This window comes from Patella vulgata, chromosome 8 (genome assembly GCF_932274485.2).
Source record: "Patella vulgata chromosome 8, xgPatVulg1.2, whole genome shotgun sequence".
NCBI lineage: Eukaryota > Metazoa > Mollusca > Gastropoda > Patellidae > Patella > Patella vulgata.
In genome coordinates, this window is record NC_065886.2 from 17,306,632 (window position 1) to 17,367,579 (window position 60,948).

General features: G+C 35.0%; 2 protein-coding genes and 2 long non-coding RNA genes across 5 annotated transcripts; 3 read left to right on the plus strand and 1 right to left on the minus strand.

The window, feature by feature from the left end:
* The first annotated feature begins 7,774 nt into the window (after positions 1–7,774).
* On the plus strand, positions 7,775–8,556 carry LOC130013980 (uncharacterized). Its single transcript, XR_008788951.1, has 3 exons — positions 7,775–7,881; positions 8,013–8,163; positions 8,382–8,556. It is a non-coding gene; the product is annotated as an uncharacterized LOC130013980 (long non-coding RNA).
* Positions 8,557–11,266: 2,710 nt separating this feature from the next.
* LOC130013979 (uncharacterized) lies at positions 11,267–12,508 on the plus strand. The gene is made up of 3 exons (XR_008788950.1): positions 11,267–11,410; positions 11,745–11,912; positions 12,274–12,508. It is a non-coding gene; the product is annotated as an uncharacterized LOC130013979 (long non-coding RNA).
* Positions 12,509–15,102: 2,594 nt separating this feature from the next.
* On the plus strand, positions 15,103–29,109 carry LOC126830714 (uncharacterized). Its single transcript, XM_056102643.1, has 23 exons — positions 15,103–15,299; positions 15,579–15,714; positions 16,158–16,332; positions 16,600–16,870; positions 17,127–17,313; positions 17,860–18,077; positions 18,577–18,809; positions 19,131–19,284; positions 19,565–19,743; positions 19,933–20,070; positions 20,269–20,434; positions 20,665–20,806; positions 22,139–22,260; positions 22,533–22,672; positions 22,889–23,036; positions 23,565–23,768; positions 24,154–24,357; positions 24,730–25,476; positions 25,729–25,941; positions 26,347–26,442; positions 26,991–27,325; positions 27,580–27,784; positions 28,081–29,109. Exons 1-23 carry the CDS (start codon positions 15,140–15,142, stop codon positions 28,356–28,358), a joined length of 4,851 nt encoding a protein of 1,616 aa, XP_055958618.1. The 5' UTR covers positions 15,103–15,139; the 3' UTR covers positions 28,359–29,109.
* Positions 29,110–41,358: 12,249 nt separating this feature from the next.
* On the minus strand, positions 41,359–60,722 carry LOC126830078 (mucin-2). Of its 2 annotated transcripts, XM_050560292.2 has the most exons (11): positions 60,626–60,722; positions 57,835–57,924; positions 57,098–57,233; positions 55,456–56,283; positions 54,511–54,690; positions 51,485–51,784; positions 49,467–49,646; positions 47,130–47,497; positions 43,001–43,091; positions 42,708–42,787; positions 41,359–41,998 (listed from the first exon to the last, which is right to left on the minus strand). In XM_050560292.2, exons 3-11 carry the CDS (start codon positions 57,216–57,218, stop codon positions 41,963–41,965), a joined length of 2,184 nt encoding a protein of 727 aa, XP_050416249.1. In that variant the 5' UTR covers positions 57,219–57,233; positions 57,835–57,924; positions 60,626–60,722; the 3' UTR covers positions 41,359–41,962. The 2 variants fall into 2 exon arrangements, with proteins under 2 accessions (XP_050416249.1, XP_050416250.1); XM_050560293.1 differs by lacking the exons at positions 41,359–41,998; positions 42,708–42,787; positions 43,001–43,091; positions 47,130–47,497; positions 49,467–49,646 and having other exon boundaries at positions 51,428–51,784.
* Positions 60,723–60,948: the final 226 nt, after the last annotated feature.

Consider the following 60,948-nt stretch of genomic DNA (forward strand, 5'->3'; position numbering starts at 1 on the left):
CTCAGAGTAGATGTTCAATTGCCTCACTACTTACTATGTTAAGAAATACTTTCCGTTCAGGTCCATATCATTGTAAATTCCAAACGATGCATTATTTATTTCATCCACATATTATCTTACCTTATACAGCTTCAAATGCATCCTTTAGAGTAAGTGCGGAATAACCCGATTCTGAGCAATTTAGTGGAACATTTGCCACTTTATAATTTTTACTCCCAGGCTAATGCTTCATAAGTACTTCTCCGTCGATGACGTTGTTACTTCTGAAATCAATTTAGACTGTTGGGAGAAGACCATTTCTTTTATTTAAATACCATTCACGGCGATATAATATCAACTAGGATGGCATGAGAATAAAGTATTCTAATCATCTAATCATAAATCATTTATTGTCTAGCGTACTAAACGTTTTTCATGGGACGGCTGGGTGGATGCAGATGCTGGGATTAAAGAATACGAGTATGAACTTTTTGAACTTCATCGTGTTGGTAATGAACTTGGTGTCAAGGCGAGGAAGTCGGACTCGAGAACTACCTCAGTGAGTATCATTATTATACAATGTTTACAATGACAAATAATGCTTCCGGCATCAAAGTTTCAGTAAAGTAATCTTGTGACACTATCCTGGTCCCATATCCCTAGAAAACGGCCAGTAACACAATCCTTCTTCAAGACACCGAAAAGTGAACTGTGCGACTAACCTAGCAGCGGTCTCCCAAAACCCCAGTATGTGTCACTATGGTGAAACTTCTCTAATCAGGACTTTCACGTTTTGTATAAAACTTCAATGGTCAATTAACTCTGGAACACTGTGTGGTTAAAACTATGTTTATATATAAACTACAGGAAACTACAACATCTATGATAATACATTATGAGTTATTATAATATCTACAGTCTGAGTTTAACAAGCGTTGGAATCAGATCCAAAGGCTGAAACCCTACATATTGCCTCTATCCCGGCCTCGAGCCAGAGGCAGAGAATATATTCTTCTAAAAACTCTGCATGATGTCTGTAACCCGGCCTCCAAGCCGGGGAGGTTAAACGCCCCTCCAGGAATGTAGTATGTTCTCCCGACGAACATGGAACGGTGTCTGAACCCTGGCCTCTAAACCGAGGAGGCTGTGAGTATGCCTTCTAAGAAGCCCCGATGATGTCTGAAGTACAGTTAACCGCGCTCTTTAATATATAGAAAACGTACAGATACGTTAGCTATTAGGGCCCGGCAAATACCATATTTAAGTAAGTGTTTCATTTGAGCACCCCTTTCCATGAACATTGTTCATCTAATTGGACTAATCTGTGCACGAGATGACTGGACACCAGTATCTTACGTCGGGGAATAAATTGTGGCAGAACTGTCAGTCTAAGAAAGTTGGAGAATAATGCAAAGTAGTCCCCGTTGTCACTTGTAGCTAGCGACTCCAATACATTAAACAGAGCATCATTTAGAGAACATTTTTCTTTTTTACCAACAGTGTGTATAAAAAGTAGTTGAAAGCCAGTTTGTGGGAGATAAGGAATAAAAGATGCAATAAAAGCAAAAAATGAAATTGTTGACAAAGTTAGATAAAACCTAATAACGACAACAACATAAAAACCGAAATAATTAAAATGATAGTAAATAGGACAACAAAATGAAGTGCAAATATGCAGTTCTGGAAGATAAAGATAAAGGTGTATTTTTAGATTAATATGCTTGTCATCGCGAAACTTGAACATTTTATTCTTTCAGAAAAGTGTTGTTGTTACATTCCCCGATCCCGCCGTATATTCCATAATTTTATCAGCCTATGATAAAGCTGGAAATTATAAGAAGGCCAGACGATTGGTAATATTTGATGACACGTCTGCTGTAACAACGACGTCTGGGGGTGTGCTTAGAGTGACAACTGCTCTTTCCACTACCAATTACAAATGGCAGACTAATTTAAATTCTGTTACAATCAGTTGGACTAATAGATATATCAACACTGTACATCATAATGGTCGTTTTCTAGCAGCTGTTAAATCAGAACCTGGTGTAGAGTCTCAATATGATGATAATTATGGGTCTAGAACAACGCAGGCAATCAGCAATGTACAAGGTAACAGAGGTTTAATTATGGCTTGAAGGTATGACTGTAGGCAGTAAAACTTTTTTACCAGATATGATATTGATAAATCAGTCCCTCCCTTAAATGGCGAAATAAGGTGCAATCAGTTCAGTCCGAACAGTTTGGACCTTGATGACTACGTCCTATTATTATATCAAATGCATTTAAAGTTTATGAAAATGTTCAATTTTTATTGCCTATTATGTGATCTTATCCTTGACATTTGAATATTATATTAGATAATTTGGATTTAATATTTTAGGAATTGTTAGTATTAAAACCATATATAAAGTGGACCACACTGGAGGAAGTTCGATTAACCAGCCTTCTCTGAATGAATTCGTAGATCTACGACTTGATCAACAAGTGACAATAACACCGGATCTGAAAGATGGCGATACTTTACGATATTTTATCAGAGCTTATGATATTTTATCTCAATACAAGGAAGAATCGTTGACTGTCCATTTTGATAATACTCCACCTGTTATTGAAAATCTATGGTTAACAAAAGGTGATGAGGTTAATCTAGCAGTTCATGGTTTTGAGGAACTTGATAAAATGGTGTAAGTAACAGACTAAGTACTTAAGACATATTTAACGTATGAGTCATATTGCCTTGGAATACAAACTCGTGATTTGAAATTAGGTATCACCTGGAATAGGCAGAATAGTTCCTTACATGTAGAATACCTCCTTTACATTTTGTATTTTGTCATTCAGTTTATCCTGGGTCCTGTTTCTCGAAATCTTAACTAAAGATAAAATCCAATTTTAAGTAGATACTTCAATTTTGATTGGCTAAGCGCTAAAATCAACCTAATATTATCCAATCAAATTACTAAAATGTGGATTTTATCTTAGTTAAAATTTCGTGAAACAGGCCCCTGTTTCTTTTTGAAGTTGTCGGCATACATGTATTGATATTATATAATGCAGAACATTGTTACCTTATAGGATAGGTAATAGTGATAGTATAATGTCATATAATTTACAGCATAGAATGGATAGCCTTTGATGATCATAGTGGAATAGAGACGGTACAATGGAAGATATTGGATCATTTAACTGAAGTAGAACATGGATCTCAGCGTATTCCACCGCAAGGCCAAACAACGGTAAGTATGCGATAATGAAGAAAAGGTTTTATATACCAATGGGGAAACTGCGTGAATATCTTCTCGCGAATTGCTTATTAAATTCTTTACTCTACATAAAAGATTAAACAATATTTTGTACTTCAAAATATTAGTTAAAAAGAGGGGAGGGGGCCGCAATCCCACAGTGCAACAGGGGAGACAACTCCTTATGCACCCGTCCTCCGTGACTACTATTAATAACTTTGTATTGATTTTATCTTTCAGAACATTAGAGAATGCCAAAGTAAATATTCTAATAATACCAGAGGAGCCAATTGTTATTGCATTCCTACTAGCACATGTTATCATCGCCATTTTCAAATAAAACCACCTACTACTGCTACACCAGGAGAAGGCATCTTAAACAATAAAAATACTGGTACGCATGATCATGATTATCGTATCGTGGTTACTGTGATGAACCAAGCTAAATTAAAAACAACTCTAACTAAACAGGCATGTATTAGATTTTCAATATGGAGTTTTAACCACAAATATACATAATAATGTTTCACACTCTACATTCTTCTTTGCTTCATTTTGGATTTATTATTGGATGTGTTTGGATTTTTAAAAAATACTCTACAAGGTTTCACACTTTACATTCTTCCTTGCTCCATGCAAGATTTGTTTGGATTTATTATGATTACGTGATAAATAAACATTGTTACATTGATATGAATATATTATGACAACAAATTTACCTTTGTAGGGTGACTGCCTTTTTTTATTTAGAATAATTTAATTTGTCAAGGAGCATTGGCATGTTGCATTTATCAAACTAACTATATAGACCTACATCACTATATAGAGTTACATCTGGTATATATCAATTATTAATTGCGTCTTTACGTTATAATCTCGTTTAATTTCAGATAACAATTGATGCTAGTCCACCCCACCAAGGGATGGTGCATGACGGTAAATATGGAACACCGGAAGTAGACTTTCAGCCAGATTTAGAACTATTTGCACACTGGGAAGGTTTCTTTGATAGAGAGAGTGGGGTGAAATTTTATCAGTATGGTTTTTCCACGTCTTGTTTGGGTGCCAATAAATTTCATCTGAATCTTGCAAATAAACAGGTAATCTAATGACATTAAACAACTGAAATCAATCTTTTTCAAAGTAATTGTATTTGTCCGTGGTAAGATTTATCCTTTTTATGGTAGAACGTTTATAAGGGCTCATCTCATACTATTATACTTTTAGGATGTCCAACAGACTACATCTACGCATGCTTCTTGGGCAGCACCGTCTGATGGTAAATATTACATCACCGTGGTAGCATATAACCGAGCCTTAGAAGTATCTGTACCAGTTTGTTCTGATGGAGTTGTTGTTGATAGAACATTACCTACCATAAGTGAAATAGATATAGAAGGGGCTAGAATTAAAGGTGGTTTAATAAAGGAAAATAATCAAGTATATTATATATCAAATACAAGACGCAAATATTTACTTAAAGACCCAGATTCAGCTTGTATGTAAGTGCAATCTTGAGTTTAAGTCATTTTCGTATATTAAAAATATAACGTTAAACACCTTGTATCCATGTATTTATCAATGGTTATCCGATTTCAATGAAACTAGAAATGTAGGTTTATCTCCCTAAGATCTCGTTTCCTTTCGATATTGGCATGTATCAGACCGTAACTTCATGGATTATGGCCCCTGATTGTACGATAAATCGCATTTTTAGCTTGTGGACCCTCCAGAGGTCACAATTTTTATCCGATTTTGCTGAAACTTAAAATGTAAGGTTATAACCCAAAGATCTCGATTCGCGCATATCAGACCGTAACTTCCTGAATTATGGCCCCTGATTGTACGAAAAATCGCGTTTTTAGCTTGTGGACACTATAGAGGTCATCATTTTTATCCGATTTAAAAAAAAACGTTTGAATATATCACCGTTACACTCTGAGGATGGTTGAGTTTGCTTTTCATGAAAATCGGGCCGAAACTGTCGGACAAAATGACCGCCCCTTGTACGCAAATAGTGTAAACATCTGGTATATCAAGGTTGTGGACTCTCTAGAGTTTTGATCCGATTTTGATGAAACATGACATGTAAGTTTATAACCCAAGGATCTTGGTTCCTTGTCGATATTCGCGCATATCGGATCGTAACTTCCTGAATTATGGTCCCTGATTGTACGAAAAATCGCGTTTTTAGCTTGTGGTCCCTCTAGAGGTCACAATTATTATTCGATTTATCAAAACGTTCGAACATAATATCACCGTTACACCGTGATGTTTGTGGAGTTCGAATTTCATGAATCTCGGACTAAAACTGCCGGACAAAATGGCCGCCCCTCGTACGCAAATAGTGTATATAGCCTCTGGTATATCAAGATTGTGGACCCTCTAGAGGTCACAATTTTGATCAGATTTTGATGAAAGTTGAAATACATGTTTGTTACCCAAAGATCTTGGTTCCTTTCGATATTCGCGCGTATCGCATCGTATCTTCCTGAATTATGGCCCTTGATTGTACAAAAAATCACGTTTTTAGCTTGCTGTCCCTGTAGAGGTCACAATTTTAATTATCCGATTTTAAAAAAAAACCATGTAAATATATCACCATTACACACTAAGATCTTGGTTGCTTTTGATAATCGTGCATATCCGAACATAATTTCCTGTATTATGGCTCCTGATTGTTCGAAAAATCGCATTTTTAGCTCGCGGATTCTCTAGAGGTCACATTTTTTTCCGATTTTAAAAACCGTTTAAATATATCACCATTCCACCATAATGACGGTTGGATTCGAATTTAGGGAAAATCGAAATGAAACTGTCCGACAAAATAGCCGCCCTTTGTACGCAAATTGTGTAAAAGCATGCAATACGAAGGTTGTGGAGCCTCTAGAGGTCACAATTTTTATCCGATTTTGATGAAACTTTAAACATATCTTTATATCCCAAAGATCTCGGTATTTTTTGATATTTGGATTATTGCCCCTGACTGTACAAAAAATTCCGTTTGTTTTTAGCTTGTTCTCTATCCATCTCTTGCAAAATGTGGTCGTATCCTGCCTGGCAGCCACTGGTGATCTGATTTTTATGAAACTTGATATACATCTTTGTAACCCAAAGATCTTGGTTCCTTTCGATATTCGCGCATATCGGATCGTAACTTCCTGAATTATGGCCCTTGATTGCACGAAAAATCTTTTTTTTAGCTTGTTCTCTATCAATCTCTTGCAAAATGTGGGCGTATCCTGCCTGGCAGCCGCTGGTTAATATGATTCATTAAAATAAATCGTTTTGTATAGTAACCGAACCCATGGATACCTTTTCAACTAATGTAAATTCTCAGCTGACAAAAAGCCTAGTCGGATAATATCTCCATATTTATATCTTCAAGACATTAGAATAAGTAAACAAATTAAACTATTTTACAATACAAAATGGATAAGGACCCACTTAATATCAATAAGTATCAATGACTGTTAGTCTTCGAGTAAACAGTAGATGACTGAGATCAATTGTGTGCAGTAGAAGGTCGGATTAAATATTATCAAGCTTGGAAATAAAGACATAATAACATGTTATATTGTTTACACATGCAAGTTAAAGACAACACAAGATTCCGTTGGAATAATTAACTTGCTAGTAAAACTTTATAAATGAGGTAAAAGTAACCTACAAGTATTCACTCCAAACGAAGCCTAGCCCCGACGTATTCCTAAATTAAACGAAGAGAATGTTATTGTAACAGAATAGATCAATATATTTCAGGAGAAAAGCCAAAACGGTTGATGGTACCGATCTTTTTCCCATTGAGCGGTTTTCTAATGGTACAATACATACATATCCGGCGAATATGTTTTGTGATGAAAACCCAATGACAGATGTATTTTTTTCAAAGATGTATCTTGCAATGCATTCTCATGTAAGTATATTCTGTTTCTCGTTCAGAGGTGAATTCGGAATTTGAACACCCCTCAACAGAGCATGTCATTAACCCATGAATAGTCTTCTACATAATTAATACAAATGAGGTTTAACGCCCTACTGTTCTGTTCCGAGTAGGCTAATGGAGACAGCGATAAACACAATAACATATAATATATAGATTTGCGAGTTTATCATGCCCTAATTAATCACCCGGCAACCCGTAGAGTTGAAGGGGCCATTGCGTTGTATAATTTTAGTCTTTATTCATGATATGGACGAATAGCAGTCGGTATAATACATTGTCTGGTAAGATAAAGCTGATTCCGGGAACCGCGTGATCATTTTCGGAATTGGGAGACATTCTGATCACATCTCTAGTAAATGAGACTACATCACAAACGCAGTAAAAAAATCGTTATCGAATTCTCTTTACCGGATTGAGTCCTATTTTCATAGGTCTTAACAATCTAAAACCAAGATAAGAACATAACAACAAATAATTTTATTTCAGTTATATGTTAATTGGACTGCTAAGGGTAGTTTGATGAATACAGAAATTTACAATTATGAATTTGGTGTAGCATCTGCTGAAAGTTCAGTTTCTGCCCCTGACGTTTTACCATTTACGTCAACCCATCACCATTCTTGGTACCGTGGTTACCACCCACAACTAAGTGATGGAACAGAATTCTACATCAGTATTAAGGCAATTAACAAAGCTGGAAAAGAAACTGTTCAGGTTGGTGGCGCTTGTTTATGATTTTAGTACTTTAATCAAATATTGGTTTATTTTTCTGAAAAAGTTTAAAAAGTTAGAATATTTTGATAAGACTTACGTTACCCATAAAACATGTTATAATTATTTTCCAGGGATTAGGACCGATCTTAGTTCATACTATTCCCCCTACTGTTGGTGGTGAGGTATTGGTTAAATTTGAGGATGATATATTGGAGGCCTATTGGTCAGCAGCAGTTGTATCTGATCCCGAGTCGTCGCAACTTACTTTTACAGCGGCCGTAGGTAAGTTTATGCATGAGTGCTGCCTTCGCTAAAATCCGATTTTTAAAAAAGATAATATTTTCAATTAGTAGTTAATAGTGATCGGGAATGGGGTAAAATCTGGCAACTATTCGGAATTCTACTTTGTGAATAGCAATCATAAAATTGGATTCGGATCTGAAAAACGAGAGGTTTGTTCTTTGTCATGAATATACAGAAGAAATGTATTCATTTTACAGGTAGTTCACCAGGAACCGAAGACGTGTATCCGTATTCTTCATTATCGTTTGGCGGAATCTGCACGTTAGCTAACCCACTAACCTGTACAGCTTTTTCCATGGAGGATCTTCATTGGGATTTACATCACAACTTTACCTACTATGTATCTATAAGAGTAGAGAATATAGTAGGATTACACAGTGTGTTCACATCTAATCCATATATTCATAATACCAGAAAACCAGCCAAGGGAGTTGTATTTGAAGTTATTCTACCTGATGAGGCAGTTGATTTTGGAATTAATGTAAGCTTTTTCATATATGTTTACGGCGGACTCGTTTGCAAGACGCATGTGCATCCATTTCTAAGGAACAGATAGTTTAATGCACATAATTTTGTGTTAACTGTTTTCAACAGTTGGCGGTATTGTGACAGTGTGGTAGCTTCGTTAAAATTAAATATAATATCGAATCATGTTTGGTAACTTGGACCATTACTCTTCCCATACATTGCAACCTACATAGCTAGTTAAAGAAACCGTCTAGTCTTTGGTCATACTCGATCATTTACTTTTGTAGCAGCGTGTATTCAAAATCCACTAAACTGATATTACAAAATACTTTTCCGTCTTATGGTAAACATTTGCGCTGGTATTGATAACAGTACCTAACATAGGCTTTCATCTGCGGTTGTATTTCTCTATTGGAACACATTTGTTTATAATTATATAATGTTCCCTTTAGGAGTTAGAAGACAGTAATTTTCAATTATCAACCAGTAAATTAAAAGCAAGATGGTTTGGATTTGAATCTGATGATATGGCCGAGCATGTGACTTACAGTATTGGTGTTGGCTCTCAACCACTCGTTATTGATATAAAAGATGAAAACGTTGGCAGTAAGACACAGCATACGTTTCTCGGGCTTAATTTACAGCTGCACAAGGTAGGTAGGATATTTTAATGTAACAATTGTATACAGACGCTACAAGATACACGTTTGTCAGAAAAACCTCCTTATTGCTCTAGATGCCTCATGTTAAGACCCGTTCACAAATAAAGAAATCTACATTTGTATGTATTAGTAATATATTCTGTCAATATTATTATTGTTACTATTTTTAGACTTACTTTGTAACGGTAACAGCTAGGAGTGACGCCGGAACAACAAAGGCGTCGTCTAATGGTATCACTATAGTTCAGAAAAATGTTAACCTGAATAATGAAGTTCAGATAAAAGATGGCTCTGATTGTCAACAAAAGGGTAAATTAATAAACAGCCTTATTCATAACAATAGTGTTTACGAATAAAGATTACCTCACAACCACATTTTTAACCAATATGCATAACCTCGTAAATACTGTATTAATGATTAAAGTAGCTAAGTCTCTAACTCAATATCATCCAAAATTTTCGACATTGAAAACACGATTTATTTGTCGGGTTAAATCAACATTGATGTTGTGATCTTACCGGGAAAAAATGGCCTCCTGATATCCAATATTTAAAGACAAAATAAACATTTTACAATTGGTACACGAATCTTGTACCATAATGCGTTTCAGCGCTATTTGTAATAAGGGAATTGAAAACCGAGGCTAGGCATATTCCACAGGTCATGTCAAACGGTGACGCTATATTCTTATCTGGAGAGCATGCCCAATAAATACTATCGGCGTAGACTGGAATAACCAGACGCTAGAGATTGAAATTCGATTGAGAATACTGGCGTATTTCGCCGAACCTAACTGATTAGAAATTACAGTAAATATAGAAACGATTTAATGTAAATCAATTTATATACATTCGTATTACATTATTGTATGCGTTGCGACCCATTTGTGTCAATTTCTAGGTCACAAATATTAGCGACTTAGCTCCTTTAAATTCAGATTACCTCGTAGATATAAACATTTGCCATCAACTATATATCAGCTTATAAAACCAATAGTTGATGTAGGCCGGCAGCAAGGGTCACATTTATATCCCTTGTATTTGATATTAAGTACTACTGAAAATGTACAATGCATGATCATAATATGGCTATAAAGCTATTTTACTCCTAATTGAAATCCGAGTTCCACAGTTGATAATTATTCCAAATAAAACATAACATTATTTTCCTATCCTTATACCATATTACTTTCTTACATTTTATAATAATATCAAACATAGAAAAACTATCATGGCTACCAAACCACCATTCACAAAAGGTAAACTATTTTCCTAATAATTAGTAAGCTAAGAATAGTACAATATTTATTTTATTAGCGTTTTAATTCTAAATTTTAAAATTATGTTCATGAAAAATACATTACATGTATTGAACTGATACTGGAGGTATTAATAGTGATACAATGTAGTTATTGGTGTTGTCAGTTTTCAAATATTTATCTATAAAACCTTCAATTAAGAACACTTTAAGAATACACGCCATTTTTCTTTCTGACACAGAATTCAAGCTCAGATTGTGAGTCGGATATTGACTATCAAATATCAACATCTTATTACATGGCACATTGGACAATATCAAATGCATATAAACATATGTATCCTGATATTAAATGGACGCTACAACTGAGACAGAAAAACACAGGTAAATGTTTGAATTACTTTGAAATAAATGAATATAATGCATTAGTGCGGTTGTTGATTATAGCATTTTGATATATTTATAATTAGAAAAAAATAGAATCTCTAGAGAAGAAGCGTCCAATTGTTTAAATTTACATAAATTGTATGGTTGATAAAAATAAAGAAGGTTACTCAGCAAACTGATATTAGAGTGTAATTATTTTTATTATTAAATTATTATTCATTGTTTAACAGAGGATATATGGTACAATGTAGAAGATAAGAATTTTCTATCAAATTCTGGTCGAATCTTCCAACCAGTAGTATTAGATTATTGTAAAACATATAGAAGTAGTGTGAGGTTCTGTTCGGGTGAAGTTTGTTCTCAACCTGTAGTCAGTAATGGTGTAACAGTGTTGAGCGAACCTGATATGCCACATATAGATATACTCCACAAACAGATGCAAAGTTCCCAGGTAAATCAAATATAAATAATATAATCCAACTAATTAAAATGATTTCTTTTTATCTGTCTAATATTTATGCATAATCAAATATTTAATTTGCAGCGCACTATAGTAATAGTTGCTGGCCGAATGCTAACAAAATCACCCAGATAACAACTTAACGTTAATATACCGTTAATAACACCTTGATGAGCACAACGACGCCATGCAACCTAACGAGGTAGCCATACAATTAACCCAGCATGAACCTAAAATCCTTCAATGAGCTACTAAATGTAACCTGATATGAAAGTTTGTTTTAATATAATACGGTTATCATTTCATTTTTTATTCCATATCCCAGTTAGATGTTAGCTTGACTTACAAGAAGAGTAATACCGAAGATAGAGTGTGTTCTGTGGAGTCTACCATAGATCAATATATGTGGAGTATAACAGATAATAAACACAATAGTCATTTATTTACTAAATGGAGCAAAGTAAACAATGTGCAGAAAATCAGTGAGACAATGGTAAGAATTTAAATTCTAAGATTGTCTGCATGCTTTTATAAATCTGTTACAGCGGTATACATTATGAAAATGCCTTAAAACGTAATCTTGATTACAGATTTTAGGCAAACCCATAGAAAGAAAGAACAAAATATGTAACTGTGTTAGGGGTGTTGTCCGTCCCCAAAGCTATCAATGCGCAACTACAAAATGTATCGGGTTTTTTAGAAATAGTACGTGCACCACAAAAAAGGTTGCGTTGAAGGAAAATCATCTGTGTGGTATTTCATTTCAACAGGATATCTATGTAACTACGCGAACCTGTTTTCAAAATTGTGTCATAAAGACAAACTATTTCATGGAAAAGTATTGTATTTCCTAGATTCAGTTTAGCATTAATTTAGACGGTGAAGTTGATTTTAGTGAATGTAGAAGATTGGCTGTAAGAATATTTAATAAAGCTGGTTTATCAACAATAATATCGTCGGATATTAAAAACTGTTCAGCTGTAGATCCAGTATTAATTATACCGGCTATTGTTGTAGATGCTATAGGACAGCCATTAAATAACGGTGAGTACTTTTTGATGTAACTTGGAATTGAAATAAAAGCGCGCAAGCCCCCCCCCCCACACACACACACACACACATACATAGAGAGGTTTGAAAGATCCATGGATTATGACGTCTCCATCTTTTTATGTGTAGCGTTTGAAGAATTTGAAGATGTTGTTTGTTTTGTATTTCAGATCCTAACACAAATGAACTAGGAACGTCAATTTCTCTGGATCAGAACGCAGTCTGGTCTAAACCAGATGTGGACTATACACCTTATAAAAATATTATATCGGCTGTGTGGCCCACATTAAGACATAGAAACTATACTTGGGGTTTACTGGAAGACCAAGCCTTATCTATTGTAACACATTTTACCCGACCGAAGATGACGATAAGAGATCCTTGTTCACATCCAGATGTTATACAGTGTGGACAAACCGGTGAGGGAGTTTCGGTCATCTTCAAATGTCATATAGGCTTTATTCCATTGATTCCTTGCACTAGTTCCTTACGCCCTTCTTCAAGGCTGGCCTACCATAATGCTTTATTGTGTGGTCTACCACAGCGGCAGCTGCAGAAAATCCAATATGTTCAGAATGCTTCAGCTCGACTCATCACTGGAACAAGGCAAAGGGATCACATTAAAGCTGAACTCCGATTACAAAACTACAGAAATAATCAAATAAAAAAAATTAACACCCTAAATAATCGCCATACTTGTTTTCAAGTTGTAGAACAATCATGGACGATTGTACGGCGTACAAAAACAAGAGGCATGCCACGCCCACATCCAGTTCACGCCTTGTCAGCCACACTGTCCACATCCGGCTAGCAATATTTCAGCTGACTGATTGACGTTTTTTCACTAACAGTTTACAGAAAGTATTATTGCTACCTAATTATTATATCTGATCAGGTACATATTTTACTAATTAGACGAAATAAGTAAACCACGGTATACTTTTGCTCTAAAAATAAGGCCTTACCACAAACAATAACAAATCTACCAACACCAACCAAATCTATGTAGTTGACATAACATCAAGGGACATAACTACTTCACAAGATGGTGAATATTTTGAGGTGAAAACATATTTCTTTGATGGAGAGAACAACAGTTTTATTGCTGCTTTGGATATATTTTGGAACGGTAATACTAGAAATTATTTGGTGATTCCACGCTGTTATACAAAACATTTCAAGAAATAAGAAAACAATTGTTTGTGTTGGTAGATTTGTTATTGTTTGGGGTAGCGTAAGGCAGTTTTTCTCATATTTTTTAGAGCAAAAGTACACCGTGGTTTACTTATTTTGTCTAATTAGTAAAATAATATGTACGTGATCAAAACATAATAATTGTCTAGCAATAATATTTTCAGTAAACTGATAGTGAAAAAAACGTCAATCAGTCAGCTGAAATATTGCTAGCCGGATGTGGACAATGTGGTTGACAAGGCATGAACTGGGTGTGGGCGTGGCCTGCCTCTTGTTTTTGTACGCCGTACAATCGTTCATGATATTCTACAACTTGAAAACAAGTATGGCGATTATTTAGGGTGTAAATGGGTTTTTTATTTGATTATTTCTGTAGTTTTGTAATCGGAGTTCAGCTTTAAACCAACATTAATAACCCTCCATTGGCAACACATAAATCGGCGAATCATTTTCAATATACTGTTAATGAATTTTAAAGCACTCGACAATTAAGCACCACAATGCATAAAAGATCTACTCAGTAGAACCCTAATATCACAGAACAAGTCATTATTAGTAATTCCTGCTATCAAACTTGAACACACTAAACGATCTTTTCATTCTGCAGCACATTTCTCTGGAATTGTCTACTATACAAATTTTGTGTTGATTGATTGATTGATTGATTGATTGATTGATCGACAAAAAGAACACTTACTTTGCAGGATACTTCATTGACGTTATCATTAAGACTTCAATTTCACCGCATTTATTTTTATTTCTTTTCACAGAAAAGGAATACATCAATGTATTAAATCCAAATATTTTAAAACATGGAAGACGGTATTATATCTGTATCCGTGCTGATGCTGCTGTTGCTGGTCATGAAAAATGGACGGAAGATTTGGAAGAAGTAAACGCTTGTAGTGATGGAGTAACTGTTGATTTGACTCCACCAAATGGTGGTCGGGTTTGGGTGGAGAACTTCAAAGATTTTAAATATCAAGTAATATTTCTATATAAATATTGTCGAATCCCGTTGTCGCGATCCCAGTATACTCGAACACATATAAGATTTGATGTGTCATTCATTCCTTGTAATTCCCTGTTAGACCGATTAATAGTGTTTCGGTATAATGGTTCCATCCTCGGACAATATGCTATATAGCTATCTGTTGTTTCTAGTATTTGATTAAGCTTACCTTTTCCATTATACAATTCGTAATGTATAGAAATATATTTTTTTTTTGCGTAGTTGTAGTGGTGGTTGTATATGAATAACCAATATATTATTTCAGTCGTCCGACAGTGATGTTGCTGTTTACTGGGATAGCTTTCTTGACGTAGAAGAAAATGGTGGAAAAACTGTTCATCCAAGTGGAATATCAAAATATCATTTATATATCGGTATGGTTACAGTTTTTCAAAGATGCGACAGTGATCGCTCAATCAACAAGTTAAAAGTGAACGAACATACCTTATTGTCAATCTGTAAATATGCTGTTCTTTACATTCTGTAAATTTTCTTTTACTTATAAAGGTTCTATAGAGGGAGGTGAAGATATTGTAACTAAACATAATGTTGGTTTGATAAATCATAAAATATTACACCATCTTTCTTTACAAAATGGCCACACTTATTACGTCACTGTAGAAGGTAAGTATAAATTCAGTTTTTCTGTTTACAAAAAATGTATAATTTAAATAAAAGCAAATAGAAACCATTAAATTAAATTTGTCAATCATGTATTACATTCGTGTAATTAATTGTAAATCTACACACCCCGATCTTCTATGCAAAATGAATTGATTTCTATTGCCCGCTTGGCAAAATTGCTCGTTCGTTAGTATACACCCATTTCTTTTATCCGTTGGTTCCATAAGCTGGCGCCACTATTGCTTGTTAAGTGTTAATATTGTTTTCTTTTATTTTCAGCAATTGATTTTGTAAACAGAACAAAAACCGTTTCATCAGAAGGTTTCATAATTGATAATAGTCCACCAGAAACTACATCTAAACCTATACAATTTACTAATACATATATACAGTCAAATGATGTATTGTCTGCGTGGTAGGTTTATATAGAATCTAGTGTTAGTAAACAAAACACAATGAAAGCCATCAACCCCAGCGAAAGTATTTGAAAACCGGTGTTTCTGAAGGCGTGAAATAGTAAGCCTACCTCGACATGTGCACGATACCTTTTATCATTTATAGCTAAATGAATCGATGCTTTGGACTTCGATTTCAGAAGGTCGTCGCATTCGCTAAGACGGGTGGCCTGGCAAAGAACGGTCTAGTCGTTTGGGTGTAATGAAACATCTAAGTTCCTTGTAAACGTAAAAGAACAGAATGCCTCGGTTTCGATCCCATGTATAAGATCCCTTGGCAGTTGAAAGTTCACCCTCATAGCACACTGCATGTTTGTAAATAATGTATTAAAGTGTCTGTGCCATTTTATTTGATTTATTGACAATTGAAGTGCATCATCCCTTTTATATGATTTATTTACAGTTGGGGCGGATCATTTAAAGACACCGAAAGCGGTATAAGTCAGTATCGGTGGGCAATAGGTACTAGACCAGGTCATGAAAACATAAGGGGATATATGATAACAAATAATGATTGTGATGAAGCGAATTTAGAACAAAAATTACAAGATGGACACGTTTATTACGTCACAGTTCAGGTATATCTCTTTAATGAATTATGGTTGATGTAACTATAGATAAAGTGGGAACAAACCAAGAGAATGGTCATATGGTTTTCAATTTACATTGCGCTTTATTATTTACCCCTTTATTATTTCAAAGAAATTGATGCAAATCTTTTAGACGGTTTGCTATAACTGATGAAATTTCCAATAGAAAAGTTTTCAAATTCATGCTACATGCTACTTATCTTTGTATTCTATATACCAAATTTAAAATAACTCTTGTCTATTGTGATGTTTCAGGCCATTAATGGTGCAGGGTTATCTACTACATTAATATCTCATCCAGTGACAGTAGACACAGCTCCTCCTACCACAGGACATGTCATCGATATTCTTAATACAAACTATACCGGAGATGACGTAGATTATATAACTAACGAATCACCACTTTCTGTTAGATGGCAAGGATTTCATGATCCCCATTCATCAATGCAATACTATACTGTTAAAGTTGGTACCTGTGATGATTGTGATGACATAATTCCAGAAATCAAAACAGGAATATCTACACGTAAGGAAAATATTATTACAAACTACAATCTTTCATAGAACTAGTAATAAATATTCCCAAGAAGAGGTAGTTAAGTTTTATTGTAAAAATAAGGTCTAGTTTCGTTAAAATAAATTTGGTAGGTGTTCTAATAAATTTTAACAACCGATACATATTTCAGATAGTAGTTAAGTTTTATTGTAAAAATATAAGCTATTCTCTTTAAAATAAATTAGGTATATGTTCTTATAAATGTTAAAACCGACACATATTTCAGATTTTACCTTTCCACCGTCCAAATTGACTCCTGGAACAAAATATATCACCACGGTAACAGGGTGCAATATGGCGGACATGTGTACGTCGGCCATTTCTGATGGTGTAATAATTGACGTGACACCACCGGACGTGGGAAGAGTTTTAGATGGAACGAAAGATTTAGATGTAGAATTCCAAGCAACCAGGTAATTGAAACAGGGTTATCAAGTCTGTTTAGTTTTCCGTTTTCAGGGCAAACTATAAAATAGACATGAGGATCCACGAATATGATTGGATCACGGTTATCGAGTCTCCTCAGCTGTGGGACCGCTGCAGTAGATATTGTCTTAGAAGGCATTTAACAATAACCCATTTTTATACGCCCACATGGAGATGTAGTCGTATATTGCCATCTCGCCCGTCCGTCCGTTCACAATTTCTTCTGAACACTCTATAGACTACCTTTAATCATCTGATTGTTTTAAAATTGATATTATATGTATACATTATTGATATGAAGAATCCTATTTAATTTGAATAATTTCCGGTAATGCAACCCTTGTCGACCTGGCGATTTAGCTGGCAACCTATCTTAATTAGATGATTGACATTCATAAAGCGGTTCTCGGCAGCTAGTATAGGGTTATATAAGAGTGTTGCAATTATTATCGTCCAAAATCAGATTCTACTACTGAATAAGTTAACATAATGTGTTATGTGCAACTTTTTAAGGATTATCATCCTGGTTTCAGAAACTTTGTTGGTGCCAAATGGCATGGGTTTAAAGATGCACAATCTGGTATAGCGAGATATGAATGGAGAGTAGGAACAACCATTGGAGGCGAAGAGATACTTAGCCCTCAAATTTTACCAGTGGTCGAACTGACCTATAGATCTAATTTACCTGATAATAAACTATTGCCTACTGATACTAGAATTTATATTACTGTTAGATGTTACAATAAAGCAGGTATGACTCAAATTATTTTAATGACCCTAATGATACTTACAAAAACAATAATATAAGTTATATCGTATTTGAACAAGCATTGCTGTTGTGGGCCCAATGTATAAATTCGCAATATGCTATAACCGGTTTTAGGGACGGCTCGGTTGATGTATAAGTAGTAAAAGGGATCCTACACGACATATTCTCCCTTTCTAAAATTGGTTAGAGTTATCACCCCTTTGTGGGCAAGAATATAGAAACATGGGGGCCATGTCCTTTAGACATGGCTTCATTATAGACGAATCGACATCTTTCTTTTGTTAAAGGGGTCCTTCACGAACTATTCCCCCTTTCTAAAATTGGTTAGAGTTATCACTCCTTTGTGGGCAAGAATATAGAAACATGGGCGACATCTTTCTTTTGTAAAATTGTATAGGATTTCTATTATATTTATATCATCATCGTTTGTATTATTTGTGCATTTCACAGTCACCACTGTACCTAGATTTTATATTATTAGGTTTATACAGCGAAGTTACATCAAATGGTTTTAAAATCGATACAACATTACCAGTAGTGGTACAAAGGGCAGTTCCTGTCTCAACGTTTAGTTCTATTTTACCTTCAACTACGATATCAAAATCTAGTATTAAAATTGAATGGAAGTTTACTGATGATGAATCAGATATAGAAAGACAATACATTTCTATTTCACCTCATTTATTGGGAGATTTCAATTCTTCAGCTATGGAGGTACGTCCTAACATTAATTTTAAACATGTTTTGTTTTTCGGATATGGAGGTAAGTCCTAACATTAATGTTAAACATACTTTGTTTTTTAAAAAAATGAAACAGAAAATAGCATGCCTATAATGAATTCAGTAATTAAAAGAAAAATAAAGTGGCAATACGAGGATGTCCAATTGACAGTGCCGGGGTAAAATTGTATAGTTGGATATATTACTATTTTAAAAATGCAGTCGTATTACGGGTTTGACTAATGAACGGTGAAAATTAATTGTATAGTTGGAATACTTTTAATTTTAGAGACTATATTACTGTTTTTGTTTCAGATTCCTAGTGTGGTAACAGAGTTTACGTTTTCTGGTCTAGTTCTACACGACGGTAGTAAATATAAAGTTAAAGTGATTGGTTGTAATTTAGCTGGTTTGTGTCAGTCGAGTGTTACAGATGATATAACAGTTGATTCTACATCACCTACCAGAGGTACGTGTATTCTTTCTGTGGATGGTTTTGGTTATGATTATGGTTGCATTATATCTGAACAACGTGCGTGATATCTGATCACTAATTCTCGATCTAAATAAATTTAAATGCACTAGAAATCTGACAATTTTAATTTATTAATATTTATTATTATTATTATTATTATTTGTTTTCCACTCGAAAATGAATAAGTAATCTGATAATTATAAAGAATTAAAGTTTTACCAGCATACAAACTGCGCATCTTCTCCGATGAAATATTTTGTGAATGTTATTTCAGGTATGTTTGCTATTGATACTGACCACGCCGCTAACTTAAACAGAGATAGGAATAACTGGAACCACTGGTCTACTACGTCTATTAAGTTAGCATGGTTGGGATTTGCCGATCTGCATACTGGTATAACCGAGTATAAAGTCAGTGTAGGAACAAAACCTTTCTTTACTGATCTCAACCAGGTAAGTATCTCTGATTACGGTAATATTTCGTATTCTTGAGAATAATACAATTTTGGAGTAAATTTGCTGCATTCAAACACCCCCAATCTTATAAATAAAATGCATGGCTTCGATCCCCAATTAAGCTTAGGTAATATGACATATTTTCTTTACTTCACGAAATTCTTTTCTGATAAAATATTTTAACAGGGCGATCAACAAACCACGTTTCAACATGTGGCTGGAGATAATTTTAATGATGAAGGAATGGTACAATCAGTTACAATAACTACCAAGACACTACATATGGGCAATTCTGTTTTCATATCTGTATGGGCTGTTAACGGGGTAATTATTTGCTATTTAATCATTTTCTAGTATATCATATGTACTACAGTAGAACATGAGAAATTACACATCTAAATCGGGTGTATCAGGCTTTAGCAAAATTGACACTTCAGCATCCGTATCTATTAACCACGAATATGTTTTAATTCTAGTTGTTTTATTGTGTTACATATCATCTCACTTTTATTTTTGACATAGGTTGGATTAAAAAGTCAGCCTGCTCATTCTGAATTTGAACTTGTAGAAGGAGGAATGTTAGATTTGGTCAGGAGATGTCAACCGTATAATTGTCTTGGACATTGTGTTTGTGCTGCACAAGACAAAACATGTTCAGATGCTGAAAACTGTAGTGACATCTCAACAGGTATATATCTATCAACTTTATTAAAACTATTCATATTATTTAATTAATTCTTTGTGAACTTTTCTGCTATGTTTACCATCACATTCGCCACAGTAATGACTAACTGTGTTTAGTCTACCATAAATAATTTCAGATGTTATATGCCACACTATTCCTGATTTTTCTATGTTTTTGTATATGTTATGCTATCCGACATGTGATTCATATTTTATTTATAATCATCCTTGCAGGGAATCCAAATAACATTATCCAAGTTACTGACATGAATAATTTGATGTCATCTGATGCTGCACAGACTTACTACACATCGTCTTATAATTTTCTAGCTGCCAGATGGAGCATAATAAACCTACAAGGTATCTCTCCTATAAGGTAAATTAAACTTAGACAAGCCAACAGTGAGGCTGATGTCCCCCGCCGAAATAGGAAAATAATTAGAGGACACATATAAATTTATCACAAATTATCTTTTACAAAGTATTGAACAATCAAACAGTATATCTTTACTTATAGTCTAACAATCAAAGTAGGAGAGTTATTGTTTTCCAAAGTCTCGACCAATCAAATTGCGTATCGCTCTGCTTACCCTGAGCAGAAAATGCTCATTATCAAACTTAGTCAAGGTATTACTGTAATGAAACTATACACCAAGTTTCATCAATCTCACTTAATTAGAACTAAAGTTATCGTGTCCCAAAGCATCAACCAATCAAATTGCTTATCTCTGCTTACCCTAAGCGGAAAATGCTCATCTTCGAACTCCATCAAGGCATTGACCTAATCAACACATACACCAAGTTTGAACATTCTAGCTCAATTAGGAAGAGAGTTATCGTGCCCCAAAGTATCAACCAATCAAATTGCTGCTTACCCTGAGCAGAAAATGCTCATTATCAAACTTAGTCAAGGTATTACTGTAATGAAACTATACACCAAGTTTCATCAATCTCACTTAATTAGAACTAAAGTTATCGTGTCCCAAAGCATCAACAAATCAAATTGCTTATCTCTGCTTACCCTAAGCGGAAAATGCTCATCTTCGAACTCCATCAAGGCATTGACCTAATCAACACATACACCAAGTTTGAACATTCTAGCCCAATTAGGAAGAGAGTTATCGTGTCCCAAAGCATCAACCAATCAAATTGCTTATCTCTGCTTACCCTAAGCGGAAAATGCTCATCTTCGAACTCCATCAAGGCATTGACCTAATAAACACATACACCAAGTTTGAACATTCTAGCTCAATTAGGAAGAGAGTTATTGTGTCCCAAAAAGTGTGACGGACAGACAGACGGACAGACAGACGGACGGACAGACGGACGGACAGACGGACAGACAGACGGACGAACCCATTTTAATAGTCCCCTGCTTTCTTCGAAAGGCGGGGGACAATAAATTAAATATCTTTAATAAACCAACAATATCTCTCATCTATAAGGTAAATTAAACCCCTATAAAAAAAACAACAATGTCTCTCGTCTATAAGGTAAACTAAACCTATTTAATAACCCGATGATGATGGATGTTTAAGACTAAAGTGCGTGTAAAAAAGGCGTGTGGTTGTGGCAAAAATATCATACAATTTTGCCGCAGGCCCACTAGATCTTGAGGCCCTAAGCTTCAGCCTGCCAAGGCCATTTTTGTTCATTATTAACTACATAGCAATTACCAGGAATTCAAACTCAGCATATGATATTGTAGATATGAATGCAGTGCCGGACATCCCGGTGAAAATTCCCCCAGTGGAATATATGATACTGATACAGAAAGAACATGGTTTGATGTTGGTGAAAATACCGAAACTATAATTACTTTACCTACAGGTATACCTTTCAAAATTGTTATTCATTTCTTTCAAGAAACAATCATCAATAATTTATATTTATTAGTATGTAATATTAACAAAGCACATAAACTTCACTCAGTTACAATAGGATACCTTATCAATACATTCAACTATAAACATCGAAACATACGTATAAAGCTCTATAAACAAAAATCTTCTTGCTTGTAAATGTGTGTCACAGGGATATCCTTTAGGTCCCCTTGTTTTTCTAGTACATGTAATTTCGCAATACTATTTTATGTATTCCAGCTAAAGTTTTAGATAAGTCTATAACATATAGTGTATTTGTAAGGGTATGGTATAATACAAATCAATATGCGATATTTAAGTCTCCTGGTATTACACCACTGACGTCTGCTCCGAGTGTCAGTCACATAGCGGAAGCTGCTGTAAGTAGACAGAAATAAGTTAAAGACACCAAACTATTTAATTATATCGACTAATGTTTTCCCGTTTTGATTAACCTATAAGTAGATAGAAATAAGTTAAAGACATCAAACTATTTAATTATATCGACTAATGTTTTCCCGTTTTGATTAACCTATTTTAAATAGAACTATTTATTTGATTTTGTGATATAACATATTTCTCTATTTTTTATCCAGATAAAAGAATTAGAAACTATATCAAGTGTTAACGATATAGATTACCAAACATCCAGCAATCAGATTATTGTTGGTTGGAAGAATAAATTTAGAGGAGGAATTCATGGATTCGATTATTTTAAGCCTTACATAAGCACACATCCGCAAGGTGGGTTTTAATACTAACAGTATTACATTGAATAACATTTTCTAACCAGAATGCTTAACGAAAACATTTATAGGACATTTTTTAATCGGCCCCGCCCAATCTCATTATCTAGTATAGTAAGTCTTAAAGATCTATACTCTTCAAAAAAGTAGGGGATATTCAGAAACAATACAAAACTGCGGAAATGCACTGCTGTTTTTATTAGAGGTAACCAGAGTATGTTAATAACAGGCCAATAGCATACACATGAACATAAACAGTTCATATGGGCAGCTTACCTGACGGCCCCATTTCACTCGCAAAGAGATACACCGTCAAAAGTGAATATGATGATTTGAAGTACGATAATCGAGACATTGTTTATTATCGTAACAATGGCAGCAATAAAATTCGAGACCACTCTATTCTTAGCAAAACCGCAAACACTGATAACTTACCCCAGAATAGAGAATTTTGACTGAAATTTTCAATATAATCGCCTTTAATAATGTAATCAATAGCGGTCTTGTTTTTTTCTCTGAAATATAGGCCACAACGTCCATCAGTCATCTACAAGAGTACCTGGAAATACTAGTGTCTATACAGCTACTAATCTAAATCTACAAGAGAATAGAGAATATTATAGTACTGTACTAGCTTATAATAAAGCAGGATTATTGAGCTGGGCCAATAGTGATGGAATATTAATAGACAATACAACTCCCACTTCCGGTATTATACATGATGGTAATGGTAAGTGATCTATTGAAATTATTGAATATAGGGTACCCCCCCCCCCCCAATTACTTGAACTAATTCTGTGTACGATCATTCTCCAAAGTTTCAGTTATCTTTGTCGCTTTGCTTAAAAGTCGCGATCTTTCAAAGTAGAAGAATTACAATTTGTGGCTTCTGTTGTTTTTGTTTTGGTTTTTTTTTCGTTTTTTTTTTTGGGGGGGGGGGAGGTGCGTGTGTGTGTGCGTGTGGGGGGGGGGGCACATTATACTTATTTAGCCGATTTTAATTTTTTAAAATCTGGTACGTATTTTCATGATATTTCGCAAAGAAATTTCCAGCTTTTTATAAACAACCATGATAAATTGGCGGATATGGTCTCTTATTAATTCAAATTTTACAGATATCTATGATAAAGATTACCAATACTCTACAACAGTTATATCCTCATCATGGTATGGTTTTACTGATAGTGGTACTGGTATAGTTAAATATTACTGGTGTATTGGTACTGATTTTAATACTACAGATTGTAATATACACGACTGGAAGAATGTAGGATTAAATACTAGAGTGTCTGTAAACCTAACCTCACCTTTAAATCATGGTAGGCATTCAAATACAGTGTTTCCATATTAATTGAATAAAATCTCAATTTCCACCAGATATAGATTGAAATGATTAAATAAAAATCCTTTCATTATCGTGACATTATATATACTACAGTAGGGATATATCACTCGTCATATTTTCGTCTTGCCTAGACACGCGCGATACTGGTCCTCTATTGTAGTATAGTGGACAAGATATCTCTTTAACTGTCTGAGGAAAGATTCCGCTCAAATATAATATACCTCAAGGCCATCCCATAACGCCTCACGCCATCTCCTGCAAAATGAATGGGTTTCTGAATTTTTTGTTTCCAAATGTGATCTATTGCCACTATAACAAATACGACATTTCTATTTTATTTTTATAGGTATGAAAATTTATAATAAAGTGTATGCTGTAGATGGGAGTGGGTTAAAATCTGATGTAGCGGTGTCTGATGGTATTACAATTGATACCACGCCCCCAGTACCGGTTGATATAGATTATATTGGAGAAAATCGCATCGCCAATCCATCATTTGAAGAAGGCGTGGCAGAATCAAATAAGGAATGTGATGACCAACCACCAGCTCCTTGGTATATTGACTCCACCTCGTGTATTAAAATCATCCAGTCACCACCTTCCGTTTCAAAAGAGGGTGGAGCCTATATTAAAGTGAAAGGTCATATTCAACAAACAGTTTTTGATTTAAACACCCAAAGTTCTTACCATGTTATAGTACACGTTGGATATCCACATGATGTTAGCATTGAGCATCACAACGTGGAAGGTTTCGTGCAATTCGGACAAGAAACTCACACTTTCAGCCTTGACCCAGAACGATGTCAGGGGATATGTGACATCGACCAACAGCCATTAATATTATGGAATAAAGTTACTTATGTATTCCATCCAAGAGAAGCAAGAGAAGTGATAAGAATTGGTACAAGTAAATTACATATGATATTAGCTGTAGATGATGTATATGTACAACAAGTTAATTATATAGATATAACAAGTGATTCTAATCATTTAATACATCATACAGTGTTTAGACCTTATTGGTCATCTCTTCATCTTACCTGGCATTTTAAAGATGATCAAAGTCCTATTACAGATTATCAATGGGCACTAGGTAAGTTTATTTTGAATACATGTACTACCATATGTAAATATATCAGTGACTATAATTAAGTAATACAATAGTGTTTAAATCATGTAGGTATTTAGTTATAGCAATACATTTCCTGTTTTCATAGATTTTATTTAGAAACCAAGTTGATTTTAGTATCAAATAATATATTGGAAAATTTACTATGGGAGCATTCGTCTTTTCTAATATCGTTTTGGCAACAGTTTTCAACCAAAACAATCATATTAATTTCAGGAACCGTGAAAGATGGAAACCAGATTCGGGCGTTCACAAGTGTTGGTGGAAATCAGCAAGTTACAGCATCCGGTCTAAAATTAGCCCATAATACACTACTATACCTGACCGTGATGTCAACCAATGGCGCCGGACTGACAACTGTCAGCCATTCAGAGAGTATTGTTGTCGATATGACTCCGCCAATAATATCAGAGATAAACGATGGTATAGGTAAGAAATTTTATTGTGAGGTACTTTAATGGAAAATATTATTGGCCACCACAATGAAATATCAGCTATTTAAATAAAATTGACAGAACCGATGATCTATTCAGAATGGTAATCAACACCAAGTTCAGGGTTGAAACTTGGTTATTACTTGGCAGGATTGTACTGTTTACTAAACCAATGATGCTAACACCTCGAAGGTTTAAACTTGTTTGTGCTTTGGTTCGTATCAAAAACACATTACGGGTGCCATCAAAATCGTGAAAGAAGAATCTGCATCAATTCGATGGCCCCGAAAATTGTTTCTAGTCTAATACATTAACTTGTTTAACTCTATTGTTGATTTAAATATGTTTTTGTTGTTTTTTTTAAATATAAAGCAAATGTTACATATTTGGATTATTTTAGGGGATGATGTAAATTTCCAGATAACCAAACTTATATCAGTTAATTGGAAAGTAGAAGATAAAGAATCGGGGGTAGAATATTGTCAATGGGCTATAGGTAATACTTTACAATTCTCAACGTTGTAATAATGTAGTTTGTCAATGGGCTATAGGTAATGCTTCACAATTAGCTACGCTGTAATAACGTAGTTTGTAAATGGGCGATAGACAATGCTTCACAATTAGAAACGTTGTAATACCTTAGTTTGTTAATGTCTTATGAGCAAACCTCTCCTCACAGAACACTGTATGATGAATGTCGGTCTTCATTAGCCCAGTCAGTACACGTGACAAGGAGTAGGGTGGCATGTCCAACCTCGTGGGTTTGTTCCGGGTCCCCAGCTTTTCTCCCACTGCTTAAAGGGTTAGGGTTAGGGTTAGAACTGGCCTCCACTCAGTACAGAACAGTAGTAGGACGTAAAACCCTATTTCATTTTATTTTGCATTACAACGTATAACAAATGACTTTCTCTATATATTTAACAAAAATTTTTAATAGGTTTGGTTTTGCAGTCGAAGCTTGATTGTAATTATTGTTAAAGATTTCTGTATTATTTGTATCAACTAGTTTTATTTTTTGTTATCAATTAATGTTTTACATACTAGGTTCAACGCACGGCGGTGTTGATATACAGCCATTTACTCCTGTACCAGATCAACAATCATTTGTTCAAGTTGAACTCAGTGTTGATCAAATACAGAACTCTAAACTAGTTTATTCTACTGTAAGATGTTATAATAAGGCTGGTTTACCAACTACAGCCACTAGTGATGGCGTTCTGGTTATAATCAAAATGGCTGCCATAGCAGACGGACATATCGCCATTCATCAAGATGGAGTATCTGCATATCCGGTGAAGGATGATTGTTATCCATTGACTGATAGTTTACGATTGAAATGGGATTTAGAAAATACCATAATTGATATCAAATCTATACAGGTATATTTTTAAGAAGGGGAGAAATTCCAGATGAGTGGGAAACATGAAATGGTCACAGATCGTTGTAACATATCGTACTTTTAACTCTTAGCTGTGCACATTTCAGCTCCTAGAAATATCAGTGTCTTTTTTCATAATAAAACGATTTAATGTTTCGGTTTACAAAAATTACCCCGAGTGGTCGGAAAATATTAAAATAAACTGTCACATATGAATGGTTGTTACAAGTATTAGATTTATGGATTTTATTACAGGTATCAATGTATGGTCCAGGTTATAATTTATATAAAGAAGTTCGAGTTACAGAGATTGGTTATAGCCAGGCTAAATTAAGAAGTTTATCACTACAACCTAACTCTAACTATAATGTTTGTGTTTCTACTATTAATGTATTAGGAAGACAAGACAGTTCTTTATCAACAGTAATAGCATCTGTAGCACAACCTCCTATTTTACAAGGTTTGTATAAGTCAGTCTGTCAATAAAAATATTTCATTTTTGATCTATGATGTGTAATATTATCCGTTTGTAACGGATATGATGCCGTTTGAGGTTTCTTTTACTTCCGGTTATGACGAAAGACCGAAAACACTTTTCGTGCATCTATATACAGTTGTAAATTGGCAATGATGGAGAATTTAACCAGATGAACTTTGTTTTGGCCCCATTTTTAGTATAGTAACATGCTTATTTTATTAATATTATTTGAATTTTATCACGCAGTGAAACTATTATTATTATTCTATATATTTCAGCGGGTTCAAAATTATTAATTGCCAGATCATTTGATGGTAAATCTATGGAAATGTCATGGAGAGATTTATTTACGTCCCCATGGAAGAACCTGTATTATGAAGTCAGTTTAGGAACGTCGCTGGGAGGAGCGGATGTTATACAATGGCAAGAGACAAAAGTTGCTTCCCTTACCATTGAAATGCCTGATATATCGAAGTTACCAAGAATATATTTAACAATAACAGCTGTCGACCCATGCCGTCTTTTCCTACATTATAATCATACCATTATACTTTAACATACCGAGATTATTACTTCAAAATATCTATTTTAGATTCCCGTTACAAATATAATCTTTATAACTCCGCTATCTGTTGCAAATAACTGATTTTTGTTTCTACAATATATTTCAAGATAATATTTAACAGATGGTGTAAATCTTTATAATGTATTCCTAATATTAGATATGTAAATAACCACGATATATTTAAAACTGTTTTCCTTCATAATGACCTGTTGAACTCTCCTCATCATTGATTAAATGGACTTTGAATCTGAACCTGCATTTAGTCTGCTGTGTGCCTGATCCAAATCGTCAAGATTCTGCACCGAATGTGACAGTTTAAGTTGACCCCCGGTGTGTGTTTGCTCCTGGGTACTTGCGCATGTCCGAAACTGTTGTTTGCATTAACATCGAAGCTATATCTACTTCCGGCGGTGTGAGATGGTTCCAGATCACTGAAAAGTATTACGTATTTGGTTAGAGTTTTGTCATTAATAAACATATTTGTTATCGTGATTAGCTGTTGTTTTAGAGATCAGTAGTTACACGATCAACGGATCTAAATTCATTGGCTTGAAATTGATACTTCTATCGTTCGTGATTTGTTGCCGTTGTTTTTTAGTGATTAGTCATTACACTTTTTGTTGTTTTAACTATTAATTAACTATTTTGCAGATTGAATATTGGCTTTTAGATGATTGGGATTTCTGTGTATCATTGTTATTTTAATTTTGTACTTCTTATTAAAATTATTACAACTTCACAATATAGCCTATGTATTTTATTACTCAAATACAAATTCTTTGCCATGCAAACCATTGGATCTAAATCTTAAACTAAATCTGAAAACACCCGTTTCTTGAACATGAATATATATTTATCACCCCATTACACACAAGGATAAGAAAGTTGTAATAAATACTCCTTGTAAATTTGGGTTCAAGCATGCATGCAGATTGCACAAGGGACAATTATCTTGCATTAAATTTTCGCATTGTGGACGGGAATATACTGAATGATAATAAAGATCGTCAATTTGTGTTTCTACTTTTTATCAAAATAAACAAACAATAGAAACTCGACATCCTCTGCTGATAGTAATACTGTAAGTATTGGTAGATAATAGTGTAGAAACCGATTTTACCGTAAGATAATCTTATGGGAAATCCTGTCACTGGGAGTCAATGCACAGCGTGTCCACGCATAACTCCTACACCTGCGCATGCGCTAAACGGTAATCACACATCAGTAACCATCTGACACTAATTGTCACATTGGTGGATCCCTTTGGCCAAACACAACCACTTGGAAATTCTATACAGAAATTACAAAAACTTTGATGATTCTAATTTTATTAATGATCTTGCTAAAATTCCATTTGAACTAGTCGAGTCAATTGATGACCCAAATTCTGCCCTTGATACTTGGTATAACCTTTTTATATGTGTTTTAGACTGCCATGCTCCGCAAAAGCGAAAAAGAGTAAAAAGATACTATCAACCGAAGTGGTTTAATGAGGAAATAAATAAAGCCCGAAAGTTCAGGGACTTCTTTAAAGCCTCCAAGAGGTGTGACGACTATAGAATATGGAGAAATAAAACCAAAAATCTCATTAATAAAGCCAAAAAAACTTTATCAAGGTGTGACGACTATAGAATATGGAGAAATAAAACCAAAAATCTCATTAATAAAGCCAAAAAAACTTTATCAAGGACTCTATCGAAAATGAAGAGCAATCTAAAAACATATGGAGATATTTTAGTGACATACAGAATAAACCCAATAATTGCCCTTATCCCAATAGTATTAAATATGGAAAAACAACAGTTAATGATCTAAATGCTATTGCTAATGTGATGAATGATTACTTCACTAATTTAACTGATGACATTAAGCCCCCCTATACACCACTTTCTCAAGAGTGCAAACGAAAGATATCAGATTACGTAAATGATAAGATTCCCCCAAATAACAACTTTTCTATTAATTGTATTACTACCACAGAGGTATTAAAACATTTATTGAGTTTAAATAGTAACAAAGCCATTGGGTGTGATGGTATTGGACCCAAAATTTTAAAATTGTCTGCGTATACAATTTGTAGCAGTTTGACATATATCATTAATCTTTGTATTTCTCAAAACATGTTCCCCAGTGCCCTTAAACTGGCTAAAATTATTCCTATACATAAGAAGGGAGCTAAAGATGATCCGAACAATTATAGGCCAATCTCAATTCTCCCCACAATTTCAAAAATATTCGAAAGGCACTTGAGCACTCAAATTCAAACTTATTTGGAAACCTTCAATGTTCTTTATGCTTACCAATCTGGATTTAGATCAAATCATTCATGTGCTACTGCACTGATCCGAATGACAGATAATTGGCTTGATGCTATCGATAATGGTGCGATGAGTGGTATAGTGTATCTTGATTTTAGCAAAGCATTTGATCTCATTGATCATAAGCTTATTATTGAAAAACTACATCTTTATCGATTTGATTATAATTCACAAATTGTGATTGAATCATATCTTGACTCACGGAAGCAAAAAGTATGTTTAGGATCAATTACCTCCTCAATTACTACAGTCAAATGCGGGGTTCCACAAGGTTCGATCCTGGGTCCTCTCCTATTCCTAATTTTTATAAATGATCTCCCACTCAATATTGAATCAAGTCAGATAGATTTGTTTGCTGATGACAGTACCCTGCATTGTTCACACAAAGATATTTTATCCATTGCCAAAAATCTCCAAAATGATCTCTATTTGGTTGCTGAATGGTGTGAAAACAATGGGATGGTAATCAATCCTTCGAAAACAAAATCAATGCTGATTTCAACAAAACACAAAAGAAATCAGAAAAACCTAACTTTATCACTCCATGGTGAGAAAATTGAGACGGTTACTACCGCAAAATTACTTGGAATTCAAATTGACCAAGACCTTAATTGGGAAGCACAGATAGCAGATATGTCTAAAAAAACTTGCATCAAAAATATTTCTCCTAAATAAGATAAAAGATCATTTACCTTACGAGACAAGAATTTTGTTTTATAACAGTTACATACTACCAATATTTGATTATTGCTCTATTATTTGGGGAAATGCTACCAAAAGTAGATTAGACATTCTTTTAAAATTACAAAAGAGGGCAGCAAGAGCTATTCTTGATGCACCGATTGAAACTCCGTCCACCTCTTTATTTACTAAACTCGGTTGGCTTACCCTTACAGAGAGGATTCTTTACAATAAAATTGTCTTATCATTCAAAATTATTACATTTAATACTCCACTTTATCTAAATTTCCATTTTATTGAAAAATCTCTTGTTTCCAAAACGGATATCTTGCTCCGTTCACAGACCAGTAAATCTCTTTTTCTTCAAAAATGCAAAACGGAATCCATGAAACGTACTTTTCATTATTCTGCATGTCTTTTATGGAACAATCTGCCTTTTGATATAAAGATGTGTAAAAATGTTGAAAATTTTAAGATTAAACTGAAAACTCATTTATTTTGCACACTGAAGGAACCATAATATTCAACTGATGACATACTTATTATTTTTAACTTGCAACTGCATTCTATTTTATTTTGTGTGTAATTATAGTGTTCTTCCTATATTCTACTTGTATAATGTATATGTTTTGTAGTTTGGGAGTGACTTATCAAACTTCCCACTTTAAAATGCTATTGCATTTCTAATGATTTTAAATTTATCCTGATATTACATGTATATTTGTCTTTGTAGTTTCGGAGCGACCTATGGAAGATTAGTTGTTTTTTTTTTGCAAACTAAATACGTTGCCTCATTAAATAAAGTTTTTATTATTATTATTATTATTATAATATGCTTAATTGGATTCGGGTCATGGATTCTGGTAAGTCAAGGTAGTGTAGCAACGGCCTCCTGACACAGCAGAAAATCAACGACATGGTACGGTCTAGTCTTGTCGTGCATAAAGATTGTCCTTGTGAGAACATGTTGATTGTTAAAGTTGGTCCCTATAATCCTGTCAAGGATCTTTCTTAGGTACATTTGGCCATGTAGATTACATCCAACTGTTACCTGTTGAAGCTGACAATCATATGAAAGGGATCCCCATATTATGACAGGGCCCCCTCCGAATGAAACCTGCTCCAGGACGTTCCTCTGTGCATATGTCATGTTCCTATGTCGCCATCTCTTTCGACGGGGGGGGGGGGCTAAGTGGGTAAGACGCTGGCTCGCTAGTCTGGAGGTCGGGTGTTCGATCCCTGCACTGGCTGAGAAAGTTCATTCAGATTTTCCGGCGTGGTTCCCCCTTGTTAGTGATGCAAGACGGAGGGCCTGACAAGGAAAGCTGTCTAGTCGTTCGGATGGGACAAAAAATCGAGTTCCCGTGTTCACATTGGCATGCACGTAAAAGATTCCTTGACAGTAGGAATTCGATATAAGAGTGGGCCGTAGTGCCGCTGTCCGGGCGAAATTCCCCTCATATCACACTGTATAGCGCATGCCCGTCTTCATTAGCCATTTCTTTCGACTTCTAAATCTATTTGTTCAGGCCAGTTCAATTTTCGTCAAGGTCGCTGTGATGTAAAGGTTAGGGCACGTGATTGTTGGCGAGATTGTAGGTTAGGGTTAGTGTAAGCATTAGGGCTAGGTCCAGGATTATGGTTAGGGCTGGTATTAGCACTAGCCTTGTTTACATCTCGTGACTTTGACCAAACTTGAAGTTGGCCTTATCAAATATATCTTACCCCTTTCCACTAGTGAATTTTTCGCCATGACCTCAATTTCAAAGATCAATTTCAGTGAGAGGTCTCTTAGGGGATGTTCGATTCACAGTCCGGAACGTCCAGAATTGACAGAATTGCAATAGAGTGACGCGGAATTCAGTCCTGTCACACATAGGCGTAGGGGCTCGATGACAGTTAGGGGGGGAGCAGAACCCGAAATGCCCGAAAAAATTTCGGGTTTACAGACAGCAGCGACCTTGTATACCCCCCCCCCCCCCCCAAAGACAATTTTGGAATATTTGACGGCTGCAAACACGTTTTCCTGCTATTGCAGCCGTTGAACAAAGCAACTTCAAAGTGGTCTAATATAGCCTAATTAAGGTGGCTGACTCGGAATTCCAATCAATCGTTTACAGTCCTCGAAGACGGGACCGTTAGGAGTAAATTTTGAAAATTTGACTGCCGCAAACGCGTTTTCCCGATATTTCAGCCAGTGAACAAAGCAACTTCAAGCGGTCTAATATAGCCTAATTAAGGTGGCTGACTCGAATTCCAATCAATCGTTTACAGTCCTCGAAGACGGGACCGTTAGGAGAAAATTTTGAAAATATAACTGTCGCAAACGCGTTTTCCTGCTATTTCAGCCGGTGAACAGAGCAACTTCAAAGTGGTCGAATATATATTATAGGCTTATTAAGGTGGCTGACTCGAATTCCAATCAATCGTTTACAGTCAACGAAGACGGGACCGTTGGGAGAAAATTTTGAAAATGTAACTGCCGCAAACGCGTTTTCCTGTTATTCCAGTCTGTGAATACAGCAACTTCAATTTGGTCCAATATAGCCTACCTGGCTGACCCGAATTCCAAACAACCAATCAATCGTCGCGCGGTATATGGAGGCCTCACCCTCCCGGAGAAAAATTTGAAAATTTAATTACCGTAAATGCGTTTTCTGCTATTCTAGCCCGTGTAAGCAACTCCAAAAGTATCCAATGGTTTTGTAACTGAAATCCCACTCTGAATTCTAACCATCCAATCAGACTGTTGCATCTGCATTCACAAATAATAATCGATGCCTGAAAAATGTCGCACAAAGTAGAGTGGCTCCAGACAAAATGTTTTAATCCATAGTCAACTCAGTACAAATTCGTGATATTCAATTACAAGAAAAGTAAAATTAGTGTTTTATTAGGGCTCGATGACAGTTAAGGAAGCAAAACTAGAAATGCCCGAAAAATTTCGGATTTATAGACAGCGGCTCCGGTTTTCTTTGATGCCCGTTTTTCGGGCATATGCATTGGACAAGAAAAAGACGAGAAAATACTTTTCGGGCAGTGTGGATCTCATAGAAATAAGTTAGTTATATTTTTTCTCTAAACGTTAATAGAAAAAAAAGGTCGTCGAATTTTTCATTGCCCGAAAATAATTTTTTTTTTGGGGGGTGCCCCCCCCCCCCCCCGGCTCCTACGCCTATGCTGTTACAGTTCTGCCAGTCCCGACGACGGAGGTGGTGTGAGTAGAATCGTGACGTAATTAAAAGTTTTCGGTGGTACGGTTGGTTGAGATATTTACTTATTCAGTCGACGCATGCTTTGTAGCCCGAAATCCACCTTTTCACTCGATTGTCACTATTTGTGGAATTGAAGGATTTCAATTCCGGAACGTTCAATCGAGTACCCCCTCAGTGTCATATCCAGCCGATTTGAGCTGATATCGAACAGTACTGCAAATAAACTTCAAGCAACCAGAGACCATAATTACTCGCGCCTGGCATCAAAATTGCCAAATTTCTGCTGGGCATACCAACGCATTGTGTGGAATGCAATTTATTTTGATGATGACCACGTCTTATTACATTAATCTGTCACTTCGCATTAATAAACGTCAAGTTTGGATATCCTTTACGATCATTTGATTTTGCTAGGGGATTTCTAGATCTGTTCTTGGACATTATATCCCGCTACGACAGCAATTGACTTGCGATTTCAGTCCAGACCAATAATGTACCTGCATTTTGTGACTTTGTTTGAATTATTAGAATAATGTGGCTCAGTTAAGTTTGGTATGCAGTGTCAAATATGATATCGAATTGCATGACCGTATATGCATACATAAAGCTTTTGCCGCGCTGCCCCAGGCCCCCAACCACACCCCAACCCAACAACAGCAAAAACACGATTCCTGTTGGGGATGTTCATTAGGGCAATCCGATTGTTTTGAGTGTAAATTTTCGAGTTATCTCCCTGTATACGTCGGCTTGACTTTTAAATGCAGCACAAACTCCTCGGATGAATGTTTAAAATGTTGGGGTATTATGCTGTCACCTGTCCGTTGGTAAGCCAACAATTGTCTTGTGAACGCGACAGAGGATGCAGTTTTTCCAAAAATTCTGATCACAAATTTCGGATGTGAATCACGAAATTATTTTCCTAAATAGAACTTAACTTTCAAAGTTTCTGAACTTGATTAAGTACTCAGTTGTTTAGCAATGTATTAATACTTGGTGAAATTGTTAACAGTATCGAAATTTAAAAGGTTTCAACCTTGAACTGCGGAGTTGTCTTCAAGATCCCTTAATACACCCACTTTTAGAAATTTGACACTTTTTCCCAGCCCCATCCCATTAAAGTATCGAAGTCTCTAACTCAGTAGCATCCAAAGTCTTCGACATTGAAATTATTTATCAATTTAAATCAACGTTTTGATCTTACCATTGGTACACGAATCGTGTACCATAATGCGTTTCAGCTCCATTTTATAACAAGGAACTCGAAGAACGAGGCTAGACATATTCCATAAGTCATACCAAACGGTGACGCCATATTCTTATCTGGAGAGCATGCGCAATATATACTACCGGTGTAGACTGGAATAACCAGACGCTAGAGATTGCCATTCGATTGACACTTCTGGCGTATTTTGCCTAACATAACTGATTTGAAATTAGAGTAAAAACGGAAACGATTGAATATAAATCAGTTTATATACATTCATATTACATTATTATATGCGTTGCAACCTATTTGTGTCAATTTCTAGGTCCCAAATATTAGCGATTTAGCCCCTTTAAGCTATTGGGATACAAAAGTACTGGTGATGCTTTAGTTGTGGAAACTGAGAGCAACTCAAAACCGTTTCACCAGTGTTTCATTACGGTGCATATGTTTTTAAAAAAAAATACTTTGAAATGCACTTTCCAACTTGAAAATTAGTTCACAGCTGACAAATCCGTGAATACAAATGACAGCTATCTTTATTTACAACCATTGCCCCACAAAGGATACTTTGTGATCCGTTAAAACTAAAGGCATAAATATGTCAATCCGGTGACTTGCATAGATAGCAGACCTTCTTTATCTGCATATACACACAATTCAAACTAATGTTACCAAAGTCATTTAGTCCAACTTATATTATTTCAAATTGATCATTATTAACCCATGTTAAGTTTTGGTTATCTAGGTGCTATTAATATTATTACATCACTTTACTGGTTCGAAATCAATGTGTAATGTACCAAACATACTCGATGCCAAGTGGTTACCTAACTTACATTTGTTATTGAAAACTTTATAAATTTATCAATATAAAAACTTTTAATTTGTATTTTCGTTTAATTAAGAAATGAAAATTGTTTACTAGTCATGTATACTATTGAAAGGATAATAGCTTAGGGTCGATAACATACTTTTATTTTAGGATAAATATTTATAAACCACTTCAAATTGACGACACTTGTCGACTGTGATTTATTTATTATTACATATACATGATAAATCGGCTTCTTTCTACTTTTTATCCCTATTTTATAACAATCAAAACATAGTTTTCAAACGTCTTATTTTAATGAATTAAAATGTCACATAATATCCCAACAGAGAACAAAACTCCCGCCAGGTATAACCTATGCTTTTGTGTAAAATTTCTTGGTCAACATCGTCGGAGACGCTAGGTGATCTCTGGCTAGTAAAATTACCCATCACAGAAGTTTTTATGGGGTTTTTTAATCCCTTACTATGAAAGCACTACATACGATGGTGATTTTCTGTGATGTTGAACGTTCGTGCTCCAAAGCACGTTATTTTAGACCTTGTCGTCAGTAAGCTCGGGTTGGTTGGATGGAGAGAAAGACGTGTTAATTTTAAGTATTGTAATGTAGATTATTGTGTAATCTGCTTCCAGATAAAATGTAGAAACGAACAGTTGTTCCTATGTGAAACCATAAACTGGGTAAATTGAAAAAATATACACAACGTGAAAAGTGGTCCTAAGAAAAGAATTACAAAATATACGTCAAAGACAATCTAGATGTGGTGAGTTTTCTGGTCGCTCTCACTTTCCACATCTGACCAGCGACGAAAATTGCTACAAAGGTTGTTAACTGTGTGAACACTCCAAATAAATAAGAAGTTAGCACTGTCACAGTATTGGCTAAAGTCACTTTAAATCTATTTGGTTACAGTGAATACCCCGATACCTTGGTATGTTACTATTTATAGTTCATCCTGATGTATGTTTGTATCACTGTGCACGTGGCAACATGGTTGCCTGATACAGGGCCGACGGAAGCAATTCTTCATTGGTGGGGGGGGGGGACTACCGTCCTAGAACTTTAGGCGAGGGTCCAGGGGCCGCCTACGCCCCGGAAGCTCCCGAGGGTCTAGATCGTCGGAGTCGCTTTCTAAGTGATCTCTGGCTAGTAAAATTACACAGCACAGAAGTTTTTATGTTTTTTTAATCCATTACCATGAAATCACTGCAGACGATGGTGATTTTCTGTGATGCTGAACTGGACAAATATATGCATAATAATACCAAGGTACAATAATACCTGATTGTACGAAAAACCACACCCTTAGCTTGTGGGCCCTCTAGATGTCACATTTTTTTATTGATTGTAAAATCCGTTCAAATATACCACAGTTACATCATTACAGCTGAGTTCAAAGTTCAAATGGCCGCTTTACGCAAATAGTGTAACACAGTGATTCTGAACCAGTATGCCGCGGCACACAGGTGTGCCGCGAAATCTTCATAAGTGTGCCGCGGAATTTTGAACGGCACACTAAGAAAATGCGAAAAACCACATGATCCCAATTGAGTATTCACTGGTGTCTACCGAAAAGTTCATAGCTGTATTTTCTTTATTTAGTTTCGAGTCTGTGTGTCTATGACTAGTCTCTGTCTACGGTTGTATGCCGTGTTTTTATTTTGCAAAATTCAAATATTTTTCATATGTATGTGTTCCAAGGTGTGCCGTTGGCAAAAAAGGTTGAGAACCACTGGTGTAACAGCATATAATACCCAGGGCGACCTTCGCATGTAAACTGTGCTCGCGACTAGTCTGAACCAACACCGGAACGCAAATGGACCGGACCATTGGCTATTCAATACGCTGGCGCTCATGGTCAGTTGTTTCGCCTGTTATATTTTCTGCTATTTACTCATTTTCAAAAGTATATTTTGACGATGAGGATGAAGAAATGCTTTTAAAACATTTTCTTACCAAGCTGACTCCACCCGGGTTAACTGCTAACATGGATGTTTTCACAAAGTTTTCTGTCGTGGGCCTATATATATTCTCTATATTTTCGGGTGTTACCATGAACACTTAAATACGATCCATAGTGTAAATAACGCATTGACAATATTATGATATTTTTTAGACAAATCTACACACTTGTCTTTTCAGCCATCTTTGAACTCTCTCGACCGTGCTCTATCGTATGGTACGGCTGGTCATTCGCATGCAGATAGTTCGGAAATCCGTGCAACCGAAGGTCGCTCTGTTGTGGACCATCTAGAGGTCACAATTTATTTCCGATTTGCGCCTATCGGCCCGTTACTTTCTGGATTATGGACCCTGATTGTAAGAAAAATCAAGTTTTTAGCCTGTGGATCCTCTGGAGGTAGCATTTTTTTATCTTATTTTCAAAATCGTTCAAATATAACACCGTGTCCATAATTATGGTTGAGTCCGAATTCCTGAAAATCGGACCGAAACCTCCCGTCAAATGGCCGCTCCCCTTTACGCAAATAATGTAAAAGTAAGTAATACCAAGGTTGTAACAATTTTTTTTCCGATTTCGTTGAAAGTTAAAGATACATTATGGGAGATGGCAGTTCTCGCTAAAATAGTTAAAAACTAGATAGTGTAAAGGTAATTTGCTGGAAATTTCAGTCAAATTGATCCACTATGAGCCGAGAAAGAAGCGGGTGAAATTTTTGCATAGTCTCGGTCATCATTACTAAAATCATTAATATAAACAGCATAGTCTCGATTATCCACTTTTTCTGATTTAATTATCAATGGCCGTTAGCGGCATATAGGAATCTAATCCAGCCAACATCGAAGGCTAGCCTTGACATCGAGAGTTTATTATGGTCTGGATAAGTTAATTAATGTCTAATTGATAATTTAGATAACATTTCAGGCCTAAAGAAAGACTTGTAATAAGCAGATTTTGCTCTTGCATAATGCATGTTTAAACGAGTGTTTAAGTATTACTAGTTCTTGGGGGATTTCAAGCTTGGTGCGCATCGGACCTTCCGTTCTTGAGTTATGTCAAATGCCTTTTACGCAAAATATGAAATATGAATGAAGTTTGTGGACCTCCCAGGGGCGACAATTTTTGTCCGATTCATGAGATAAAAATTCAACTATTTGTTGAGGATCAAATGTTCTTGGATGAGTTTCATTTTGGTACGCATGAAGCCTTTCATTTTAGACCTTTAGCCCATGCTATATTTAGCCAATATGTCATAGACACACCGAAATGAGATGGAATGAAATATTTGACTGTTTAATAAAGTTAACCAATCGCGACCCTCGCAACTAGGGGGCTATTAACCCAGGGGTCAGTATAGTGAATAGCCGGGTTTTTTCTTCTGAATGTCTACGTTCTATTTAGTTCTAGATATTAAAATCAGGTCTCTTCCAGTAACTGAATAGTTACGTGCGTGCAATAATCTGGAGAAACGAGTACCCGTCGGGCCTGCAATAAAACGCATCTTATTTTCTACAAACATATGTGTTCCTTTGAACCCGTACGAACAATACGACAAGCACAAGGTTTCTAGATGTGGTCCATTAAGACGGGGATTATGGCGGTCAATCCCAACCCCGTAAATAAAAGTATAGAAAGTCACTTATTTTTCTATGGAATGTATGTTGTTTGTTTGGGTGATGTAGCTGATGAAATTGAATGTTTTATTCGAGTTCCCATATGCGCCACAAATCACCCGTGACACCTCGATGGTTCAATTTCAAAATTTTCTCGGGAGGCCTCAATGCCAATCTAACCAAATATCCTGTGTCCGCCACTGTATGCACGACACTGGTGACAACCAATGATTTTAATCTTTGTACTTCGTTTGAAAAATTGCAAGAGCTGCCCTGTTACACGTAGCTGATAGTTTTATATCCAGTTTATTCTGGTATGTTGTGAGGTATTCTTCTTTTATGTCTTTATGTAGGTCATTGCCACATAACTGACGTTTTGGTTTATCTGTGCGGGAAGGTTTAATGAGCAGCGTCACTTATAAACTTCATTATGTTATTCAAAGTATCTTGAATGGCTAAAATCAGGCTGTCAATGTAATGGATTGTATGAAGAAGATTTAAGTACTGTATAGTCATTTTTTTTTTATTATTTTTTTTTAAAAATACCTCTGGAAAACACTCACGACATTATTCAAAAAGAAACACGTCGTGATTAAAGCAGTTTCATTTGGGATCGACAGCTTCAGAAAAAATTTGAAGTCATTATTACGAAGCTGGACTAATTTATTAGAGAGAGGGCTAGGCTTGTGCGTAGGGGTCTTTACCAGCGAGAAGTAACAGGAGTACCCGGAGAAAACCTAAGAGGTCAGACAGGCGATCCTAATCCTTGTCATCGAAGCCACGCCACTTGACTCCAGGGCAGTAACAGCCCATTTTTCTCATTATTCATAAGACTGTTTACGACAATCGGACCCCAACCACTGATATTAAATATTTTATTTCTGTTTCTTGGTTCCGAAACTCAATTCTGACTTCATATTTAGCCTGTAAATTGCCAATGTTTCCAGGGAGAAAATAACTTTTTTGCGTGCCTCAAGTAAATATACCCATACCTGTTTAGTTGTTGAACAGCCCCGTGGGTTTTCTCCGGGTACTCCGGTTTCCGCCTATTGTCGAGTGGACGTTAACCTCTCTCTCTCTCTCTCTCTCTCTCTCTTATAATGACCTTACATAAAATACGTAAATACACTTTTATCTTTCTCTTTTATTGAAAGTAAGGAAATTTTGTAAATCTGCACACAATTTTCTAAAAAAAATAATAATAAGATACTATAATCTACTGCCAAATATATTCAGAATCATAAGTAATTATTTGATTCAAAAAGCAACGTGTCGAACTGATTGTGTCAGACATGTTAAATTGGATCGATATATATATATATATATATATATATATATATATATATATATACATTTTTAAGCTTTGAGATACCATGGTTAGATTCGCTAAATAATAGCAGTTAAGTATGCCAAACTATGGTCCTTTACATCGCGTTATGACATATTATTATTAAGTGTTTTAATCACTAGCGAACTGTCTTAATACTAACTAAAAAAAATACATGTACATCAAATCAATTACAAAAATATACAAAAATATGTTATTATACAGAAAAGCAATGACAATTATATGTATACTTTCTCTTTTATATTAATTCAAATCTTAAATATAAATAAATGACTATCATAATTCTGAAATAAATGTTTGGTCTCATTCAGACATCTAACACGAGCTCTTGGGCTAAGGTGGCCATAATGAAAGCCATATTGGGAAATGAGATGTGATGTGGCGGATTTTGTGATAGAGGCGCCTAGTCCTCTTGTTATTCTATTTCTGTTGACTGTCACAAAAGTACATCTTGACCTGGAAGTAACAAATGGCAGATAAAAAATGTCTCAATAACCTGGACTATATTTCTGACAATGATGATTTATTATTAAGATCATGCATAAACATGAATGTTACACATGTTATGATTGATTGGTTGACCGTGTAAACTATTTACAGAAATAGACTATAGTTAGTGTACGAACATTGTTCAGCACATTATTATTATTATAAAATCATTTATAAAAATGTGTTCCGATGCGCAGTGTCATTGTTCTATATTAACATTAAGCATATTTTAGAATAGCAGTGTATACTGTATGGTGTATTAATATCAAATCTATCAAATGTTAATATCACTGAGCCATGTTACTCTCTGGTTGACAAAGCGCTCGTATATCATGCATTCTATACACATTAACCTGGACAAAAGTTTAGATAAAGATCTCGAAGTTTTTCCTTTGTTGTGTTTCCATAAAGTCATGTGTGGGGTAAGACAAGGTTCTTCTACTTGACCGTTATCTTTTCATATATCTTAAAAACAATTTGTGGGATAATAACCAGGGATCCTCACAATATTATGCAGACCCCTCGTAGTTATCCTACAGGTTGTCTTTAAGTAATATAAAAAATAATGGACAAGTAGAAGAACTTAGTATTACCCCACACCGATAATAACAAAAATGTTTTCTTGAGAGTTTTTATATATTAGAAGTTTTAATCAAATTTAGTTCCAAAGACTTACATAATCTAAATATCCTTTAAATTTATTCTTGCGTGTAGCACTTCCTATAACAAGACCACTTTTCGCGACAGCAATTTCACCTGAAAATATAAAAATAAATAAGAAACATTTTTGTATTTGACTATGGATTTTTCATTAACATTTCACTCTTAAAACGGCCTTTATAATAAAGGTTGAAACTCTGTGCTCCATAATACATATTTTAGACAATTGTTAACAAAACTTATGAATAATATAACTGGTTGAATTACGATTTTGTTTTAATACAATACAGATTGATAATATCAACTTACCAAATCCATCTTTCGATCTACTTTGACCATCAACTGTCCCAGTAAAAACACCATTTTTGAGTGTTAATTTAACATTAATAGGACCAGATTTCTAGAGAAAGAAAAGTGGACAATTTAATAAATAATAATGAACTACGTATATACATAATCACTAAACATTTCGGATTGTTTTAACCCAATCTCACCAAGACAAACTCGCGAAACTTCATCTTAAACGAATAGGGATGCTACAATTTGTTCTACCCGTTGGTTTTTATTACCTTTGTTGTATTCAGCCCATTTGGACTATTTGTTATTTCCCAATATTGAATTATTTTAAATTGATATTGCACATGTATATACGTATTGTGCATAGCAGTGAGTTTTAGGATTGTGTTCTTAGTATATCAATGCTGTAAGAACTATTCTTGATCATTGGAGATAACACGATCGGATACCCTTAAAGACCCGGTGCGCTAGACGAATATTAGGTTTTTACTTTATCTCAATTTAGCACAAAAGATTTAAGAACTGAACTTTAGATGGTAATCTGGATAACTTTAACACCCCCAGACCACCCCACCCCCTCCCCACCAGGTCAAATGCCATCTTGATCTCGATGCTCATGCATAGAAAACATTATTCTTCAGTAGAGGACAGGCAGCCTATGACAGTAAGAGTTGGCGTAATGAAATCAATAGCTTTTAATGTTTATCAACTGAAGGTCTATATTTTCCATCCCTTTAGTCTGGAATATTGTGCTTATAAAATGATACTCTTCGTGGTCGATGTAATAACTGATGGCAGTTATATTTTCTCACTGTGGTCTAATTAAAATTTTTGATGTCAATATGGAAATAAAAGGTTAAAATATTGTTTATTGGTGTTTGTGTAGCGTGATGTGATGTGTAGTTCCCCTGCACCTACTAATAGATAATAAAAGATTATATTACGTATCTGGAAAATATATTTTGTATTTTCCTTGTAAACAAATATATCAAAAAGAGATAAAGATATGAAACGACTGTTTGTGGTACAAATACTAACTATTACAACAATTATACAACAATACTGAATAGTAACAATATAGTTATTCAAATACTGATACATTCCAAAGATCGGTTCACTAACACAGTCAACACGCCACTTAAACATATATTAAACATATATTAAACCAGTTTGCCCTTGTTATGAATAACACTTTTTTTCCACAGATTGAGGTCTCGTCAAGCATAAAGGAAATCATATCATGCAAAGAGTCTATTATTTTAGAACAATATGAATCTTTGCACCTACAACCCCAACGAATAAATCAATAAATAAAGAAGTGTGTCTTTACAAATGTTTCGATATGACGATCTATACTAGTGATCAACTAACCGATATTTGTATCTACATTGTCAATATAAGTATATAAATACAATGCCTAACCATACTTTTCACTATTTAGTTTGTGTTCTTACAGTACAGAGTGGTAGTGACTTGCGATTTACCTATCAACATGAACGTCAACAGCAGTGCTAACGGTCATGAAAGTCATAAGCAAAGACAAATTCAAAAGGACTCAATTAATCGTGAAATGAAAAGTCATCAGATGAATTCAGCACAGGATAAACTGTTAGAATTGTCCAATTTACGACTAGACAAAATCCTTGACAAAGAAACGCGGTCATCTAGACATACGACGCAAGGAATCAAACAAGAACAGCAGAGCATCCACAAATGCACCCCACCAACAGAGATATGGCTGAAGCAACACGAGGCCCAGTATCAAGCATGGAAGGATCGCGAACGAGAGAAATTGCTTAAGAGGCATAAGAGTGTGATTAAAAGTTACCGTCTGCCCAGTGAAGAATCGTGTGAGCGACAACTCAAATTAGTTCGATCGAAAACATTTTTAGCAAGAGACAAAAGCCCGCCGGAATTAAAAAGACGGGTCAGTGTGAATATTCGGTCTACTGAAGGGGCGGGTGAACCCAGGATATCGCATAGAAGAACTTCAAGACGAAATACGGTATCCTTCTCGGATGTGAGCTCCAGAAGAAGTTCTGTTGACTCTTTATAATGTCGTTTACACGTTTAAACAACTACCTCAAGAACAAATCGTCTAAGGTTTTGTAATAGTTGATACCGTTCCCAAAATGATGATATCCAATGTTTAATATTAGAAATTGGAAGTTTAACTAACTCAGGGGTTTTCTTGACTGGTCGTTTTGTTACAGAAACTAACAATGCTTACCTGGTAAAAGTTGTTTACCATTTTATTCAATTATCCAAGTTCTGCTAATTTAGTAAATGTTTTACTGACGCCCCCGGGAATACATAGGAGAAAATTATTTCAAATACTTGATGAACAACCTAATTTGTCATATTTTGTTAATACTTCAATAAAAATAGTGTTGGGCGCAGCGGTACTATTTTCTTATTGCAAAATTAAAAAATAAAAGACAAGTTGAATAGTCTTAGTATTGTTATATTTCAAGTTGATTTAAATCTGCCTGCGATTTAAACCTGGGTGTGATTTTTGAGATGACGTATTTAATGCCTTCATTCGAGAATCAAAAAAAATAATTTTAATTAAAAGTGTGTTGAACACAGTGGTGCACTTCATATTTTAATATTATTTTATTTTGATAATAATAAAGTGTTTTAATATTGTAGTATTTCTCAAAGATTTAAAGATTTAAACTAGTATAAATTTCAGTGACGTTTTTCATCATCTTGAGAAGACATATTGTTATGTTTTTAGTGGGTTATTTAAGGAATAAGAAGTTCAATCAAGTTCAGTTGTATGGAAGACCAAATGGGACAATATTCATGATTCTTGTTTCTACATTCCAGTTTGAAATTTTAGACAAGTATCTAAACAAATCTGGAATTTGAACTCTTATGAAAATATTTTCTACGTTTCAAAAGGTCTTGAAGTTAAATCTTGAAATGAAAATGTCCAGAAAAATATAATGAATTATCAACATTATTACACCAGAGGGCGTTAGCGTATGTGTACAAATTTGATACAGACTATAGATTAGAAATCAAAAATAGACTTTTCCACGAGTGGAAGTGGACCCCTGTTGTGTTTACAGTAATTAGTTGCATGAAACAGAAATTAAGCCCGAGATATAATAACAATACAAATAACTTCTATAATTTAAACAGCTAGAAAAATTAGGACATTTTTTTAGATACTTTCAGAAACCAATGAATTGATTTCTTTGTCGTGTAAAATTAAGAAATAATTTTTAAATTTTAATATTTAAGGATATATAAAAGTTACCGATAAAACGCCGAAAATGAAACATAAAGTCAATTTTTTGTTTAAAATGTTAATTTTGTGCATGAAATGTTGACATAAGAATGTAGAAACAAGAATCATTAGTTTAGAATGTTGCGTTCGTGTCTAAAATGCTCAAACTAGAATGTAGAAACAAGAATCATGAATATTGTGCCATTTGGTCTTCCATACAGTTGAGAGTAAAAGAATAAGGACCACGAAATGATCCTCAGACAGCGTGTAAAGGGATTTCTTTGAGAAAATAAAAATGTTTATTTCTTTGAAAAGCAATAACCTTTTAGTATGGGGTTTCGTTGACAAAGTAATAACATTTCAGATGGATTTTTTTTTTTGTCAAATAATAACGTTTTTAGATGGGGTGTCTTGGGAAAGTAATAATGTTTTTAGATGGGTTTCTTTGAGAAAGTAGTAGATGGAGTTTTTTTTAGAAAGTAGTAGATAGAGTTTTTTGGAGAAAGTAATAACATTTCAAATGGGGTTTCTTTGGTAAAGTAATAACATTTCAAATGGGGTTTCTTTGGTAAAGTAATAACATTTCAAATGGGGTTTCTTTGGTAAAGTAATAACGTTTTTAGATGGGGTTTCTTGGGAAAGCAATAGTGTTTTTAACTGGGCTTTCTTTGAAAAGTAATAACATTTCAGATGCGTTTTGTGTCAAAACAATACTGTTTATAGATATGGTTTCTTGAGAAAGTAATAGCGTTTTAGATGGAATTTCTTTGAGTGAGAATGTAATAGCGTTTTTAGATGGGATTTCTTTGAGTGAGAATGTAATAGCGTTTTTAGATGGGATTTCTTTGAGAAAGAGGTTTCCTTACGAAAGTAATATCTTTTTGATATTCCTGGTATACTTACCGAAACTATAGGCAATTTAATCGTCGTTGTTTTACGGGGTCGGACGGTTCTTAGCTTGAATGTAATATACGGTGTTTTTGCCGATGATCCCGTCGATATATAGACACTGGGAGTTACACCACGATCACCATTACTTATTAAAACTTGTTTCCTATTTCTATTAAATGGTGTATACATAAGTTCTATCTCCAAATTTCTACCCAGTGGGGAATTAGCAAAACGGTCCACTTGGAGTTTGCTCCCGCCATTGAAAACTGCCAATCCGTTCCTAACCAAGACACCTTTATTTTCAATGTAGTGACGATTTTTAGAATTATCCTTGACGCCTCTTTTGAAAGACAAATTGAGTTCTGGTTCACATCGTTTTGCTGGAAAGAAAGATGTAGATATTAGGACGTGAACACATATTTAAAACTTCACATCTTGCTTTTCACAGTTTGTTAGAAATATCATGTAAAAGGGAAAAGAAATTATTCACATAAATGAACAAAAATCAAAACGTGCTTGTGATTATATAATGAGAGAGAATGTGGTATAACGTCCCCTTGACACAAACTTATTCATTTCGAAACAAACATATGGTTCAATATTTTATTGTCACGTACCAGCCAGAATGACAGACCTTATGATATAAAGCGAACGCGTTAGACTCTTCGGCACCCACCCAACGGTATTAGAACTGTTCTAAACTATTATTTTATATCATCTAACAATCTTAAGGACACTGTTGTTGAATTCATATATTCGAAACGAACCAGGATCTGCCACAGGCCAAGTTTAAAACGGTCATCTCCATTTGTTATAATGGACACTGGGATATATAATTTATGATAATGAATGTACTGATTAATCAATAATAGATAAAACCAAGATACAACCTAGGACTGCGTCACTATTGCCCTAAAGAGGTTATGTGAAAAAGGAACAATAGAAATTTCACTAATGAAATGAAATGTGGTTTAACGCCCTGCTGTTCTGCTCCGATTGGGCTAATAAAGACGGGCATACGACATACAGGGATCGTTGACGTGAACGCCAACGTGTACACGGGGCCTCAGGTTTTGGTCCCATCCGAACGACTGTACGCTGTCCCTTGTCAGGTCCTCGGTCCTGCACCACTGACAAGGAGGAACCACGTCAGACAATCCCGATGAACTATCTCGGCCAACGCAGGATTGCCTCAACTCAATGACGGTGTGAAAAACTTACATGAGAGTTTATAACCATTTTATTTAAAATAGGATTGTCGAATATAGAAAGAACTCTTCTTGGCAGAATATCGCAATAATGTTGGTTAGAATAAAATACGTTGTAAAATTGGGAAGTAAACATATATTTTGTAATTGTAATATATATTTTATTGGAGCGCTTTTGGTTGTCGATATTTGTATATGTCATTATTTTAATGTAGCTTATGGGCCAACATAGTTGATAGATGATTGAACAATAAAATGCTTGTTACCATTCAATCAATTTACTACCTTGTCAGTTTGTGTTGGTATATTATAACGGTTTAACCACACCGCGTTTTACATTACTCGTAGATGCGAGTCAGAATATATTAACAAAGCTTAAAAGTGGGGTTCCGGGTGTTCCGCAGAGGTTCGTGAATCTGCAGTTAAAGATACATTATGGGAGATTTGATAAGGAGCTGACAGTTCTCACTATAATAGTTAAAAACTAGATAATGTTAAGGGAATTTACTTGATCCACTCTGAACCGAGATTTTAACGATTGAATTTTCGGCCTAGCCTCGATCATCGTTACTAAAATTGGTACGATAAAAAAACAGTCTAAAATTATTCATTTCATGATTAAATTATGAATGGAAGTCGAACAGGAAATCGGAACATAATCCAATAAACATCACAGGCTAGCGATGGCATCGAGATTTGTTTATGGTCTGGATAAGTTAATTAATGTCTAATTAATAATTTAGATAACATTTCAGGCCCAGAGAAAGACCTGCAATAGGCAGCTTTAGCTCTTGCATAATGTATGTTTAACTAGAATATGAAACTATGTAAAATTAATAACATTTAACCTATTACCTAATTGAAAGTGATAAACCATATATATATATATAATAAAGTTTTGACAATGACAGTTTAGCACGTGATGGTAGGGGATAGTTAGATTATTTTGAAACTCTTAATTACATACCGACAAGACTTTTCAAATACAATGGCGTGTATATATTTATATACAGATATGATCCTTCTTCCAGAGCAACAACCCTATGGGTCGTAAGCGGAACTTATCATACCCACAGGGATTCTCTGATCACTCACCACACTCTTCCACGTTTAACGCGAAATAATTTGAGTTTAATAATACCTGGAGACGGGAATGATGGGCGTTTTTCGGATGGACGTGTTGTGATTATTTTGGTGCAAGCACAGGTGTTAATATCGAAAGCTGTGGTAAGAGGGCACGGCATTCTTATCCATCTATTACCAGGAACTTTGTGTTCATAAAATCTGTCATCATCTGATGCTGCTCTCTTGTCACATTCAGCTTTAAAAATAAAATTTATATGATGAGTATGAAATATAACAAGCAAAACACTTCAATTCAAAAACAAAAATTGTTATAGAAAGAGAGAAAGTTGGAGAAATAAGGGTTTAGGCACCAGAGAGAGAGAGAGGTTAAACCTTTTTAAAATCTACACACAAACCACAAACTAAACGTTTGATTTCATTATATTTGACACATTACTCCGGAAATAGATTGTCCTACCTTTGTTCATTTCCAAACGGAAGTTTTTCCATGCGACCTAGGTTCAAATACGTCCTTCACAAGTGACAGCAGTTGACAGAGAAAACTAAGATTTCCGAGTAGTCCTTTATTGGATAGTGAGATTGGTACACACAAGACTGCTATTTTAAAATAAGTTTTTCGCCTCTTTGACTCGGACCCTTCTTGTTGTACGACCACTGCCATATAAATTGATACCCGCATCCACGTTTTCGTCTATTATTTCTGTCGAGTTCGCGACGTTCGTCAAACATAAGACGAAGATTAAAACGCATTGTACGAATTTGTCACCAAATTGCCAATCTGATTACAATACAGGCCTAAATTGACTAAATATAAATATTTATCTTTTGATTTCTTTTGAAGAGCCCAACTGGTGTTTCCCTGAATTATGTACACACCTCGTGAAGATCCTAATCACGCTGCTTTCACTCAGGCTATGGTGAGTGCCGCTACGCTTTGCCCGCATACTAATTATGTTCCAATTAGTGATATTTCTAAATGTTGATTACATTCTCGCGTACAACAAGTCTGTGTAATAACAGATCATAAAACAAGATTTATAAAAATAGACAAAAATACAAAATTTGTTTTTAAATCTTTCAAACAAATTGTAGTCGCAATCAATAAACCGGAATACTTTTTTAAAAAATAAGGTCCAATTTAAACTGATATTTCACACTGAGAGAGAGAGAGAGAGAGAGAGAGAGAGAGAGGGGGGGGAGAGAGAGAGAGGCTACAAACTAGGTTCAAATTCATTTGAATATTTCCATGGGTGTATGGGTCTTTAGCAGTATGAGGAGAAACTGGAACACCGGAAAAAAACCTACCAGATTGTACTCTACTCCTTGTCACGTACAAGCGGGGAATCGAAAACACGCGACTTGATCACCCATGGACCTTATGACTCAACCACCACTCGTTAAACCACTAGACCAAACAGAGTTTACTTCATTAAAATACAGATTAAAATGAAATATGGGATTTGGTAGCAACTGTATCCACAACCACTGGGGTTGGGGTTATTAGGTCGGGGTAGCGAGGGTTAATAGTTAAAGCCTCTCGAAAAATACAGGGGCGTGTCCTTTCAACCATGCACCGAAGTAAACTCCTAATATCTGAAGACGCCCATAGAAGACAGACAGCTAGCTTATATGATTTAATGTATGCCAGAATGAAGTAAAGTGGAGAATTTTTTATCTGGACGGATTTTTTTATTTATATATATATGTGCGACGTCAACAGTAAACAAGGAGTGAAAAGCTTTTTAATACACAAAAAGAAAAGAACTTTATTATGTGAGGGTTGACATCTCAATTAGTAGATACTGGAATAGTCCATTCTGACTTTACAATGACTTAATTCACAATAGGGTAAATATTAATTGTTAGTAATGGCATGCCATTATGTAAGGTAAACAGGTCAATAATATTAATGGTTTGATCATTCCTTATTGTAGATTTAAAACCGTTAGGGCCCATCCGCGGTGATGCATGCAAATTAAAAGAGGTTTATATTACAAAAAATATCAGATTTTTAGCTCTTTTATAGATCAATTTTATTGAATTTTATTCTAAATTAAGCTAATCATCAATTACCAATCTCATTTGATTCTGAGTCGTTAGATTCGTTAGATTCGTTAGATTCGCTATTATCATCATTATCATCATCATCATCATCATCGTCGTCGTCCTCATCGCTATCATCTTCTTCGCTACTGACTCTTCTACATTTAACTCGACATTTTTTATCTCGAACACATCTTTGCCTTTTATCGTCAAAACTTGTACCACGCCGACAACAGTAAGCCCTGGGTTCCCGCCCTGTTTTACACAACCAATATCCATTACATTTATTAGTCATCGGTGCATATCTCGAATTGGTTTTCGTACATGGGTCTGAAATAATAAGAATACCAAATTCGATTTTTATCCTCATTTGAACAATTACATATAAATTGTCCCAAGGAATGAGTGTATACCTGAATAATATAAGGGTGGGGGATTTTCTGTGAAACGGGTTTAAAAGTTGTCCATATTCAAATATACAAAAAAGACATATATATCGAATTCAATTGTCAAATGCATACAGTTTTGGTTACAAACATGTCGGGAATACATATAATACGGCTTATATGCATAATCATTGATTGTATATGTTTGTAATAGACCTTGGGGGAGTTATCTGTGTAAAATTAATTTGTGGACAGAGTGATTAGTGAAAGACAAAATTAAAAAACGATTTTGTGAACCTGTCACCAAGGTATTCATCAAACTATCAAAATTAATTGTATTCACCTATCTATCTATATTTAAAAATGCTAATTATACTGGGCGTTTATATAAAATATGATTGCACTTAGATAATAACAACAAGGCGTAAACTTTGTTTATTTCATTATGCGACGTTAAAATGAAAACATTCTGGTCATTTCTTATTACGTATAATGAATAAATTAGGAATCAGTTCATATCCGCATAACACACCTATTATGACATAAAAATGTTTATCTTGTCAGATATGAAGTATTGGGGTGAGCTTTATGTCCCGATGCGCCATTTGAATTTTTTGTTAAAATTTCAAATTTCTCACGGCTTAATCCACGCTAATGTGTACCTAGATTGATTATGTAATATTCAATAGAAGAAAACAAAATCAAAATACGAATGGTAAATAATGTCCAGACTTGGATTCAATTGGAATTTAAAAAAGAAATCGCGGACAAGAAAATGGCAGTGGGCTTACTGCATAGTGTGAGAAGCATATCGATGAAATTTCGATTCCGTATAGCTTTGTGGATAGTGAACGGAATTGAACAATATTTGAACAATATTTGAATTGATATTTCTATTGGAGATTCATTTTTCACAAAATTGTAGCTTGCAAGTGATTCTTGACACATTGGGACTTTAAAGGTTACTATGCTATCTTATTTATTAAGACTTTGCTATTAAGACGTCCCGATGTCTTCATAAGCCCAGTCGGAACAGAACAGTAAGACGTTCATCCTCATTTCATTTCATTTAATAAGACGTTGTTATTAAGACTAAGACTGACTTTCTGATCAAATTTCCCTAAAATATTTATGTATAATTGTTGATAATATACAAAAGCTTATGTATTTAATAAATCTGAAAGTTGAAATATTGTTATTTATCTTATAGTATGTTGATCTATAATTTTAACTTGAGACAAAAATTAACATATATAACACAATGTTTAAAGAGTAAAAACATGTCTTGAATGTCGCATGACACCGTGTATTACCTCATGTCAATGTAAGTCACGAGCTCAATTTTATTTACAAAATACCTACATAAATCACCAATGGTGGCAGTTTTGATTCGTCGCCATATTATATAGCTATATTATAAAAACATTCTAAAAATAGCACTTCAGAACGCCAACACAAAAAATGTAGGATTTATGTACAAGCTTTCACGATAAGATAATAAACGAATTCATAATGTGACGTAATAGTGCAGAATTACCAAATACGTGTTTTATACTTTGCAATAAAATTTAGAAATTTACATATTAAACTCCAGCCTTGGGGCATTCAAAGAAACAACTTTAAACTGATTAAAATTGTTTTAATTTATTGTATGTATTTTGAGTTAGTAAGACAGACCTATTAATGGGTAAGGACCATACCGGTGTCGCCGTATGACGCTGTACCGGGTATTGTATGTATTTGAGTTAGTAAGACAGACATAAATGGGGAAGGGCCATACCGGCGTCGCCGTATGACTCTGTACCAGGTATGCTTCGGTACTTTATCATCTTCTTTTTTTTAATTTACAAACACCGACCTTAGTCATGATATTTTGTATGTTAATTAGTAGGAACACAATACGGTATCTCCATAGACCTAATGGATAATAAGTATAATATTTGAATACGCCAAATCAAAGATCTACACTATTAATAAACGGTGTGCTGGAAATAAAGTTTGGTATATAAAAATGGTTCATATACACGCGATCCCTTAAAGATACATTATGTAAGATTTAGATAAAGAACTAGCCATTCTTGCTATAATAGTTCGAAAGTAGATGGTGTAAAATGAATAATTTGAAAATTTCATTCAAATTACTCTATTGCAAGCGAAGATATTAGCCTTTGAAGGTTTGACAGACGTGTGCAATAATTTCAACCACCGTACTGGTTGATCGAAGCTAAGTCTCGGTCCTCCATGTTTGATTAAATCAAAGTATCGATGAACCATTCTAATCTATTTAATATCGGAGAAATCTGATGCCATCGAGAGTTGATTAAGGCCTGGATCAGTTAATTAATGTCTAATACTTTAGAAAACATTTCAGGCCTAAAGAAAGGCCTGCAATAGGCAGATTTAGCTCTTGCATAATGCATGTTTAAACGATATCCAGCTATAGATCTTTTAACCTAAAACAATATATCTTGTCGAGCATTTAATAAGGATTGTGATATATTTCCTAAAACCATTAAAAGATTTGAATAAATTAAAAGTCTTTGCCCTCTAGCGCCCTTCAGCCTGTTAATCAAGAATCGAGCATCTGAACCAACGACATACCAGAGCTATGGATAGGATTATCAAGCACAAAGAGCAGGGGGCATTTTACACCAATCGGGTTATACTCACGGTTATTGCACTGAACATTTCTTGGATAATCGCAAGAGAGGGCCCAACTGTTCCAAAATAATCCACGAGGACATTGAAATTCTGTTGCGATAACACTGCCAGAGGATGTTTCCACACATTGGTAGAATTTTGTACATTCTGACGGATGAGAAACATACCCAAGACCATTTAAGCAAACGCCTGAAATGAAAAGATACCTCATTTAGACACAGAGAGAAAGAAATGGGGTTTAACGTGCACTCGACACAAACTAGGTAATTTCGAGACTAACATATGGTTTAATTTTATTTCAATAATTCGTTTGCGCTTAGGGGTCTTAGCACTGAGAGGAAACCGGAGGACCTGGAGAAAACTCACGAGGCTGGACAGGCGGCCCTACTCCTTGTCACGTACAACCGAGGATTCGAAACCACGCCAGTTGACTGAATGACAGGCCTTATGATACAGCGCGCACGTGCTAACCATTCGGCCATCCAACCCCCCTCATTTAAACACCATTTGCACAAATGGGATCTAGTGCTGTCGCACAATTAGGATACTGTCATGCCCCAACCCCCATTTTGGAATCCAGCCGAGAAGAACCTTGAAGGTCTTTCAAACTTACCTGTCACTGATAACACTTGTCGTGGGGGAGAGAGGTATACTTCGCGGGGGGGGGGGGCGTTAGTGTGAGGGGGGGTAGCTCCCAATTAAAACGTATCTACGCGTTTGAGCCGTACGAAAACCCAGAAACCAGTGTGCAAATAGGTAGAAAACGTAAATTACAACTTACTTGGGCTTAAATAATATAATGTGCATTTGGTAAGTCATTCTACGATTAACTTACCTGCAGCAACGAGTGATGTTGCTAACGTGTAAGGCTGTGATAAAACGGCCTTCCCCACCCCACCTACTAAAATCCCTTGTTTACCCATTTCATAACAAAACAGTTATTCGTTGACTTACTTGGAACTGGAACACTTGGCGTTGATGTGATAATAGGACGTTCTGTCGTAGTTGTCGTAGTTGTCGTAGTTGTCACAGGTGCATCTGGTAATTTTGCTACGATAATACTTGATCCTGGTACAACAACACCGGTGTTATTCTCGCCTGGAGCTGTATCAACGACAATGGTGGGTAAGGTTGCTGGTGTTTTCTTTTTGATTACGATCAGCTGTGAACCAGGGACCTGTTGGAAAGGATCGTCTTTTGTGATGATAAGTCCAGAACCAACAGATCCAGCTGGTTCTGATTTAACTGTACCGCTAGGTGTTTCTGTTTGAATCGGGGAAGGCTGAGTCGCGTCCGCTGGTTGAACTGGTACCGTTGGCTCCAACAAATTGTTTGGTATCGTGGGATTTTGAGGATCAGAAACAACCTGATTGTCTGGTATCGTGGGATTTGGTAAGTCTGGAGAAGCTTCGGGAGGAGCCAAAACAATCGGACTGGTTTCCTGTTCAACAGGTACAGCTATTATAAAATTAGTCCCGGGAGGGTTGTAGGTTTTGAAGTTGGAACTCGGTGGGCCTCCAATAATGTAACCATTGTTGGCTTTGGTTTCAGGTAGTGGTTCGACAACATTTGATGAAGTGTCGAATGTGCTTATTGGTGGCTGTACACTATCTAATGTTTGTCCACTTTTTGAGTCGACTTTTGGAACCAAACTGTCCAGGGCATTGCCGATATTAGGAGAAGACCATGGTTCTTTAACAGTGTTGCCGCTTTCCACTTTTGTGGCCAATTGTATCGTAGTGGGTAGCTGTACCAATAGGTTAGGCGAAGATTCCCTACCACCTGCAATTAATTAAAAAAAACAGTTTGATGTACTCACATCAAGAACACCAATCATGTTAAGTTAAATGTGTATTGTGAATCTTTTTAAAATAGCGGTATATCGAGTGATCGAAAACCTGTCAGAAATACATAAACAAGCAGCATACGTTAAGTTTAGATATGCAAACATTATTGATCAGACAACAGAAATTACTCCAAAACAGGTCACCCATAAACTTTATAATAAAAGCATTAGTGTTTGCTCTATATTAAGATCAAATATACAGAAGATTAGAGAAAGGGTGTAGACCGATTTTCATGATATGTTGATGTCTTTATCATTGACATTCAGAGTTATCTGTTCGTCCTTGTCAAGCTACATACATTTATAGTATGTAGCTATTAATAACCATAGAATAACATGATTGTGTTATAATGGTCACTTTCCGAACGACAATGTCAAACGTCTTATTTTAATGAAGACCAGCAGATCTTAACTGCATACCTCTCCGTCTTCATTAGTCCATTCGGGACAGAAAAGTAGGACATTAAACCCCATTGTATTTTATCTCTATTCTGATGAATATTATTTTTATATCTATAAGAGTCTATAATCATAAATCAGAAAGTATATTCAATATACTGAGATCTCAAAAGAAGAGAATTTTGCAGACTACAATTTATATTTCCATTTTACCCATTTATATATAAATCATATATAAGTTTTATAAGAATATATTTTTAATTAAAGCGGATTTATATGTGACGAGACCACCATGAATAATCCAACTTTAGGAAATTCTAAGAATAAAGAATTAATGAAAGTAGACCGTACCTGTATTGGTTGGAGCATTGAGCTGTCCATCTAATGAGGCAGTCACTATGTGCGACCTAGCAGTAGTTAGATATAGGGTTAGGAGAAGGAAGGATTCTACTATAATTCTGTGATGGGCCATCTTGCTTGATTATTCCTTCAATGTTAAAAGACAAATCTGGTTGATGTGTGAATCAAAGAACAGGTAGTCATGTTGATTAAACCTGCATTACTGTACCCCAGTCGAACTATCTTTAGCCCTGGGGCATATACATTATAATATAAAGGATTGCAGAAGAAGTTCCAATTACGTGCACACGATTTTAAAATAGAAAAGTTCAAAGGTATCGTCTGATGATGGATTGCGTAGACAATCGCACTGTTGCTCAAATTTAAATTAGTTATGTACATTTCACAAATCTGTTTAAAATTACAAATCTTGTTTTTTCGTTACCGCCATCGACCTCTAATATATAAAAGTGACTGTCTATTCCTTTTACTCTCAATGAAGTCAAGGAAAGAAATCATCTTTCACTACGGGTTGAAATATCGTACTCTAGAGACAGATTTCATTACCCGGGATTATCACCCCTTAATGAAATACATTTAACTTATTAAAGAGTCATTATGTAAGAGCTAAATCTCCCTGTTGCATCCCTTCATCTTGGCTTCAAAAATAATGAAATTTTCAATATATTCATCTATCTACTTTTGAACAATTATAGCAAGATTAGGATGTTTAAATGTTTATAAATTACCTGTGAGAAACGAGATATTTATTTGGGGAAATTACAACCAAGGAGCCAGCTCCTGGTACACGAAATGCAATATCAGGACTCAATTTCCAGCTGCAATGGAGAAATAAGTAGAGAATACTGTTTAACACAAAATAACATTACAATAGATAAATCACTAAAGAATTCTTAAAATAAAATTAGCATCAACACAAATGAATAACTAATTAAAGATTAAACACAAAATAATATGACAATGGATTACAGATTGGGCCATTGAACCCAAAACTGGTATAAATGCAAAATAGTGTACCACTAAAGGAGCTAAATCATTTGGGACCTAGAAATTGATACAAATGTGTCGCAACGCATATACATGTTATAATGTAATATGAATGCATATAAACTGATTTATATTCAATCGTTTCTCTTTTTACTCTAATTTCAAATCAGTTATGTTCGGTGAAATATGCGAGAAGTCTCAATCGAATGGCAATCTCTAGCGTCAGGTTATTCTAGTCTAAACCGGTAATATTTATTGCGCATGCTCTCACCGTTTGACATGATATGTGAAATATGTCTAGCCTCGTTCTTCGAGTCCCTTGTCTTAAATATTGGATATCAGATGCCCATCTTTTCGTGGCAAGATCACAACATCAATGTTGATTTAAACTGAGTTTTCAATGTCGAAGACTTTGAATGATATTTAGTTAAAGACTTGGCTACTTTAAGCCAAAAGCAACACAAAGTCAAATGTTTGTTTTCTCTCCGTTTGTGAGCTAAGATTGTATATAGGTAACTAAACTAATTATCAATACTTGCATTGTCGTTATTTGAATACCTTAAAGTGTTTATTATTTTATTTCCTGACAAACCTAGCTTAATTACAGAGTAAAGTTCGTGAAAATAATGCCGAATCGAACTGTTGTACATACCAAAATTTCAGTAATCGAATTCAATTTGTCGGGTGAAAACCACGCTAGAAATTTTATTTTTGGTGCTGGAAAATCGCAGATTCCGGGGAGGGAGGGGCTACAAGTTGTTATTCACTTTTCATTATTATATACGCTTGGAAAGAGGGTCAAGATACGTGGTGAAAATCCCTTGGAGTACTTCCGGTGTCTGATATAATCCAGATGGAAAGGAACCACAATCTTAATGCGAAAGTGCCACCGTTAACGAGGTTGGCTGGCGTACCTAGAAGAAGGTCCAGACGTACAATGAATGATACACCATGTTTTTATCCAAGTAATCATCTAGCCATAATCAAACCAATCTGATTAAAATACAGATCTATATTTCGTTTCGTTTTTTTATACTTTCGATGGCCTACACTACATGAAGATCTGACAAGTTATAACGAAAGGTCACATCAGGGGTCAAAAGACCGACTTTTGACCTATGACGTCAGACATTTGATTAACCAATCAGCATTGATGTTACTAGTGGATTACCCACAGTTCCGGGCAAAAAAGGTCAAACACTCAATTCGACAGACCATTTGATTGGCTTACCCCTCATTTCAAGCAGAACACGAATTAAATAACAAGTCTTCCAGATCCAAGTGTAGTAAAGACAAGTAAAACGAAATTTTGAACTATAACAACGAAACGAAATAGGATCTGTATTTTAACCAGATTGTAATCAAACTTGGTAGAACTGTTTTTTGGTGAGGAACCAATAATCAGATATTCTTAACCAACATAGATAGACATATAACTTGTTAGCCAAATACATATATTGAACATAATGTCATTCTTGCCATGTCTAAAATCCTTATTCAGAAAGCCTACAGAACATGATGAGAATACAAAACACTATGAACTACATTGTATATCACAAGCACTTATAGACATGGGTACATGGGGACAGGAACGCCATATTTATTGTGCCCAAATATGTGTGGGGTTTTTTTTTTTAAAATATATTTCTGTTTTGTTCTTTCTCTTTTCTAGAAAAATTTATTCTTTTATTTTCTTCCTATTTGGTGCTAAATCATATATATTACTAACAAACCTAATTTAGCACCAAAAACAAAGAAAAATAACAAAAGCTAAAAAAGCTAGAAATGACATAATAACACAATAAGAGTGTTTCTGTCCTCGTGTATACCTGGGATCATACGCAATAAAATGAGACATGTGTATTTAAGGTAACATTTGAAGAGTCCAGGGGAAGAAGGATCTAAGTCACATTTTTGTCTTTTCACATAAAACGCAAAACAGATTTTTGGACGAGAATGCTTGACGCGAATAGAACAACGAGTGGGTTTAATTACAACTTCAAAATGATGTTTAACACGAACCATAATTACTAGTACAACTGACTTCAACTTTTCAGGCAAATTAAGATTAAATAATGGGTACGATGGACTTGTATTTGTCCGGGAGGCCATTTCAGAAGGGTCTTGGTTCGATGTGACTCCGATTGTTTTTACCTGAAATTGATTGTTCCACAGAAAGCTTATACAATTTGCTACTAGATGGCGCCATTAACTGGGGTTCATTGAAAAAGTGACTTAGATCATTCTTCCCCTGGGCTATTTTTTGTTTTTGAACGGTTTTTCTTTTTTATTATTTTTTTGTTTTTGTTTTGTTTTTTGGGGTTTTTTTGTTTATTAGAATATCGAACATTACATTTTAATTCAATAATATTTCGTTACCAATAATCATAATTCGATTCAAAGATTTAAAATATTAAACTTTACATTTTTAGGAAATAATAATTAGGTTAATTACAAACTACCTGAAATTGTTAGTAAAGAAAAGTTACCGTTAATTATAATTATAATAAATTAATAAAGCTTATTACGTACGTTTAACTGGAAATCCTCCTAAATATATCCAAGAGCGAATTATTCGTGTTTACTCTTCCCTTGTCATTCGAACAATGTTGTTCTATTTAGCAAAGCATAGCCCACGTCAACGTAGAGGAACCTATAAAATTTATAATAAAAATATGCTTTCGTTTTTTGGTATTAAACTTCAGCAAATCGTGATGAATTGGCTCGGTAATAAATATATCTACGCCTTCCTGTCATTGTCATTGCCATGCAACCGACAAAGAATATATATACGTAATGAATATATTAAATATCTATCCATCTTATCCGTCACATAGACAGTCGTAGATCCTGTG

Excerpts from the sequence above, each read along its gene's own strand:
- LOC126830078 (XM_050560292.2), bottom strand. The coding sequence starts at position 57,218 with ATGGCCCATCACAGAATTATAGTAGAATCCTTCCTTCTCCTAACCCTA. Across the intron at positions 54,691-55,455 it reads GCCAAGTGTTCCAGTTCCAA|GCGTTTGCTTAAATGGTCTT; the intron begins GTAAGTCAACGA and ends TTTTCATTTCAG. Across the intron at positions 43,092-47,129 it reads TTAAATTGCCTATAGTTTCG|AAATCTGGTCCTATTAATGT; the intron begins GTAAGTATACCA and ends TTCTTTCTCTAG.
- LOC126830714 (XM_056102643.1), top strand. The coding sequence starts at position 15,140 with ATGCTGTTCTTTACATTCTGTAAATTTTCTTTTACTTATAAAGGTTCT. Across the intron at positions 18,078-18,576 it reads TAGATGTTACAATAAAGCAG|GTTTATACAGCGAAGTTACA; the intron begins GTATGACTCAAA and ends TTATATTATTAG. Across the intron at positions 20,435-20,664 it reads CTGTAGTGACATCTCAACAG|GGAATCCAAATAACATTATC; the intron begins GTATATATCTAT and ends TCATCCTTGCAG.